The following is a 72,089-nucleotide window of genomic DNA, read 5'->3' on the forward strand; positions in this document are numbered from 1 at the left end:
GGAGAGGGGATTAATAAGAACTTACAAAAATAGGATAACGTCTTCATTCGAAAATAAATTAACATTTAGTAATCCTGAAATAATATTCCCCCCTTTCACACTCATCATAGAAGTCTTCTTTGAGTATTCAGACAATGGAGACCCCCAAATAGTACACCAAATTTTACCCAGGGTGTCAATACACTGGTTTAGAGTACACAAAGGCGAATATTGTCGTATTGTTATGCAACGGGATACCCCCACGGGTCCTATAAACCGCTTAATAAGCCTCAGTGGGGTTTTTATTACAACAGAAAAGTCCATTAGCCTCTCACCTATTACCCTGACTAGTAGTCTAGAACTTGGAGACTTCAAATACATTGATAGATTTTTAACTGAAACCCAATTAAAATATCTTTCAAAATATATATTATAGGATGGGCCTGTACCCAGTCGTAGAGGAAGTAGCGAAGACGCTGGAAACCGTAGATGGGTTCCGCTTGAGGCAGTTATGTGATGTGAAACGTCAACTAGAACAAGACCGTGACACGCGGAAAGCACTATGTAAAAAGTACAATAGAGCTTTCAATATCGTGGACGGGGCTGACACTACCCTTATGGGAACCAGCATGGGACTAGGGGCGGCAGGCGTTGGGTTGTTGGCTACCATCGTGGCTGCACCTATAGTGCTAGGTATTGAAATAATGGCAACGGCAGGGGTGGCAGGGTTAGCAGGATTGGCGCTTAAATTAGTATCACGCAGACTTAATCGTAAGGCATTGAAACACGACGAGATCAGGGTTCTGGCCGAAGCAAAGCTGAACACAGTGAGTGAGCGTATTTCCACGGCACTCTCTGACAGTAAGATCTCAGAAGAGGAGTTTCGTTATATATAACGGAATGAAACAAGATATTCGATCCAAGTCTCGTAAGTCTGCTATCAGCGAGGACGAGAAAAAAAAGTACATAGAACAGGGGATACAAAAAGCCCAGCAAGCCTTTATTATGAACACCAAAGAGATCGTAGGCGGTTCACGTTAAACTGTTTCATCGATATAAACGTGACATAGGCCGCCAAAGTGAGGTATCTATACCAGCCGGGGGAACACGAGGGTGATAGCCGTAAGCGGGCCACCGATCCTATATGGTCAGTCAAAACTTACAACATAGATAAAGTGGATATGAAAGCCGACGAACCTAACTTATACTACTTGAGGGGTGGGCCGGGTAGGGGGTTTGTAAGAGAAGAATTATTAATCGTACCATATGGCACAGTGTTACCTCCAACCAATACACTGTAAACTGTTTCATAGACACCCAACCTTTTTGTAGTAGGGGTAATAGTAGCAAGATCTAAGGTCCCAACCAAAGCCTTATTTAGTAAATAAGGCTTTGTAGAGACATTTCTTGAAAGTGGTCCAGAACCCCCATTGTATATACTACTGGATAACGTCGATTTCAAGCGACGTCCCAGGAACATTTGGGCTGGTGATAGTCCCACCCCATCCACAAGTGTGTTTCTTTAATTCAACAATGCTCTTCATGGGTCTTTGGCCTTCTCTATCATGTTCTTCACCGTTTGAACAAAGCGTCCCGCATGTCCGTTACTTTGTGGGAATAACCTGTTGCTTGAAACGTGACGGAAGTTTTATAGGCAAATTAAGCAATTCACTGGACGCTTACTAACGTCCATTGTACGGAAGTACGAAAGCGTATTAGGGCCACGGTGAAAAGTTGTTTTAGTCTCAATATCTCCTACGTAGGAGTTGGTATCACCTTCGCAGTAATTATTAAGTCCTACGTAGGACTTACTACTTAGCATCTCCTACGTAGGACTTAGTACTTAATATCTCTTACGTAGGAGCTCTTAAGTCCTACGTAGGACTTAGTACCTCCTAGAATGTTTGGGATGCTATACTCAACTACACATAACACACGTTTCAGGTCATCTAACTTAGCAACGTCAGGCTATTTAGAGCTAGTTGATGTAGATAAGATGTAGTGTTGATTGTGATATTCAAAGATATCTGTGGCAACCTTTGACCGTGGTCTGTTTGGCAGTTCCTGGCTGATCATGGCCTGTTTTGTGTTAGACTTTTGATTTTCGACATACAATGAACTCATTGACAAAGATTCTTCGATATGTTTTGATATACCGGGCCAATACTTAACATTGCGAGAAAAATCCTTGCTCTTTACAACATTGACATGTGAATCAGTCTGAGAATTTCTTTTCTCAAGGACACCATTAGTCGATGCCCCTTACACAGCATGCCATTCATACTGGCTATTTCTGCTTTACTGGATCATCTTTTGTTGCTTGCTGAAATGCGACCTGTTTCTCCGGTGAACCTGCTACGTATGGACATAGGGTGGCACTGTTCCATTCCATGCCAGTAGACACAAGCTTTTCCATGGAGTTTGGTAACTATACTCTACTGAGAGTATCCAACCTTTTCTAGTCCCACAACAGATATTAATGCCATGCCTTTGACTGTTCATCATGAGACGCTGCAGTCTTGCAAGTGCTTGAGCCACTGATTTTCTGAATATTGTTTGGAAAGGTTTGTGATCTGATTGAGACCTTACCAATTTGCTATAGACATCGTGATGAAATTTGCCACAGCCAAATACAATGTCCAATAGTATTTTCTACTTGGGCATACCTCTGTTATGTTAGCGACCTCGATGTATCTCCAAGGTGTGGGATGATCATCCTGTAAAATCATGGTGCCCAAACCTTTTGACTTTTCGTTGACATTCAAGGTAAGTAAGTGGTTTCGTTTCCTGAAAGTATGTCAATACCTGTACCTCGGTAGCCGTTTTCTGCAATTGCCTGAAGCCTTGTTCTTGCTGGATTTCCCCAGTGCCACTCTACTTGTTTGTCTAGCAGTTTTCGTAGAGGTGAGTTGACCTCTGACGTGAGGCATGAACTTGCTCAAATATTGAACAAAGCCTATGAATCTTTGAAGAACTGATGTGTCCTGTGGTCGATTCATCTGCTCAACAGCTCTGATCTTCTCCGGGTCCGCTTTAACACAGTCCTTGAACAGAATTTATCCGACAAATTCCACCTTCTCTCGTCTAAACTTATTCGGACTCCGCTTCAGTTTGAATTCTTGAGTTTTTCTTAGAAAACTTTCTGCAAAGCAATATCATGGTTTTCGGTTTTCAACCCCACACAAGGATATCGTTCATGGTCACATCACTTTTGTCTCAGACAGTTTATGTGAAGATAAGGATATTCTTTAATTGATAGTTTTCAGGATTATGATACAGTCTTTAATACAGTAGTTTGGTGTTACATTTGCTGGACCCAACAACATATCTGTTTTTGTATGGGTATTATGGAACTTTGGTTTCTCGTGCCAAAGAGGACAGGACATGTTTTGTGTACCACTTGCCCGGGGACGATATGTGCATCTACACAGAACGGTCACATGCAGTTCCGTATCCAAAAATCGTTCTTGTTCAGTTCCAGCAATCTTTTCATAATCGATGATTTTTTTTTACAAAAAAAAAAAATCCTCAAAAAGACTGAGGAAGTATTCACGTTGCAATATTTGTAAATCCAATCACTTGTGAGCACCACGAATCAGATCGTTCACATATCACACAGCATTTGCACTTGCATGACGGTGCTTGACGTGTGTTTAACGATCAGATCAGTGAGTTAACTTGCTCAGGCTTTGTTCACAGACGTAAGCAGAAGAAGAGGACATTTGTGATATTTTATGTGCATTTTAGTAGAAACACTACAGTAAATGTTATGTACAATCAAATGTAAATATCAATTCGTAAATGGAAACTCTTGATGGAGTTACCGTACCTAATATCCGTGTCTGTAATTAACACTGTAGTACCAGGTGTTCAGACCTATAAATGTGTATGTGTTCTTGCCAAGATCTGGCATACAAGTGTCTTAGGAAACACACGAAAAAAGAAAAGCTAGCGCAGTTTTTCTTGAATCCTATGCCAAGCCACTTTTATCAAACAGCAATGCACTTGTTCTCCCACACGGAACAAGGCACAGGCGGACGCACTCTCGCACACAGCGGACGAAAGCAAGCATGCATGTATGTTCGTTTTCTTTAGCGTAGCAGCGTAAATCAGCTCAATGTATTGCATAAGACATCACCCCGAATGACCAACAGAGCAACAGCGTACATGTCTCTTGTCCTAGTCCACCACTCAACAAGGAATGATAAGATAACTGCCCAATTGATGCGTGCACCCCTCCCCTCTCCCTCCACTTTCTCCAAGACCGCTAACCGCCCCTGTATTCCGATAAACTTCACTAGAATGCTGATGGGATAGCAGCAGTGGTACCAATGTGCAGCATCCTGCACATACATAAAGATGATGGGATTACAAAAAACACACCATGTTCATATATAAGGTACACTACTAGTATCTAAAACACGTCCATTATACATTTCAGGTGGAATAATACTTCCAAAAAACATCAGAAAACATCATAATATATACCCACTTAGATGAATAAAACATGCATGTTTTTGGTGTAAGATAAAAACATTAGGAAGGTTGGAACATATCGCAACTTTTATCCTATGGAGACACGCACCAGTTCCTCCAGTGTTTCGCAATTCCAAGACAAAACATCTACGCTATTTGTTTACTATGAAGGCACATAGCAGTTCCTCCACTTGTGTATGCTTGATGTTGTATGCTACGTCCAGCAGAAATTACAAAAATCTGTTTATACAAGGCACTCGAATAGATGCAGAAAACGTTCATTATATATCTCAGATATATTGAGATAATACCCCAGAAATGTAACAGTCACAACGAGGGACGTCATTCACTGACCCACAAAGAGGGATAATATGTATATATATATTTATGGTATGGTATGAAAATTTGGTCAGAATGGAGCAAGTCACTACATGAATCATTTAAAGCCACGTGCCGTCTTCACCGCTTTGATACATTTCCTATTTTGGACAAGCATTTTCGAATGATAATTATTTTGGAAATGTTAGACCACCAGTCTGTGAACCACGTTCGCTATGGTATACATTGTTCTAAATGAACATGCAACAAAAATTACAAAAGTAGTCAGGAAGATGATTCGAACATCCATCGTGCAAAATAGGACATCGTTGCCATTTCAGCGCTTGTAGTAATAGTTGTCATCGTCGCCATCTCGTCGCAGACCGAATGAAGTCTCAAGCTTGTTTACCACGTCTTTGAACGTGGGTCGCTTCACTGGGGATTCGGACCAGCAGTCCTGCATCAGCTGGTAGTGACTGAAAACAGACACATAGAGTTGTATCGTAAACTTGCGCAACGTTCAAAATGTATATCAACCTGTGGAGTTAATTCAGGTAGGGTGCTGTGGATGGCACCTTTCGAAACATGACACAAGCATACCCAACTGCCATTCGGATCATTAATCCTTCAGGCCATTCTCCTCAGTATGGTGATCTACCGTCAGTTGTTTGCTATCCACGGAATGTTGTACAGGGCATGATCTATAGTTTCAGATTTACATATCTGCAAGATTGTAGGTGTGTTTAATGTCCTCCGTACTCAGATGTTTATATTATGTGTTTGATACATGCTCTAGTCATGGCTGAAAAAGCTGACGCTGAGACGACAAATTCGAACTCCTACACCAGGAAAACGATAGCTTGAGATCTTCAGTATTACATTGCAATCATCAACATTATCACGACGATCAGGACTAGGATTAAACGCTTCCTGTGCAGGAATGATTATAGCAGGCACACATGCACGTATACATGCACTTTCCTATATACCAATACCCAGACAAAGTAAGCAGGGGGTACCATTAAGAGGGCTTCATACATTATTTTCTTGTGTGGCATAAAGCTATCCTTCTATGGAGTGTGTGTAATGCCGTTCACAAATATCACATATTTATTTCAAACTCCGAAGCTCATTTTATGAGAAATTAAATGGAAACTGACTTTTTAAAACAACCAAACGTTGTATTATTGATATTACAAAATCAGTTTACTCTCCAGTATACTGTTTGAACACGTAATACATCTATCAGTGGATAATTGCTACTCACATATCCTCTGCATACTCTGGCCTAGTCATTCGGTATCCACTCTTCACCTTTGTTGGTATATCGCGACCTCTGATGTTGTCGTAAGGGTTTCCACCTGTGCAGAGAATATCATCATTAGCTACATTCCTTACAACGACCGATAGCCAGACACACCCACATATAGCCAGGCATATCACTTGACACCTCGACGCATAAACCACACAGTACAGACACAGAATTCCACAGGTAGATCAGCTGAAGGCCATGCAAATCAGCACACATTACACCGATCTCATTCACACAGATCATGCACGCACAATTTGGGATGCATATGATCAGGGACATTCGCACCATTAAACCATTTCAACACTAAAATAGACATATATAGCACTAGGAAACACCAGATACGCTAACACAACACTAGGCATGTCGACATGGACACATTCACCCACAACCGAAAGCTTACCCATGCTGAAGATCTCCCACATCGTCACTCCATAGGACCAGGCGTCACTCTTCTCATTAGCATCTTTAAGAGACCTGAGGCACTCGGGGGCTGTCCATTTAATGGGGATGCGGTCCTGCGTCATAAAAAGGCATCATAGTTTGAAAACCTTCGAATTTTATTTTGGGTGAACATTCTTACAATGAAAGAGATGCGATTACATGTACATCATAGCAGCAAAGTCATCGTGAATGTGTGTATCGACTTTTACCCAGACTATTAAAGAGAGATTGATTGTAATCTATGCATGATTGTTTAAAAGATGGACAAATTGTAAATATGCATATTAATAGTCTTGTTTCATTCTTACCCCTTTGTTGTCCTCAGAGGTTTCATCAACCTTGATGGGCCCAAAGCCCGTAACTTTGATCTCCAGCAGGAAGGTCAGCAGACAGTTACGTGCAGCAAGTTTGCGGTGAACGATCTGAAACAAAGGCACGAGATAAACACACCCACATCGTATGCAGATCCTGTTCTACAACCTTATAACTTTGGAAACTAACTTCATCCAGCCATCGGTGATCAAGATTCATGTACCTGTGTCGTAATGGCAGGGGGTAGAAATAATCTCACTCACCAGACCACATTTTAAGACGCATCCAAGTGGATACACTGACCTCGCAATTTTATAAATCTTTAATATCCCCTCAACGATCTAAATGCATCATTGTGTTTTAAGACTTCTCCACACACACATCATGTAAAATCAGCAACATGTCTTTCTATCATAGGTTAAAATGTTGTTTTCGATGTTGAGTAACCGTCATTCGTCGTAACAGAATACACAGATTACTTTCCTTGTTTAGGCATTTGAACTTAAGTAAATGCTACATTTGAAACATACCCCTTTGGATGTCAGGTACTCCATGGCACGCGCGATCTCAAGGGAAAAGTTTTGTATTCTGTCGAGGGTTTCTTCCGTAATGTTGGATCTTTCATTTGTGAGCCATTTGTCCAGCTGGCCAGTCTCGCAGTACTCCAGCACCATGACGGGACCCACTGACACACACCACAGAAAGAGTCAGACACATGTTATACATCAGCAAAATGATAGACATACAACATAATGACAACCGCATGTCATAATGGTAAACAACGAACTGAAATCTTATACAGACGTTGAGATGGAATCAGTTTCAAAACGTGAGGACAAAAAGAACAATTATTTTGATATTTTTTTTTCAAATCGAATTAAAAAGAATTAAACCTGCAGTGCATGTACAGGACACGGTGGCCAAGGAAATTAATGGATTAATCAGATTAGTGATGACACTAGATGTTTGCCGTGTGAGTAACATACATGTACTGCATAACCGTAAAACGTACCATTAACACAGTTGCGCTATAAAGTTTCGGACTTTTTTAGACATCTTAAACAGAACGATAGACGATACTGATTCGTCAATATTGTAAAATAACAACTCACGAGCATCGTTTTCCATGATGGCTCCGAGGAAGCCAAGGACATTGCGGTGCTCACCGACCTGGGTAGCAGCAAAGTTGATCTTCGCCAGCATCAAAAGGATGTCGTCCTCACTCTCCCGCACTGTGAAAGGTCGACATAACGAAAGTGACACCAGTATAAACACAAGTGGTACATTCTAGGTTGATCTGTTGTTTACATAAAAATAGCTTTACCTTTCAGGACCTTTGCAGCCACTTCCGTGACCTTCTTTGGTGTTTCCATCCACCTGGCCTTGTAGATTTTGGCAAACTTGCCGGTAGCGATGACCTCTATCAGGCTGATATCTTCTGGAGGGACATACCACGGTTCCCCGAGATCCATGCTCCCGTAGATGTAGATGTCGTCCTCCTTGGTGTATGTCGTATTCTGTAGCAGATAAAGGTGTTCCGCTAAAATAGAGTAGGATTGTCAACGGTCTCACACCGGGTTGGTATATTATCGTATTGGTTGTATTATATGTATATGTTTCATTCCACTCAAACTAGGCAACAAGACTATTCAGATATAGCCATAAATGTAGAGGGGATTATATCTCACATCATAAGCCCATCTGCTGGTGCGATTATTTTGTTTGAGAGCTGTGGTGCCATTAGGGGTCTCTGCATGTGGTCTCTCTCTGTAGGTCTTGCCCCGACGATGGAGTCCGGCGAGGTAGCCAAGTTTGAACAGGACCAGTCCCACGATGACGAGTATCACTATGATCAGGAGTAATACTCCTGGATGAAACAAAACAAGAGTCTTGAGTAAAAGCATCTCGATTAGCATGATGATGACTTTAACTTGTCTTAAAGAGTTTCATAAGAGTACACTTACCTATCACAATACCAGCCACTGCTCCCCCTGAAAGTCCATCAGATTCTACAACAGAGAACAAAAAATGATATTACAATGTGTGGCATTTGAAGAGGAAGCATTTTGTCACTCTGAAATATATATCTAGTAATTTCAACAGGTGTCATGTTAGGCAGTTTTGTAGAGAATTCCCGACATACTGCATACCGAGGGTGATTTGCCAAAATAATGCGGGATTAGCAATGTTTACGAGTTCGTAAAGACCACGAACAAGGAGGTTGCTGACAAACCATCCTTCAATTTTTCTTCCAGTATTGGTCAATGGTACTGTATGCCCATCCGTAGTAATTGTGCTCAACAAGCCATGCTGTCCGTGAGGTGCTGGAAGGTTAGCAGTCACACTACTTATTCCCCCTGGTAGTCCATACACCGCTGGCCGAACACTGAACTTGCCTATTGTGAATTCTGAAGGCGTCTAGCTGTCACACTTTTCACCCATAAAAAGCATATACATATACTGACAGCAAAAGAAATGCAAGTTTCGAAAAACAATAAATCTCATAAAATTAAGTGTTCACCTTTGTATCTTCTATTTTTAAGCATGAAAAAAGCCAGAGTTGCTTTTCTGTTGCTGTGCAACTTAATTATCTGGTAACTCAGAGAGACATCATCTGTTCCAGGAGATGTGCGACATTTTACATGTGTTCAGGTCACTATAAGGGTAAAGGCTTCAACACACGGTAGAAAAAGCAACGGTCATGATTAATAAACTCTGTTCATGATTATATCTTTAAATAAAATGTGTGATAACATTAGAACGCCTATTCTTAGACTCTGATTAGAGCATGATAACAGAATCACAATACCAGCCACTGTACCCCATGAAGTCCACCTGATTCTACAACAGAGAACGGAAACTAATTGTTTGTGGCGCTCTGAATATACACTATGTACTAATGTACTATATTAGCGCATAGCACTATTTTCCATGCGGTTATGACACCTGTTGTATTATGCAAGCGCCCGACCTGCACAATGTAAACTACATATAGCTATATAAATATGATATAACTAAATTCAATCTAAAAATGTATAAAGCGGTCAATAATGGCATTATTTTGTTAAAAATTGGAGACGAAAACCCCCACGGTACAGCTAATTCATACAGCAACGTCATGATCAACGTCAGATATCAAGGTCATGATCAACGTCAGATATCAATGTAATGATCAACGTCATGATCAACGTCAGATATCAACGTCATGATCAACGTCAGATATCAACGTCAGATTTGGCATGTGCTATCAACTTAATCTGTTTTAAGCCATGCTCGACATTTCGCACCAAAAGTTCAACAAAAATCCTAAATATTAAAGAAATGATGATGCTCAAACGGTGTATTTTTAATAAAACATATCAGGCATTGTTAAGAGCGCAAACTATGGCTATGTGATTATAAATGTAAATGCCCAGAAATGACAGTTATTTAAATAATCAATGTGTATGATGTGTGTAGATAGGCATTACACGGTTGACTTGTCTTTTTCAAATGCATATAGACTCGTTGACATATAGACCCTTTGAAAAAGCAACTAAATGTTTTGTAAAATGATATAAAAAACAAATTGCTTAGTTTTATTTCTAAGCGAAATGTCTATGGAAAATTATGTTCAATCTAATTTAATAACAATCATGTTGGCTATAAGCTCTGAATGTTGACATTAGTTAGGCCGTCTAGCCTGAAAGACATCGATACAAAAGCAGACACAGACGCACACACACACACACACACACACACACACACACACACACACACATACACACCGTATGCACGGAAAGCATGGAGACCGACTCCAATATACATTCACCCATATGGATCCATTTCATAAACTATACATAAAAGTAATAACAAAGGCCACCCTAATAAATATGGATCTCAAAATGTGTGATGTACCCCCGTACGGCCAACGGTAACGACCCCATTGCCTCGGAAATGTTTACTAAGTTACACGTACGATAAGCAAGTGCACATACAGGTACATATCAGGAAGCACCATAAGGTTGATCATACCTCGTATGTGAAAATAAATCTGCAGACATTATTATTGCAATTGCACTGCAACATCATGCAGTGTCAAACAATCATCAAAGAACAGGCACTTTTCATACAGTGACATTCTATGCATGGTTTATTCAGGAAACTGTTGTTTAAATTCTTTCGAAAAGTTTATATTAAAGATAAATCTGATACATTTAGAGATCATTGCCAATAGCTGGCGTGCACTGACACTGACATCCCGATAAACTCATTAGGACAATAAAATCACTAGTTTTCCCTGAAATTCGATAATACTTTTCAACAAATCACCCACACCTGGGCAGTACTATGAACCGTAAGAAATTTTCAACCTTTTTCTTTCCCAGGTAAATTTAAAATCCGACTGGTTGTGATCGAGGTGAGACATATGCAAATAGTCACCGAGAGAAGTAGTAACAGGATAGTTACCGGTTGTGACGGTCACCGGGACAGCCCTGCTTTTGAACTCCCCATACTGGGAAATGACCACAATTGTGTAAGCTGTGTCCGGTTGGAGGCCGACCAGAGTGTGGGTTGTCGCTGTCTTGTGCAGTAGGATCATCTCCGTCCGTCCATTAACTTCGTAGTTGATCCACATCTCTGTCCGGTTGTAGCAGCTGAGGGCGTGTTTCCAGGTCAAGGTCAGTAGGCTGGTTTCTTTCCTCGTAACAGTCACGTTTACCGGTGCTAGCGCTGATACAGACAAATGAGACCTCACTTAAGCATGATACTGGCACTGGAACCACTCATTTGACAGAAAAAAGAAAACACTGCCAACAAATTTAAAACCGGACCCATTTATGAGTCCGTCTGTTTCATAAGTAAGTGTTTTGACCAACATCACATTCTTCTATTAAAGTTAGCATATCCTGCCCCATGTTTCCCGGCACAAACACATGCGAAGAATGGTCAAGGGTTCAATTGGTACAAACACGAGAAACAAGTTGGACAATGTATTATTGTCTTCGGTAGCGTGAGGTTCTCAGTCGTATTTCCCTCATGGTCCATGGCTTGGTCATGTACCTTCAGCTGTTAGTAATATATAACCTGTGTTTATATTGTATTGTCATACACAGTGAAAATCTTTCAGAGTTCATTAGTAGTTTTAAATTGAAATCTGTGGTGAGATAGATACTTTCCTGTCCATCGTGAATTTACCTTTACGCAGAATGAAATCATAACTTGTTTTTAGTTACGATATGGCTGAAATATTGCCAATTTGACTCGTCACTCACTCTCTCAATCACTCGTAGTCACACAGCAAGTGTTTGTCCGTCATAGTACTTATGGGTATTCACACTACTATCTTACTTACAGTCTAGTGTTCCATTCAGTGTGTTTAGTTGATCCACCTATAAAGAAGAAAAACACAAACACAACGAAACTTCAACTGAGCAGATTAACACCATCAGTAGAATCAAAACAGCAGTATCCCACCATCAAAGTATCACCGAAACGATTTTGTGTATGTGCTTATTAAATTGCAGTTCAAATATTCAGATACTTCTGTGTCAAATGCAGTTTTCTATATCATTAGCCCTTGTCAAGCATAATAGCCACACTTACAGTGAAACTCCTTGTTGTACGAAGTCCCGCCATGTTCACGAAGTCCATGTCCATTGTCACCGTCTTCCCTTCCAACATTGGGTGCTTCAGCCAGCAGTTGCTGATGGGCAGGAACTGTGTCTTGTTGAAGCAGACTGGATTGACGGCAGTACAGTAACAGGTTGAAAAGCCGCTACACGACTGTGAAGAAAGATAAAAGGATATAGCATGTGAAAATGAGTGAGTGATCGCAGTAAGCATTATTCCAAATGGCGGCGGTCTGTAAATAATCAAGTCTGGACCTGACACTCCAGTGATCAAGGACAAGGAAACCGATGACGTGTGTCAACCAAGCCAGTGAGCCTGAGCACCTGATCCGGCTAATCGCCTCGTAGTCGCATGGGTTACTGGAGATCAATTCTATCCCGGATCGTCAGAGGTCAGGTAAAAATGAACGATGACTAGGAGACAATAACAGTCAGAGGATGAATTTGGTGAACTTACATCTATGGTCCTCAGAGGCAATGTTTCATTCACAATCACGAGGTTGCTGTTTATCTTCTTGACGATAAGTTCCACACGTTTCATACCACTCTGCATGTCCCGAACATTCACTTCAACACTGGAATATAAGAAGTCAGACATTAGTCTCGTTTCAGTGTACACCTTATCAGGTAAAAAACATCAAGCTACGTCCAAGTTTGTCCAGCAGGATCGATCAAAGTGAGATAGATGTAGACATGAAAAACAAAGAAGTCATTGATTCAGCCACAGTGACCTTTTCGAGAACATTTGAAACGGGGTGGTGTTAGATCACTGAAACAGTCTTTGACGGTGTGACGGCAGAGCTGACTTAAGACATATGTACAACGAGTATTGTAACTTTTTGTAACAAACTTGGGATGCAGGCCAGGCATGACAGAGGTACTGCCTTGCTATCCAGCTAACGGGGAACAAGACTGGTGTGGTGGGGTTACCTGGATCAACCAGCCAGCTAGATGGACAACCTGCCACCTACCTGGATCAACCTGGCAGCTAGATGGAACATCCTGCCACCTACCTGGATCAACCTGACAGCTAGAGGGATCAATCTGCCAGCCAGATGGAACCTTATGCCAGTTGCCCCATGACCATTGGTCGGTTGAAGAGGGGGTGAGCTGATTAAACAGGGGGCCAGACCCCACATTCAGACAGACCCGAAGTGACGCTCGTCAAATACAGTGCAGGCCGCTGTGAGGGGCTCTGCCTGCCTCTGCCTGCCTCCGCCTGCCTGTGCCACCCCTGATCGATCTGCTGCTATGAGTGAATAAATTTCGTTCCTTGAAATCTCTGGTTTTCGTCGGCTTGTACTTTGGTACATTTCTTTCGATCACTTTGTTACTTCCTTTGAAACAAATTGATTCAATGCTGATATCGGCCTGTACTTGAGATGAAGATCCTGGAAGATCAGGATCACAGAACCCATAGCACCATACAGGTGAACTAGCAATATTCAAATAAGACATGCTGTGTATAGATCTACTCACGTTGAACTGAAAGGAACCCTGTTGGTCTGGACATTCCTCCTGAAAACGGGCTCTTCGACTTCTGGCGGTGTGTCATCAAAGTGAACCCTCGTCGAATCTATCTGACTGTTACCAAGGACATCAGTTGCTCTCACCCAAACTGTCACCGTGTCCTCTTTTGTCAATGGACCTAGGTGTGAACCTAATAATCACAAATTAGTATTCATTATTCGCAACTCGTCTACTTACATCTGTCTGAGTCTATCAGATACAAACGAATATCCTTTATTTAAAACAAAAAGGGTAGTCACGAAATGATCCGTTACAGTAATGTTCATTGCAGAAAATATAATGGTGAATATGACATATGTCGCTTAACAAGGAACACGTCACCTTGAGGTATGGTATATGTTTCAAGGAGTCCGAGATCAGTCCAGCCTGTGGCTGGTTCCGTCTGATTCACACCAGCATTGCTGTCCTTCGCATAAGCTATCTCAAACTTGACCACACCTCTCCTGTTTGGTATTGCCTCTACTGTCCTGTTTCCTTCGTGGTCATCCTGTTTGGACTCTCTGGGGATGTTCTTCAAGAAGTCTTCGAGTTGTGGTGGGTAGGCAAGGACTTGGTTCAGCCACTTGCCCCGCTCGTGCATCAGGTTGACAAAGTGATTGGTCCACGTGACCTTGATATTTCTAGATGGATCATCTTGCCAGTTGTACCCGCCATTAGGATCAGCCGAAGATATGTACAGGCGATTATCTGCCCCTGTATCTATGGTAACATTGGACACGGGGTCATATAAGGCGATCCTCCGGACAAAGACAGAGTTATTGGCCTTGTCCGAGGCCTCCAGGATGAAAGAGTACACTCCAGGATCAGTTGGTGTGTAGGTGGTTTGGAAGGAGTTGGAGGCAGATGACGACTGATTGACCTCAATAGGTCCATATATGGGCTTCAAGGGTTCATACTCCTTCAAAACCTGGTTCCCATCCACCTGTAGTTTGAACACTTCCCAGGCGTAGCGATACATGCCAGAAAGAAAATCGTTCCAGTTGGACCAGCGAAGATCGATTGGATTCTGTGAATGTAATACGTAACACATGTACCTGTGTTCAAAAAGGTAACTTTAGATATTCAACGAGCTTACCATTTTATATCCACTTAAACTTCCATGTTGAGCTGTTTTTTAGATTATTTCATATAGAACATATATAAATATTTCTATCGGCATTTGGAAGGACACATTTTTACAATTGCAGTTTAAAAGTGAAAAATACTATAATTGTTTTGTAATTATATCTCATTACATTGTTTATCTATCTCACATACACATACAACTACGTATGCCATTAGCCATCTTTTTTCATTTCCCACACATGTATTTTCAGTTTCGATAATAATCTGTTTTCACATTCAAGTGTTTGTACGCATAATCAATTTCACACAACACCTGTGTGTCGTTTCTCGTAAAATTGTTAACGTTTATACAATCTCACTCAAGGCTAAACCTACACGTGCTCTAGCTCTTTTCACATGTGCAGTCATACTTATACGTATGTCTATGAATAAGTAATTTAATAAGCAAACTCAAAACGTTTACGAGCGTTCATCAAATTCCACGAAAGGATTTTTAGTATGCCTGTCGCCGTTATATCATGTGACATGTACAGCTATTAAAAATTCTAACCAAATCGTACGTTTTACATATTCAGTGCCGATCATTATTATGTTTGATGACAAAGAGAGAAATGGCAATTATATTTTCACAGCGTGATATGTTACTTTTCTGTGTGCATACTTCCTGTGGTGCCTGGGTCACGTGTAATGTTTACCTTTGTCACATCTTGCGTCATTGAAAACGGTACATCTGAACAGGATGACCCTTGAATTAGGCAGCTGTGCGTTGGTTTCTTGAAGTCAAAACGGAACTGCATCGACTGGTCAATCATATGTCCAGAGTACGATTGGTTACCTCTGTCCCTCAGGCCAGCAGTAGTTAATTCCTGGAGTTCCCGGTAGCCCCCGTTCCAGGCCTTGAATGTCACAGTCAGCCTGAGGTTGGGTAAACGAGGTATGTATGTAGAGATTGTTCACGAAAATGTTAATTTCATCCAAATATGTTTTTTGTCAAGAGTCAATAACAGGAAATAGAACCATGTTGACTGAGCATACCTATCACGATGTCATTTCTGTCAATATACATGCAGTCTGCGTACTGAGCATCAGATCTTGACCCATCGTCATTACAGATTGTTGATCAGAATTCATTTCTCTCAGCTCGTTCTGAAACCTAACCCTCTATGTACAGAGTGAATCACTACAATATTTACATTTGTTACACATTTTACACACTTCTACCGCACATAATCACAAAGAAGCGCGTGCAGGTATTGTCTAATTAACATAGCTAAACCCACACATGTACTGCTAAGAACCGCCCAAAGACTTGATTGAACCATGCATGTTCAAGCATGTCTGACTGTGCATACGAGTGTCGATCTGTAAGTAGTTGAACTCGCCTAGAAAATTAATAAATGCAGCTGGTTTCATGTTTTGGTTTTTAATATGTTATCTCAACCTCGAGCAAATTGGTTTTGTTAGGTTCCAACCTCACGATCCCCATTTTATTTGACCTTTCATCTTGGAATTCCATCCAAAATGGAAAATCTGCAATAAATGCATCATAAACTTCAAATCAAAATGTGCAAGGAAAAGAATGGGTGGCGGTCAGGTAGAATCATGTTTTAGATATTAAAGTGCATAAAAATACAGTTTGTAACTACAATCGCTTGTTAAAATGATACACACTTTTACACAATGTATTGACTATAATGATTAAGTTTCCCATCCCATCAAAACTGTCAGGTGTCTCTGTTATACAGCTATCTGAATACAATGCTACAGATTCTGAGGGAATCTTTACAAACATTGAACATCGTGAATATATGTAGGCCGACTACTTCACTGACACTCGGATGCGTTAGATGAACCGTGCACTGGCATAGGCATGTGCACGAAGAACAGCACACGCACCGACATGAAAGAACTGCTCACGTACTTGCATTAGGTGTGCATATGCACACACAGACATCAATGTCTAAATTTACTGTCGAATATGGAACATGTTTATTGGTAGTTAAAGTTGGGATACGTTTCCTTTTGTTGTGTTTGATAGTTTGGAAAAAGAAGTTTCTAGAAAGTGGCAAGAATTATTATGATTTTGAAATAATATTCTAAGCGCACACAGGTAATTCAGACTTTCAGCATGCGGATTTCAATGCGATTGAAGTTTACTGTATGGCTTTCTGTATACCAGAACCGAAGAACGACTTGATTTTTCCATGAGTATACAGATAACTACAAACACTTGAATGTTATTGTGGTCTTCAAAGTACAGGCACCCGTGGCGGGCCACCTCCTCGTGTTGGGTGCTGGGTAACGCTAAGTGCTCGCCGAACCCCCCGTGTGGATCCGGGAGCATATTTGGTCCACCAACCCGTCTGTCGTGGGTTGCGGCCCTGTGTCGGTGGAGGAAGGGATCCTGGTGGTTGAGGACTTGGGACCGTGTTCCTATTACCCATCACACCACTTTGGCCCTGACTTCACCTAGACGGGTGGTTGAATGGACCCGGTTCAACCAATCGGCTGGTCATGCCAAGCCCTGTGCATGGACTGTGTATGTGTCATTGCACAAATTTGATTTGGAATTGCTTGAATTTCGGTCTTGGCACTACTGTTGATCTAAAACTTTTTATAGTATGATCATATGAACTTTGCCAAGAGTCTTATGCCAGAAGGCGATGGCTCATGGGCCAATCCTGTGGATTAGTTATTTATAATTCTTTCGCTAGAATATATCATCTGAGTATCCTTGGTGCTGCAAGTCGGAGACCCACTTGCGTTTAGCATTGTCCTTGTGATACTCCGAGGTGGGTGGGGAGCTCAGATGATGAAATCTAACTAACTAAACATGGATTATAAAACCCCTAAAAAAACAGAGCAAACGTCAACTTGATACTGATCCCGTTGCAACGGACCACAAACTGCCCAACTCAATTGATTACTGGTCACGTTTTCTTGTCGTTGAGACTATTGACAAGACACCCTTGAAGTTAAATCCTTTTGCCCCAACTAAAGGTATACAAGGCATCGCCGGTGACGTTAAGAACATAAGGCGATTACGTTTCGGTGCTCTGCTGGTTGAATGTGCCAAAAGGCAGCAAGCCACCAACCTTATGAACACTAAATCTTTTGTCGGCATCCCAGTTACGATCTCGACTCACAAAAACATTTAACACAAGCAACGGAATTGTCAGCGACCGTGAACGATTGTTTGCTGACATTTCAGAACTTGGCATCGTCTCGGAGATGAAGGATCAAGGTGTGCTTCACGTCAAACGTTTCACAACCCGTAGAAATGATGCTACTATAAACACAAATACATATTTGTTCTCTTTCTCTTCTCCAAATGTTCCAAAATCTCTAAAAGCAGGATACCGTAACATCAACGTTGAAACGTACACTCCAAACTGTGGCGAAAAGACACATACAACAGAAGATTGTGACAGTAACGTTAAGAACTGTACAAACTGCTCTGGTGCCCATTCATCATTTTCTAAAGAATGTCCTCTCTGGAAGTATCACATGGAGATCAACAAACTAAAATTCACCCGAAACATTAGTTTTGCAAATGCCAAAAAACTGGTCCAAAGTTCTGAACCTAAAGAAAGCTATGCTTCCATGACCAAAACACCATTGGAAGCAAGTATAACAAAATCAACCGCAAGCTGTCAAACTGACTTGACTTGGATTACTTCAGAAGCTCCTATGATTTTTTCACCTACAATGTCTACTCAAATGCCAGAAACAATGTCGTCTCAAATCCAATCAGTAGCATCCTCTGATCATGAGTCATCTTCTCAATCAACTTCAAAATCTTAAGAAACCGTTAAAACTAAACCTAAAAAGCCAGATCCTTTGAAAAAACTAAGTGGCAGAGCATGGATGTGTCAAAGAACATCCATCCCAGGGCATATAGCTTGTCGCCCTCCAAAAAAAGCAAGGGATAGATCCCCAATCAACCCACCAAAAAGACAATGTCTTCCAAACATATAGTACAATGGAACTGTAAAGGATTAAAGACTAATTATGATGAGTTACATCTATTAGTCCAAGATCTGGCACCACCATCATTCTGTCTGCAGAAAACTCATCTGAAACAGACAGATACTTTTAATTTACGTCAGAGCGATGCATATCATTATTTCTCACCTTCGGGTGATAGGGCCACTGGTGGAACTTTAATCCTTGTTAAGTGGAATTTTATCCACAGCCACGTACCACTTACAACTAATCTCCAAGCCGTTGCAGTGAAACTTACACTTCATGTTGTCCTTACATTATGCTCACTATATATTCCGCCTTCTTCAACACTTCACCTGACTGATCGCCATGATCAACTCTATGATCCGAAACCATGCATTATAAGCATATCATTATTTCTCACCTTCGGGTGATAGGGCCACTGGTGGAACTTTAATCCTTGTTAAGTGGAATTTTATCCACAGCCACGTACCACTTACAACTAATCTCCAAGCCGTTGCAGTGAAACTTACACTTCATGTTGTCCTTACATTATGCTCACTATATATTCCGCCTTCTTCAACACTTCACCTGACTGATCGCCATGATCAACTCTATGATCCGAAACCATGCATTATAATGGGTGATCTTAATGGTCACAATCCACTCTGAGTCGATACAAATACTAACACTAGAGGTAAAATACTGGAAGATTTTATCTCAAATAACGACCTTTGCATTTTTAATGATGATTCAAGCACTTATCTGCATCCTGCAACTGGCACCTTTGTCTCTTGCAGACTCTAATTTGATTGGTCAGTTCACAACGATCTCTGTGGAAGTGATCTCTTTCCAATGATATTATCTGAATCTTCTGCGACTGAGTCTTCATCCTATACAAGATGGAATTTTTCGAAGGCGGAATGGTCCTCATTTCAAAGTCAATGCACATCTAAACTAAGACCTGAATGTTTCAGTGACATTCAGTATTATGGCCACGGTGAAAAATGTTTTAGTGTCACTATATCCTACGTAGAACTTACTATCTCCTATGTAGGAGTTAGGAATACTATCTCCTACATAGGACTTACAATCTCCTACGTAGGACTTAGTAGGAGATAGTAAGTCCTACATAGGAGATAGTAAGTCCTGCGTAGGAGATATTAAGTCCTACGTAGGAGATAGTAAGTCCTATGTAGGAGATAGTGACACCAAAAACAATTTTCACCGTAGCCCTAATACGCTTCCATAGCTGATCCTATTCAGGTAACCCTCTGACGTTTTAAATGTAATTGCTGACGAGTGCATACCAAGATTCTCTACAACTCCACATGTACGAATGGTTTACGACAGACTGTAAAAATGCTAGAAAAGAAAGGAAAAAAGCAGAGAACTATTTCCGCCATCACCCAACTGTCCATAACTTAAACAGATTTAAAATACTGAATGCAAACGCGAGTCGTGCCTTTAAACAAAGCATGCGACAATCTTGGAGGAACTATATCTCCAAAATTAATTTACGCACGCCAATGTCCAAAGTATGAAACATGGTTCAAAGAATTAAAGGCAAAGGTTCAAAATCTGCCGTTCACCATCTCAAAGATGGTGATAACTCAATTACTGACAAATCTCAAATTGCAAATAAAATTGGCGAAACACTTGCCAAAAATGCGTCGTCGGCAAATTATGTGACTGAGTTTCAGAAATATCAGAAACAACAGGAAAAGAAAAAAACTTAATTTTGAATCAAATAATGGTGAACATTATAATTACAAGAGTTGTATACAGCTTTTGAGCAAGCTCATGACACTGAAGCAGGTGATGACAATATTCATTATCAGCTACTGAAACATTTGCCTGAACCATGTCTGGTCACACTTTTAGATATATTCGACAAAATATGGACGTCTGGAAATTTTTCCCCTTCTTGGCGTAATGCCATTGTAGTCCCAATACCAAAACCTGGCAGAGATCATACAGATCCGTCGAATTACAGACCGATATCTCCTACTAACCGTGTCTGTAAAACCATGGAACGTATCGTGAATAATAGATTAGTTTGGTATCTTGAAACCAATAATCTTATCACAAATATTCACTGTGGTTTCAGGAAAAACCGTAGTACCATTGATCATCTGGTACGTTTAGAATCCTTCCTTAAAAATGCTATAATCAATAAACAGCACGCAGTATCGATTTTCTTTGATCTCGAGAAAGCTTGTGACACGACCTGGAAGCATGGTATTTTGAAGGATTTACATGACATTGGATTGAGAGGTCGTTTGCCTCAGAGTTTTTAAAAGAAAGGCAATTTCAAGTCCGAGTAGGTTCAACCCTGTCTGATAATTCTAATCAGGATCGGGGTGTCCCTCAAGGCAGTATTTTGTCTCTCACATTATTTGTTATTAAGATCAACAGTTTATCCAAGGTTTTAAATGATTCCACTGACGGATCACTTTTCGTGGGTGATTTTTATATTTCATGTCGTGGTAAAAATATGCATACTATTGAACGGCAACTACAGTTGTGTTTAAATATAATAAATAAATGGTGTCTTGAAAACGGCCAAAACAAATTGTACACACTTTTGTAGAAAATATAAGCTGCATAAGGGCCCTGTACTATCTTTAAATGGCTCTTCCATCAAAGTTGTACAGGAGGACAAGCTCTTGGGTTTAATTTTCGATTCTCATTTAACATTCTTACCGCACATTAAATCCCTTAAAGCTAAATGCCTGAGGGCACTAGATTTGTTGAAAGTTGTTTCCAACTCAAAGTGGGGAGGGGCTCAAACCTATATCGATCACTAGTCCGTTCGAAACTCGACTATAGCTCCATCATATGTGGTGGAGCCTGCAAAAGCAACCTTAAACTTCTTGATTCTGTCCACCATCAAGGCTTAAGACTTTGTCTTGGGTCTTTCAGAGCTTCACATATTGAAAAATCTCTACTTTGAGGCTGAGGAACCATCTCTGACACAACGTCGCATACAAATGTCCTTACAATACATTACTATATTATATTCTAATGAATCTAACCCTGCATATAACTGTGTGTTCAATCCGCTTTATGTGGATTTGTATAACAAAAAGTCTTCTCTTGTTTCGCCTCTAGGGCACAGAATTAAACCTTTTATTTCTTTTGTCGGTACTGAGGTGGAAAGTATATCGCCTTCCGTCTTCTTTCTTCTGCTTCTTGGCAATTGTTTAGGCCACAAGTTGACCTAACATTAACATCATTTAAAAATTAGACAGAAATGACTTACAATATAAACAAGAATATCATCAATTTTAAAAAAAATATATAACAATTGCAAATCCTTATTCACAGGAGGGTCCAAGAACGGTGGTGCAGTGGCTTGTGCCACGGTCACTGGATCCAGAACAATATCTTCTAGATTACCAGATAGCAGCTCTATTTTCACAGCTGAAGCTAACGCCACATTAACGGCTCTTAAATATATTCAAAGACACCCTACATATAAACAATACATAATCTATTCAGACTCTCTTTTTTGTCTTCATTCGATTAAAAATTTATCATATAAACATCCACTTTAATAGAAATTATTGAACTGTATAATGACCTTGTTGCTGGCCAGTACGACATCGTCTTTTGTTGGATACCCAGCCACGTAGACATTTCTGGCAACATGATGGCCAATGTTGCTGCCAAGGCAGCACTCAACAAATCGGTGACGCCACTTCTTATTCCATACTCTGATTACAAAGCTAGCATTAGAACTTACATCCGTGATCTGATGCAGAAGAAGTGGGACACCGAAGTAGGTACCAATGAACTACATGAAATAAAACTGTACATTGGTTATACCTACTTGGGATGTCAGTCCAGATTTGAAGAGGTCATTATGCGACGATGTCGTATTGGCCATACACGATATACCCATAAGTACCTGGTAAAAGGTGAGGATCCTCCGTTTTGTATCCCTTGTGATGAGAGAGTTACGGTCAAGCAGATCCTGCTTGACTGTGTTGAATTCTCCATCAAAAAGGATAAATATTTCAAACTATCAAGTATCTTTTTACAACTGTTAGTTCTCATTTAATCACTGGTTTTTGACAGGAAATCGATTTCATGGTTGAATTTTGAGCACTATGCTTCTGTAAATAGATGTATTTTGATAATTAGTAGTTTAGATTAGTAACTAGAATTGTTAGTGGCTGTACCCTCAAAGGGGATTGAAGTACTGTAAAAATATTGTCCCCCTGAGAGGGTACATAAGTCCACAAACTTTCAAAGTAAATTCTAAATTTCTAGGTTTTTAATCGTGGAATACGAGGTGATATCAAACAGTTTTGAGCCTCGCCCTGAAAAAGCAAGATTTTGAAATTCATACTGCTTTATGTTTCAACATAGTCCCCTTCCAACTCCACACACTTCTCACATCTGTTATTTTTTGCCAATGGCTGATCCCTGATTTGAAGAACTCCACATCTTGGTCCCCTAAAAAACCCTCCACATTAGCGATAAGCTCATCATCATCCTGAAATTTCTGGCCCTGGATGTGTTTTTTCAGTGGAGGAAAGAGGTGGAAGTCGCGAGGGGCTAGGTCTGCTGAATAGGGAGGGGGAGGTAAAATTTCGTGCCCGTACTCGCTCGCAGTTTCCATTGCAGCTCGACTGGTGTGGTTTGGCGTATTGTCCTGGTGGAGAAGAATCCCTCGCCAGAACTTTCTTCGCCACTTTTCTTTAATGTACTGGCGTAGCTGCTTCAGAATGTAAGCATAGTACTCTCCACTCTTTGCCGCACCATGAGGCAAGTAGTCGATGTGGATAACGCCTTTACTGTCCCCAAAAAACAGTTGCCATAACCTTCTGTGGGGACTTGGTCGATTCAAACCTCTTTTTTCTTAGAGAGGTGACATATTTCCATTTCATTGACCCCTGCTTGCTCTCAGGGCCATAACGATGAAGCCAGGTTTCATCACCGGTTAAGTTCTAAAGTGAAAATCTACTGGGTTGGCATGGTAACGAGTCATCATCGCGCCACCGATGTTGACCCGAGAAAGCTTCATGTCATCAGAAAGCATTCTTGCGACCTATCTTGCACAGCCCTTGGACATGTGGAGATTGTCATGGAGTATGCTGTGAATGGATCCATATGAGAGCCCGGTTGCATCCTCTAACTCGTGCAGGGTGATACGACGATGATTTCCCATCACTTGTTGATGGACAAGGACAAGCGACTTGCTTGGGTGGTACTGGTTGAGGGTCGTCCTGGACGGGGGGTCATCATCTAAGCTCTCTCTTCCTCGCTAACTCTTTCACCCAACGTTTTTGATGGTTGCAGCATAAGGGGAAGACTCATTGTATACAGCAGGGAGTCGCTCTTCAACCTGCTTGGTCTTGGTGCCCTCCAGGACAAGAAACCTTATCACTGCTCTGTATTCAACCTTGTCCATTTTTCACATTCACTAGGGGGTATATCTCTTCTACAAGGTACTGCCATTGAAGAAATGCATCCAGCTATGTGATCCGATCAGGAATATGTAGCTAGGACACTAATATACGTTAGGAGCCCTGCGCATTACTATTTGTATAATATAAAGTATAAATATGCAAGGCTCAAAACGTGTTGATGTAGGATGGATGTAGGGGATGAGATTTTATGCCGGGGTTGATAACACGCCGGATTGGACAGATGTCGGTTCTGACAGATTCTACTTCATGTTACAAGAAAGGATATTAGATATCTGCTGCTGATGTCACTGAGCCAGCTACATGTACTTCCATAATGAACATTCGTACTGTTCTCAACAAGGTCTTGTTGTTTACATGACATGTTCACACAAAGCAAAATTATCAGTGAGTGAATATGTTTAAAGCCGCAACATCACGGTGGGAGATACCAGCAATGGACTCTAAAGGTATCCGATACAATGTAGTTGCGTATACATTTTTGTAATATTTAATTCAAAAGGTGTTCGTTGGAAAATACAAACTGATAAATTGACATGATATGTTCGGCTTTCATAGTGGACAAACATGATTAATGAAAGATTCCTAAATATGGTAAATACAATACTCAGTCGCTCACATCTCTAGAAAACTCTATGCAAAACATCTGTTTTCACATTTTCTGTAAACCTTCCAAATTTGAAACAGAACATCTTACTTATCTCCATTTTCCAGAGATCTGTCATAGTCTCGTTTGGTTATGTCACAGTAGTAGGTGTCGGAGGTGGGGTTGAGGTAAGACACAGTCGGTGTGCAGGGCAGAGTTATGTCAAGACTGACAACAGGGTTTGAACCTAGAAGATAAAATAGTGAGGTGTTAAACAGGGGTGTTCCAATCAGAAACAATGTAAACGAGCAGAGATTTTAAACAGTGCCTTAAACGTTTCAAGTTAACTTAGTTCTGATCATCATAATATAAGGTTATAGGTACAATAACGATATTACATCTAATGATGTCTTTTTGCACACACGAAGACATGAGGACATGAAGAAATAAAATATTGGCGTTTTGTTATCAGCCCCCAACTTGTCTGTCACAAACACGTTTTGAATGTAACACTGATATTTCTGATTCGAAATGAGTTGTCCAATCTAAATAGCGTACTATGCCAATATGGTGAAAACACAGGTGTGAATCAATGTCCTACAGTGGAACTTCACATTGCTGATATGAGGATACATACTAATACTCATCTGTTATGTTATTGTTTTGTTTAGTGAAGAAGAAAAATAGATACCAAATGTAATGTATAAACGGATGTCGTTCTCACCTGTTAAAGGTAGCTTCTCTTGGTGAATGTCAACTTCAGCTTTAGCAATACCGATGCCATAGCTCTTGATGAAGGCGGGTGCTTCAGGTAAATTTTCAGCCATGTAATGTGCGGACGCCGTGACGTTCAGCCAGTTGAAACTTTTCCTGTTTGTCCACACGACATCGGAAGCATTGGACATGGTGGAGTCTGCGTACAACGAATACTTCTCCATGGTTGGCATCCCCGTGCCCCGCTGCCAGAACGACAGTCTGGCAGCTATCTCATAAATGTCTGGCTTCTGGGTTGGTTCCACTGCAGCAAAAATTAAGAGGGTCATGAAGGGTTATTAAATGTATCATGAAGTCTCCATAGTAATTATTTCTGTCTGGAGAAAGATTATTAAGAAAGCAAATCTTGCTTGAGAGGACGATTGCACAATCAGTGCAAAAGATATTCCTTTGATGTTTCAAGGCATAGGATGCTGGTTTTAGGAGATAAAGGCACTGCTTGGAAATTAGATCAATGTTAGACCAAATTGATAGTCTCTAAATTAACCATTTGAGACCTGACACTACGCATTGGATTAACAGTAACTTGTGTGTTCCTGCACTGTTACGGAAGCAGTGCGGCAGTGTTGTGTACGTGATTGAACATGGTGAAGCGATGGTGATGTAAGATGCATTTTCAGTCTAAACTTATAGCGTCTATTTTTTGCTGATTATCCAACCGAATTCGACTATTTCACATAGTCATGGTAGAATCTCAGTTGACTTTGTAATTGAGTTACAGGCAAAGAACCAGTACATTGTATACAATAGTCGGTCGGACGTGTTGGCGGAGACGTGAAGAATGATGAACAATCACAGTTGACACTGGTGCCTGGTGTGCAGATACCGGGGAAGCAGGGCCTCAAGTAGTTACATACCACTGAAACATTATGAAACCAACACTAAAAATAGGTCAGGAAAAATTATATCCTTCTCGGTTTAGGCGATTTCCCCAAAGTGTAGATATATCTGTGCCTGTAAGAAGTAAGAATTCAGTGAACCAACGTACAAATTGTACTTTACTATTTCACTATTGTACGATTGTACCATTATACTATTACTGTAATATTATGAAATATGCTCGAAATGGATATTACCTTCTCAGGATGTTAAAGTACGGAATCAACAATACGTACACGTGTTACACGTTGGTCCTACAGCCCCATCGTTACACTGACAGGTGTTGGGTCGCACACAGGTACCCCCGTTCTTACAGGAAGGGTTGCAGACAGCTGAAAATACAATCACAAGTTCCTTATGGATATTTCTCAAATTTAGACACGAACTAACTGATAAATTTTTCGTTCTTCTTGTAAAGGTGTAGGTAAACCTTAAGGATATACGTTGGTCGCACACTCCATTTAAAAAAGATTATTTAATTTCGTGTTTCGTGGTTTCGTTATTTTAGCGGAGTTTCAAAATTAATTTCTCTTTCCTCCCATTTAAATTTTGATTATTGTTTTGTAATTTGTGCTATTAGTTTGACGTTTGTTTCAATTATTTTACCGCAACTCCAATTACGGTCTTGGTATTTATTTTTTTACAATTACAAATTGTTATCATTACTTCAGTTATCTTTATATCATTTCTAATTTCTTTAAAAGAACACGAAATTCGGGTATCTTCAAATCACTTTGGTGATTATTTCGATTTTTGTAAGTTTTGAAAACCTACTTCGAAAGAAAACAAAAATCGAAATCACAAGAAAATATTTGTCAAATACCAAGAAAAAAGATCTCTAGCATTTCGAGAAAACAATAGAAGATGCTTTAGCTGTTTTTGAAAAAAATGTATAATTTTAAAACCTAATTTAAAAATTAAAATAACGAGAAATTTGGGCTAAAGGAGTATTTAGTGTCACCATTTGGCTTGCTTAATGATTTACAGACAAGCAGGTGTCTTACGTTGGTTACAGTTCTGGTAGGATGAGGTTGTCCAGCCAGAGCAGCAGAAATATACAGTCTCATAAGCCGGCTTCCAGTACCACTCGTAGCGGCAGCATCTGAACAGAAAAATAAAACTAATATCGCATTTATCACGTCATACAAAGCTGCAAGTGGGTTTAATCAAAATTGCCTCTGTTCACCCTGCAGAAAATGGGTACCAAGTGGGAAATGTTATGTGTCTATTATCCCCCTTGCGCTTCAGAGGCAGCGTTCTTTATATGGAGTAATAATGTCCATTAATAATGTTTGCGCCTAGAGCATGTCCGTGCGCTATATAAGTGGTCTTTGTACTAGTAGACTCTTGAAACATGCCACGAATCACATGAATTATAATAAACCTTCGTCTTTCTGAGCATATGGTCCATTCTTCAGACCACGCATGAAGTCGAATACTACAGAGATGTGCAACATGTATTTCATTCTATTACTAATCATGCACGTTACTGACATCAATGGATCCACGTACCCTAGCCAGGTCCTGTATGCACATCGTCTCGCGCGTATGTATCTGCAGATTGTCCGAGAACAAACATTCCTGCAAAACATACACATATAAATAACCATATGGGCAAGAGTGACGTCATGAAACGTTTGTGAATAACACCAGATAGCATATATTTTTTCAATCAAAGCATTTTCAATCTAAAGAACATCACGTTTCAGTAGTTGTAATATGAAAGAGAAAGTCGAGTGATCTGCCAGTGTGCGGAAAGAAAACCGAATGAAACGTAATAAAATCGCCATTTGTGACCTTTCACAACCAGAGTTGACTGTTTGGGTCGGCGAAAGTGAGTGATGGACGTTTCCCGTAGCTTTAAGCACAGTCCAGCACTATTACAGCACTATTACAGCACTATTACAGCACTGTTCCAACAACATCACTGCTGGAGACACCAGAAGAAGCTACCTACGTGGGGAATCGCCTCCGAGATTTAAGAGTGACGAACGAAAGCAGTTTTCACACAACTTTCGTGAGCCAAAGATCTCGTAACTGTCCTCGTGGCATTCATACCTCCTATGTTACAGTACAAGAGGTGCGAATGCTACGAGACAAGTTACGAGATATTAGGTATACGAGAGTTATGTGAAATGGGCCCCGGACGTTGTAGCCATGTGGGGAATCGAACCAGCATGGTCGGCGTGACGAGCGGAGGCTTTAACCACTTGGCTACACCGCCACCCCACAATAACAAACATCCACCCGACGGGGTGCTATTAGAAGTATAAGCGTGCATACAACATAGAATCTTTGGGCAAATATATGATGAAAATATTATTCACAAAACAACGTTTTGTATATGTAGGTGCAATAGAGAAAGTTGTTTCTATTCTAGATATATAGCATGACCAAAACTTGACAGCGCCATCTTGATGTATTGCCACGATATTGACAATTTATACAGCAGACAATTATCTAAGGGTTTATAATCAGGTGGAAAAGAGGTGGTGGAACAGCCTGGTGGTGAAAAGCGTACTTTCTCACGCTGAAGTCCTCAGTAAGATTATATGATGTTGCTCGACTATTGCTTGAACGGATACTCGCACATAGACCGTTGGGTGAACCTCCTGAATAACCAGTTACGACAAAAAAAGCTGTTCACTGTAATGTCGAGGTTAGACATCACGGTTGGAATCGTTCAAGCACAACCAAGATTTAGTCGTTTATTTATAGTTGAATGGAACCATGATACACTTCCTCGTTGAACAGTCTGAAGAAACAAAGCGGCTTTGATCCATGTAGCGAACAACGTTGGAGTCATGTTTCATGTGTGTTAAATACATTTCTACTTCAGATTAAAATGTGAATATTGTCTGGAGATTGTAAATCAACATTACATAAATATCTCAACATGCAACCTGACCTATGACTGTCCCAGAAAAACAACGATATTGAGTCCTTGCGTGTTTCCTTATCAACACCAAGACCAATACTGATTACACGTGGTTTTTTTCTTAGCCACACACAGGCGTTTACTGTATACGTGTGTGTTACCTTATATACACACAGACCAGTACTGAATACACGTATGTTTCGTTATCCACACTCAGATCAATATTAATTACATATGTGTTTTCAATATCCACACACAGGCCGTTACTGATTACATGTTATTTTATCCACACACAGACCAATATTGATTGCACGTGTGTTTTCTTATCGACACACAGATCAATACTGATTACATGCGTGTGTTCCTGATCCACACACAGGCCAATACTGATAAATATGTGTTTCCTTATCCATACACCAAATACTGATTACATGTGTATATCCTTATATACACAGAGATTAATACTGATTAAACACGTGCTTTCTTATCTCCACACAGACCAACACTTCCTGTATGTGTGGCCATAAACACGAACCAATGAAGTTTCTACATACATGTTATCCACACAGAGACCAGTACTTGAGACCAGTGATACCTTATCCACACACAGACCAATACATATTAGAAGTGTGTGTTCGTATTCACACATAGTCCAGTGCTTTTTGCATGTGTGTGTGTCATCCACTCACTGGCCAATACTTGTCACAAGTGTGTCCTAATTCGCATACTAACCAACACTTATTGCACCGTCATTCACACATTCACCAACACTGACTCATTTGTGTTTCCATTCATTCAATATACAGTAGAGATCAGGAACATTGCAATTCCAGATGGAACAATCACGCGATCGTGTTCTGACTATTGAAGAAATATTAGACACATTTCTACGAATGAATCGTACATCAAAATCATTATATCCAATAATGCGTACTGTGCTGTGTAATGTATACAGTAAATATGCAATAACATTCAACATAAACCATCAGCGTGTCTTTTCTTTTCAAAACTGTTATGACTTTGAAACAACAGTGTTCAAATACAACTCTACCTTTCTCTGACATTATGTTGTTACATTCCAGTTTTCCAAGAAAAGAATATTTTGGGTTTGGAAGAAAACTGAAAGTGTTCATATCACAACTGATAACTTACCCAGTCCACTGGATACTGAAGTCAAGCAAACCGACCAGAATTAGCAGCTGCAAGATGTAGTTTATCTTCATTCTGGACACAAAGTAGAGCCAGCACCAGCTCTGTTCCTTAATCCAGGATGTAAATTGCACAGCAGGTACACTGGGACTGTAGACTTCGAGTGGTGCACAGACAAGCTATACGCAACAACGAGGAAGTAATATTAAGTTACATCCCACCACCTTCCCCTCACCGCTCTCCCATCTGTGTTACTAAATGAGTCACGCTTCAGTGCCAGTGGTAAAGGTGTAGATATCTGATGTCACACGACTTCCACACATATCTAGTTTAGATTTGGATAGAGATTGGGATGAGGGTGTCGTCGGATGCTTGTTTGTTTTCTTAACGCCGTACACATGAATATCCATGCTATATTGCATCGGTAGACAGTCCAGTAATCAGTACCATCGATCTGCGCAACTGAGATACAATGACATGTGTCAACCAAGTCAGCGAGCCAGATCACCCGATCCCGTTTGTTGCCTCTAACGAAAGTGTGGGTAGAAGAAGACGGATTGTAGTCTGGACCATTCGAATTAATTAGTCGTGTAGTGTGGACGGGCTAGTATTCTTGTTCTTCTCCCTAACTCTTTTCAACATGGAGTTTCACAAATTTAAACTTTGCAGGGACATTCACAATATTCTATACAGTGAGGTATGCTACACTACACTTTCATGGGTCTACAATAAACTGTACTTACATGGATGCAAATAATTAATCAATGCATAATAAGATATGCATAGCAATTAAGTCTTCATACAAATTATTACTTGTATAGGATTCTCCCATAAATCCCACTGGATAGTCACAGTTGACTACTGAGATACCTTAGGCAATGCCTCAGTGTTTCTGCTTGTGGTGCCACGTTTTCCGACGTATGCTCAGCAGCAGACATTTTAAAAATATGTGAAAGTACCTGAACCCTATTTGGCCAAGCCAACCTATTTCTAGAAAATAGTTTTATCTAAAGTGTAGCAGAACTTCTGCACATGTATCGATACAAAAATAATTAAAATCTCTTTTATCATGTTAAGACAATCAGTGAATGCTCTACCTTGTCATTTTGTGGTTTCCTAGCACCTAAAGCAGACATTCTCCAAATATGTCGGCAAAATGGATAATGTTGTATTGACGAATGATAATCAGAGAGAAGGTTCCCCTTCATTAAAGGACTTTCAACAACCATCATGTCACTGTTGTCCGGTCTTGCTTCAGCAAGCCATGCTTGTTTTATGAGGCAACTCAGGAGACTGGGTGTTTAGATCGACGTGGTCAAGACATGATATTGTATCCAAATTGCGTGGATCGATGCTCATTTTGTTGATCAGTGGACTGTCCGGCCCAGACTCGATTATTTACTGAAGCGTCATAAAACTGGAACATTGTTGTTAGGCGTTAACCAACAAACAAATTATTGGTTATGCCTTTTTGTTTCCTCCTGATCTTCCACAACCACCTGTTGTCCAACGGCAAAGTTACGATTTACAGCAGTGAGACGGGGCATAACGATGTGCTTTCATTTAGCCCAAACAAGGTCAGTTAATGTCTAGGGGCACAACGGCTTTAGGGCAGGCAATGTGCCTGCTCACGGTTTCACAGAACTACACGTGCATAATGCACGCTTTTTCTTTAAGACAGTTTCACCCATGACGGTCTTGTGCAAATTGACACCTTCGAACGTAAAAGTGCATTAAAGTTTTTGCTTTGAGCAGTTTCACAAACCAGCATTATAATGTCGATGTTATAACAAACAATAATAAAAAATATTTGAAATTTCATATATCTATATCATCTAAGCGTTTCTTTTTGGAGAAAGTATAATGGTTAAACCGTCACGACAGCAAAGCAGGAAGACTGAGGCTGCTCGTGAGCATTTCGTGATCAGAGATCTGATGTTTCACATTAAAATTTCACCTGACGATCATCTAACGTAGGTTTAAAGCAGGATGTAACCCAGAAGAGATGTCAATATATACCCAAAGCAAGTCGCTGAAAAACATAGAACTCATATAAAGAAAATAATTAATCATTACGATAATGATTTGCAACATGTACAGTATCCCCAAAATGATTTTCTTCTGAAAGGATGACATAGGGCACATATAACATGTAGTATTTTTTTATTATGTTACATGTTGGTTCTAGTTGCTTGCGTATAGCATCACCTAGACATGTCTAGATCATTAGAGAATGGCTGTGGTTCTGTAGTAGTTCATACAGGTTATTGTTAGAATTACGTTGTCTGACCAAGATTATACATGTCACCGCCTTAGCAGTATTATTGGGATATACTCCCAGGCTGGATGGGTGCATGGGTTGATTGATTGATTGACCGATTGATTATAACTGTAACTTAGAGAGTTGCATGCATAGCTAACGTTGTCCTATATGCGCAGTATCTGATAATATGATGCATTTTTTTATCACCTTACCAGAAAGGAAATTAATGCATGATCTGTTTTGAATGTGTATCTACATCTTTCCATGTGCTCCTACCTACTCTCTGTATGTACATACTTCCTGCTTCCTGTGTGTCATATCAGTGGCGCCCTGTGAAAACATCTAATGTCTAGGGTCTGTGTTAATCTGCATTACATCTTCCTGGTTAAAATCGTTACTGTAGCATCAACATGACTTGTCCCGTGTCTTCTCAGTCAATGGCTTTCAAAATTGTTGTTCACCCTGACACCGCTGTATAAATCTACATGAAGAATCAGAATGATTTAACGTCGTTCACAGCACTACTTCAGCAATATCAAGAGGAGGGACACCTTAAATTGCCATCTAACACAGAACCCATGTGGAGAATGAAACCCAGGTTTTCAGTGTGATGAATGAACGCTTTCTCCACAAGGCCTCCCAATCGCCAAAACCTGGAGAGCAGCCCGCACTCGAATTAAACAATATCATCGTCCACATGATGATGTTCTGTTGAGCGTAAAATACGACCCAGCTTGACCAATGATGTTATACTGGCCGTATTGACGTTGATAGAGCGTCCAACCCAGTACAATGTCACACACAACCACGTCACACACAACCTCGTCACACACAACCACGTCAGGAGCTGGTACATGTTACCCTGTGTGGCGAGGATGGAGGCTGGAGTGAGCAGACCCTGCCACAGAGTATTGGCCCTTTCCACACACATACAAAAAGACGTCTATCCTTGAAAGTTTTGTTTACGCTAATATTTCTTATGATAATTCAGGTTTCCCCTGAATGGTGGTCAGACTGGCTGACTTGGTTGACACATGTCATCAGTTTCCAATTGTGCAGATCGATGCTCATGCTCTTGATCACTGGATTGTCTGGTCCAGACTCGATTATTTACAGACCGCCGCCATATAGCTGTATTATTGCTAAATGCGGCGTAAAACTAAACCCACTCATTCACTATTTTTCTTGAAAAGTATATAAGGAAACATGCAACACCCATTTTGACTTTTTAGAGCCCTCGGTGATATACACTAGATGTTTGGTTTGGTCGTTGTTAACGCCGCACTGAGCAATCACGCGGCTATATGACTGATTTTTGTAATCGGGTCTGGACCAGACAATCCAGTGAGAAACTCCATGAGTATCGTTCTACGCAATACGGATGCGATGACATATGTCAACCAAGTCAGCAAGTCTGACCACCCGATCCCGTAAGTCACCTCTTTCGACAAGCATGGTATGCTGGTGACAAATGCCATCTTCAGGGGGAAATCCACTAGGCTTTCCACACCAAAGGCCATTGTTGTCAGGTGGACTTGAAAGGAGGTGGAAAAGGAAGTCAGCTGTTCACAAAATGTTCGCTGAAATCGTGTATGTCATATACTGCGGAACATTTGTTCCGCTCCAAATGGTAGATGATTAAGGCATAAAGACTTCTCTACATAAAGAATCACGCTTCACACCACATCCGTGCCAAGCTAATGGAAATATGACCTCATGACCGTTGTTCATTGTCACGAAAATACGAGTTAGAATTGTTTTAAAGAACAATCCATGCTTCTCACATGAGGCGATTAAACATGAGCTGCCTAGATCAATGCTGATGCTGTTGATTATTGAATGCTGATTTGTGCAGTTTTAGACAACGAACAAACAAACACATGTACATGCAACATTAATTACATCGATAGTGTGAAAATGTGATAATGACCCTTTGTAATGGAAGATCTGGGTTGGAAGATCTGGGTTGGAAGATCCGAGTTGGAAGATCTGGGCTGTAAGATTTGAGCTTTAAGATCCGGATTGGAAGATCTGGGCTGGAAGATCCGGGTTGGAAGATCTGGGTTGAAAGATCTGGGTTGGAAGATCTAAGCTGGAAGATCCGGGTTGGTACTGGTTTTCAGTAGTCTATGCTTGTCGGAAGAGGTGTGAAACAGTAAAATTAATGTTTCGCTGCCTTAGCAATATTCCAGCAATAACATACCAGAAATGGACTTGAACGCATTGTACCCATGTAGGGAATCGAACCAGGGTCTTCGACGTGACGAGAGAACACTTATCCTCTAAGCTATCCCACCGCCCACGTCGAAAGAGGAGACTAACGCCATTAACTCTATTTGTTTGACACATGTCTTCGTGTCCTAAATGCGCAGATCGATGTTCATAATAACAATCACGTGAATGTCTGGTCCAAAATAGATTATCCAAAGACCGTCGCCATACAGCCGCAATATTGCTGAGTTAGGCGTTAAACAACACCAATAACAACGACCAACCTTTGAGCTTCCACAGGAAGCCGAGAGACCCATAGAATCCTAGAAGAGACATTGTCTTTCTTATTGTGACAACTTTGGGCTGGATTTGGAGAGCGGAACTTGACTATGTTACTTGTCAGATTCCACATTGACTCACGCCTTTACGTCGAGATTTCTCCACTGCAGTAATTGTTTGACATGCTATTCAACCTGGTATATATGTAAACTGTTCGAGGCTGGGTTCATCTATTGAAACGTGCAGCGTAAAGGCCTAATATCGCACCTGTTGTTGTAATGCTCAGCTTTAATTGGTTTTGCATGCTCTGAGCCCCAGTGTCAAAACTCTTTACTTTGCGTATACATTTGAACTGGCAATCGATAAATAGAATTACTGATCGACAAGAGGATATGTGCATATTTTGCGAGATGAAATAACTCCTGGGTGAGTTTCCTATAACTATGAAACTAGTCATTAACCCAAGTACCAAGTCGAACGAACTGTCGTGGACTTACGTTTAGAACCAGGTACAGCAGGGTACCTAATAGACGTTTTATCTGAACGCTAACAACTACCCCTTATATCTACAGAGGGTCGGGAAAATATACCGAACGAAACACTGTACACCGAAGTCAATGGCAACCCATAGCAGTAAGCATAGCAGTAAACATAGCAGGTTTTTGTCTTAATTTTTGTAACATTAGATAGACTCCTTGTGACTACAGAGCTTCAGGAATTAAACCAAACGCCATACCGTACACATACGTTTAGAGCTACTAACAGCAGTGTGCCTAGTATGTTTTCTATTTACGCACTAGAAACATTCCTGGCAGCCAGAGAGTGTCAGGAAATATACCAAACGACATAACATTCACATTCGCTGAGAGCAGTGTACATGCCAATGTTTTATCTGAACACCGAAAAGAGTACTCCAGGTATCTACAGCTGTCAAGTATTAAACCTAGCAAAACATCATACACGCATATTCAGAACCACCTATAGCGGTGTATAAAAACACATGCGTTTTATCTAAACACTAGATACGGCCCTTTTATCATTTCAAGACTCTGTGTACCATCTACAGATATATTGACTTGACAACCGTGAATGGATGACTTCACGTAAGTTATTCAACCGCTCACATTCGTTTTATTTTGAGTGTTTACTGCTTTGAGCAAATTACACAGCCGAGGACATTATCCGTGAACCAACAAGGAAGTTGACTGAACATGTTGACAACACCATTGGCCGTCCGCATACGACGTCAGTTTGTGTCACAAATCTACATCAGCCTCAAATGGTCCTACTCCTGCAAAATATTTACTAAAGACAGTCGAAGTGCTTCGATCGCTTGTTCGGACTAAGGTCTTCGCCATGGGAATGATGCACTATTGTCACATATCTGGTCTGGTCCATGGCCTGTGTGTCTCTGATACTCTGACATGTATCTATATAAACTTTAGTAATATAGTACGGATCCTAGTACTTTCATCTAGGATTCGAACCCAAGTCCCCAAATTTAGGCAGCTAATCACCAGCACACAAAATCAACCGTCTAACCCTCTCAGCCACCTCGAATTCATTATACACATATGTAGGAATTGTCCATCAGCCCCAAACATTTAATAGTTCATCATCATTATAGAGGATATTTTGTTGTATACCAGGAGCTGCGGGAACATACTATACCAACGGTTGCGAAAAAATTATTGTCCTCCTGAGAGGGTACGTAAGTCCAAAAACATTGATAGTAAATTTAAGTCTACCACTGTTTTTAATCGTAGTATTCCTGTTGTTTTAATTTTGGCTAGCATATTGTACACTCGCCAGCGGCTGAAGGGATGGTGTAAATCCAACTAGGGTCCATGTAGGTAGCAAAGGTACTGTAAGTCCCCATGGTCCTAGTATGGTGAGCTACCTTCAGTTGTTGGCGATCTATAGCCTGATTTTATAGTGTATTGTCCAAATGGCGATGTTATTTTTAACTTTCCATGCTAGTTTTAATTCCATTTGTGATATTCTAGTTGTTTTACTGTCCTTTGTTGACAGGTTTTATAGTAGACATATAATTGATTTTGATATTAGTTGTTCTCGTCACGATATGGCTGAGATATTGCCGATGTGACGTAAAATATTAACTCACTCACTCACTCACCAACGGTTGCGAAGAGGGTAAATTATATATTTATGACATTAACATCTCAAGCTCCCCTCATATAGCCAGTTTTAAAATTCCCTAGCAGAACGTGAGTTGTAGGTTTTCGCGTTATTTCCTAGTCTGTGATAAGCAAATTGTGGGCCAATACAAACCAACATGTAAGGTCGATGACCAACTCTGCCCTGAGAGATCGAGGGTATCAGATCCTACCCCAGATTAGTCAGTTTTGACAAAAATATCCGGGCTATCATTACCCGGACTGATTACGTATTAGGCACAAGTAGTCATTGTGCTTTGTAGTGTGAAAGCATATGATCCGATTGCATTTAATACTCCCTTCCGAGAAGTTATTTTCCTGGTCGCCTGATCCTTACGACTGGTTGACAGAATCGACACATACTTCCACCGCCAGTGTCGAAAGGCTGTGTTGGGCAAAAGAAGTGTTCTTGTACCAGTACTTTCAACCACTAACCACGGGTTACAGTACGTCAAACATGCCAAACATTTACGATTAGTAATGAGGTGCCAAGGACATATGCCAAAGGCATTGGTACATGAAGCAACTGCTTGAAGTAGTTCATCAGGTTCTCCATTTCCCGATGGTAGAATATCAAATGACAAGCAAACGAGGCGTTACTCATTACACGGCAAATTAAAGAGGCGTACATGGATGTATGGCTGGTGACAGAGATGCACATGGATGTATGGTTGGTGACAGAGACGCACATGGATGTATGGCTGGTGACAAAGACGCACATGGATGTATGGCTGGTCACAAAGACGCACATCAATAGATGACTGGTGACAGAGACGCACATAGATAGGTGACTGATGACAGAGACGTACACAAATAGATGACTAGTGACAGAGACTCTCAGTGACGTATGACTGATGACAGAGACGCACATGGATGTATGACTAGTGACAGAGAACCACACGGATGTATGACTGGTGACATATTTAAATAGAATGAGTCAAAATATCCAAACACATGGGCATTATTTTAGTCATGTCGTGATATAAGTAAACGTGCACGTAATAGTCTGATTGCCTCATTCAGTCTCTCTACAGCCAACTAGCTGGTGTAACGCAAGCAAATCAAACGTCGGCTTTTTCTAGATAAGAAATTCGTGACTCAGATATATACTTCCTGGTTCTCACGTTACCATGTCAATATGTCTGCTTAGGTATCACCAAGCAGGCGTAGATCCAATGTGCCTCCTTTTATTCTCAACAGGTACCCTATGTCTTTATGCAATGTGACTCGGTGTTGCCTTCGACTCTGTTTTACCCGGCATTATACGGTTGGCTCACCACATAGATATAAACCAGTTCCGCTAGAGTCAACAGTGAGTCAGTATTGTAGTGTGGTAAAATCTTCATGGTGTAACCTCACAGATGTATGTAAGACTAACCTCTAACTACAGAGAGGATGTCTCTTTTATGTGTGGGACATGGGATAGACACATTGCGTGATACTGTTAAAGTCTAGGGAATATTTCTCTGTGTGTCAGCCGTAAATGTTCAGCATCAGCACTGTCTTGTCACCAGTAGATGTTGATGAACCCAGCTATCTTTTCATCAGTCAATGTTGATCATCAACACTGTCTCGTCCCCTGTAAATGTTGATGATTCACACGATCTTCACATCCACTAATGTTGATCATCCACATTATCTTCTCATTAGTCAAAGCTGACCATCAGCACTATCTTGTCACCAGTAAATGTTGATCATTCACACTGACTATCGAAACCTGAAGAATGATATTTGCAATTACCTTTTACAGACATTGGTTTTGCATAAGATATATATTGGCATATTACTATATTATCAGTACATTGTGGGGAGCGGAGACGGGTGTTGTGCTCAGATGAGGTATGGGATGGTGTCCACTAGTGGTGTTCCGATTAAATGTGTGACCAAACACCAAGCAATCGATTACATGTTTTTCATAATCGAACACAAATGATTTCGGAACCACTGTTTTAGTGTCTGAAACACTTGAAGATGGAACACACCTTCGAAGTTGTCAGGGCCTGAAAACGTGTTTATTTCTTAGAGACCAATATACTAACTGAAACCGCATGACTGAATATTTCTTGAAGACTCCATGAAGATTACGTTCATGATATATTAGTCATAACATTATAGTTGCAAGTTGCATGATGTTATCTTTATCTGCAATAACAGCATGGAAAGGAAAATCTGAAAAATGACGTTAGCATTTCTTTTCGATGATTGTCCGTTGGTAATGAAGCAATCATCAAAGGTGAGATTTCAACCAATTCCGAACACTAGTGTCCACGAGCTGGAACCAAGAACAGATATTAGATATAATGGACTGGATCCACTTCCAAGGAAAAGGACCCATGAAGGTCCCGGGGTAGAATAGGCCTTCAGTAACCCATGCTTGCCACAAAAGGCGACTATGCTTGTCGTAAGAGGTGACTAACGGGATTGGGTGGTCAGGCTCGCTGACTTGGTTGGCACATGTCATCGGTTCCCAATTGCTGAGATCGATGCTCATGTCGCTGATCACTGGATCGTCTGGTCCAGACTCGATTATTTACAGACCGCCGCAAATATAGCTGGAATATTGCTGAGTGCGTCGTAAAACTAAACTCACTCACTCACTCCAAGGAAAAGATTTTCTTATACTCTGTTGTCCATAGCTCCTATTAGATGTACAGGCCTCTCGCCCTGAATTGGTAATTCAGTGTAATAAATGTGAACGTATTTTCCCTTACACACTTTCCTCAGTAAACATAAAAATAATAAATTATAATTATCTGAGATATCATTTGCAGAAGAAAGGGTGCATTGATACAGGCTTGGCACTCGTAAACTGCAGTGATAACATACTGGTTTCCTCTGAATATTAATGGCTGATATTCTGTTTTCTCTGAATTTACAAGTGAAATGCCAGTAGATTGTCGTTTCTCTATTGCTGTCATCGATAATGTCCGGAGCCAAGCTGCCAAACACGGTCACCTGGGTCATTTGTATATTGTTGCCGTTGACATATTATACATGACCGTATATTGTTGTTGCCTACAGATCATAGATGACTGTACATTGTTGTTTCTAAAATATTACAGATGACTGTATTTTCTTGTTGCTGACATATTACAGATGACCGAATATTGCTGTTGCTGACATTTTATTTAGTTGTTCCCGTCATATTACATGTGCACTCAGTGTCAAATCATTAAATCAGCTCTATCTGTGGACGGAAAATACTCAATTAATCTTATCAGATGATCCCGTGTATGCATTCATCCTCGGCTGTACATTAGCCGAAACCCAAACAGTACATGCAGGTTTAAATTACAAACAGGTTCTACGACTTAGTTTTCTTAACAGGAGGGAAATTCCCACCATTGTCCCTGTCACGGAAACCTACAAGGCTGCAAACACAATGAGATACCTTCAGCGTTCTCCTCTACATTCAGAAAAGGCCCTATGTCAACGAACACGCCAAGCATGGAAACACTGTCGATTCGCACGATGATACATATACTTTAAGCAATTTGCAGTTAGTATTTGCAACTAGAGTTACGTGTGTATATGTGGTTATACATGTGGCTATACACTTTCAAACTTGTTATATGCTCTGCTATTTTGTCTTAGTTAACACTGGTTTTGCACCCTAAGATCTAAAGAAGGTTCTGTAATGTGTTTTATAAGTCGCATGTTCATGCTCCGTGGAGTATTAGGGCAGAGTAAGTATTAGCAAATTGTGTTCCTAACATGTAGGTTCTTTGTGGATATTGTGAAAGCTACATGTAAGCTCCCTAAAGTGCAGTATATTAGCTACAAGTAAATTATCTGTGGAGCATTGTATTAGATTCATATACGTTCCCTGTGTGAGATTGCGTTAGTTACATGTAAACTGTCTATGGGATATTGTGTGAGTTTCAAGTATTCTCTCAATGTGTTATTGTGCCAGTTACATGCAAACACACTGTGGGACATTGTGTTAGCTTCACGTGAGCCCTCGATGGGTTATTGAGTCAGTTACATGCCAACGTTCTATTGGATATTGTGTTAGCTTCACGTATCACGTCAGCCCTCGATGGGTTATTGTGTCAGTTACATGAAAGCTTTCCATGGAATATTTTGTCAGTTACTTGTAAACTCTATGGGATATTTTGTCAGTTGCCTGTAAGATCTCTATGGAATATTTTGTCAGTTACCTGTAAACTCTATGGGATATTTTGTCAGTTGCCTGTAAAATCTCTATGGAATATTTTGTCAGTTACTTGTAAACTCTATGGGATATTTTGTCAGTTGCCTGTAAGATCTCTATGGAATATTTTGTCAGTGACTTGTAAACTCTATGGGATATTTTGTCAGTTGCCTGTAAGATCTCTATGGAATATTATGCCAGTTACACATTAACTATCTATGGAGTACATATAACAACGACTGGGTTCTCTGTGGTGTATCGTGTTAGCTGCATGTAGGCTATTTGTAATGAATCTTTGTAGTTACTTACTGAGATCTCAGTGGAGCATTTGTTTGTGAAATACAGTCTCTCTGTGAAGCATTGTGCTTGTTACGCTGTTATTCAATACTTATCTACTGAGCGGTAAGGATTTATAAACACATGAATACGCGCAACGTTAATGTCACCCAAACGTACAGGCGCCGTTAGCCCATAGGTTTCCTTTTCAGCACATGTGAGCATGACAAAGTGTAATTCTCAGTAATTATTCTATATAGGGACACATTATGATGTACTCCACTACGTCCATGTGGCCGTAACGTCGTAACATCTGATAGACATCTAACCAGGGTAAACCACTGGCCGATTTCGGCTTAGTTTCATCCCCGCGTTAGGAGCCATGGTATGTGCACACCTTCACAACGGAACATAACATTCATTTGATGACACTTGAACATCAGAAGTAAAAACACCGCCATGTATGTCGTGAGAACATTACAGCCATTCTGACAGCACGCTGTGTATCTATGGACTGCTTCGACCGGGGGCCCTATTAAAAGGTCCAGATACTTCAGTGACACGACTATGCAGGGTTTCATTAATTTTGTATTTGTGACAGAAGAGATCAGCATAACACATCATACCAATATTCGAAATTGAAACCGTGAGAGTGGACAGACGAGAGTGAGTGAGTGTAGTCTTACACGACTTTTAGCAATGTTTTAGCAATATCATGCCTGTAGACGCCCGAAACGGTATTCACACGTTGGGGGAATCAACCTCGGGTCATCGGCATGACGAGTAAATGCCTGAACCTTCGACATACCCCTGGAGACATGAGAAAAGTCTATAACCACTTGGTTACACTTGTCTGACAACATAAGGCCCTCGGTCAAGGCACATATACCAAGTAGAAATGTACATGAATTTTCACATCAAGCTTTAGTACAGTGGGATTCTTGACACAAGGCAGGTAAAATCTATTTAATTCAATAAACAGGTTGCTATAAATTCTGGGAGCCCATCATTCCTACACATCGGGCCCTCGCCTACCTGTCTCACGTACCCGTCAGTATTTTCCTCTTGTTTTTCAGGGAGAAAACTGTTAGAAATCCTTAGAACAAAGGATGAATAGAAACGTGTCAGTGTAGCAGGAAAGTGATAAGTGTTACGTAGATAACGTGTACGCAAACAATAAAATTATATGTCTGCATTTGTAGGTTCGTGATGTGGTTTCCCAAACGTCATTTCACGAAAACATAAAAACATAAAAGGCTCCACGGAATAATTATACAGATGACTAGGAACATTTCTGAAATGATAAGGCTGATGTGTGTATTTAACGATCCTTTTGTCTGGAGTTGGATGAGTCACAACAAATTTTAAGTATGCAAACACATATCTAGCTTTATGGCATTCATAATTTTATTACATCAATTGCAGAGTTAAATGGATACATATAGTTGTGTTTTGTGGTCCTGTACATAAAACCCAAACGGCAAATCAGTTAAGCAAGGTTGATCGCGGAGAGTCCTTGGATGGGTGACTGTCAGTCCTGTCCCTCAACGAACTACCTCACCTTTGGCACCTGCCTAGTTCCTGAATTTCCTTAGTCTATTCTCCCAGCAGTAAATGGGTACAATATGAGATAAGTCATATATGTCCGTTAACCTTTTTGGCAGCTTGGGTTATCCGGGTTAATAATGTGTTAAAGCCTTGGGCATTCGCAAGGAACATGTTCGTAGGAACATTCGCTTTATAAATAGCTGTTATTATTATCATTGCTATCATATTATACTGTCTTTTCGTTTCTGTGCACCGAATAGTGGATTAAGGCTTTCAGTTTAAGTCTTCTATCATTGCTGTTCTCCGTGTTCTATAATCACGTCTCTATTCGACTGTCAATTAAACTTGCTACACATACGAACTTTTATAATACTATGTTTTTTAACTCAGTTGTGAGCTTGTGTTCGCTCCGATTAAACAGTGTACGTTTCACATTAGTTGAACTATGAACTGATTTCAAGACAACCATGGTTAAGACACAATCGTTTCGACACATTCGTATCAAGACAATGAAAAATATAGTACCAATTTACTGGGAGTTTCCTAAGATGGACAAATCCGAATATTCACCTAGAGGAAACTTTGAGTGACATTATAAGTTGTTCACTGGTCCCGAGGGGCAGATGGGTTTATGTGCCCTCCATGTTTGGGTATGTTCCCTGAGCTCGTAAGGCAAGTAGTACACATGCAAACATAGAGGGTACATCAACCCATGGGCCCCGAGAGACCAGTGAACAATGTATTTATCTTATATAATTACCGAACACCCCAGATTCAGTTCTGAATTGTTTTAAGCATATCTGTAATTGTTTAATGCTAGATTTTGCATGCAAGTAGAACAGATTTATAGTTATCTCCCTTTCGTTGATTTGCATTCACAAAACATCGGTAATTTCCTTACATCATGCTTGATTCAATGGTATTCGAGATAAAGAATTACTGCCATGAAGTACCAAATGAGTTCGGCATAACCATCGCGGTACATAGAAATGTTGCTCGCATGTAATCGCTGTACACTGGAAATAACAGAAGAGCGCTAAGCCAATCAGAAAGCGACATTTAAGAGTGAGGTAACAAGCGTCATGTACACGAGTCCTTTAAAGTCGCAGCAGAAAGGAAAATCTTGACATTTTATTGTAGAATTTTATTGCTGCCTTTAACCATAGATCATTTCTTTGTGTACTTTCCTTTCATGTACGACCCCTAATAGCCTATAAATTAAGAAGAGGATAAATTATTTATTTCACACTTAACAACTCTACGAGTACATACAATATTAAAACGTGATGCAATTGACAGTGAAGATCCAGTCAATAAATGGCTTATGAGACACATGTGTACATATTCAACAGGTCATGGATTAAAACATAAATATGTTTGCAAAAGTGCATACAATAATGGTGTAGACATTACCTTACGTATTGGAATGAAACAAACATGAAACCACTAATAAATTCAGTCATGAGTTTGAAGACCTGGTAGGCAACAGTCGCCATTTACACCGTTATTCTTCGTCCTTTTCAGTCACTCCTTCAACATACCAATCTTCACTCTTACAGATCGCAAAATGAATTTCCGCAGATTTAACAAGTATGTAATCCCTGTTTCCGTTTTAAATAGTTTTGCTACAACGTTTCAAAATAAATCGTAACCGGTCAAATGTACAACAAACTCGATGGTCATACGGAACTGTTTAACAGAGAACGACAGGTGTGTGTGTGTGTATGTGTGTGTGTGTTGGGGGGGGGGGGGGGGGGGGTCTCCAAGTCTCGCCCAATACAATACATGTATTGTACATACATTTGTGTTGCATTAGCCACTCACATAGGTTGTGGGAGACATTTCCCTTAATTTATACTTAAGACAAACTAACACTAGCGTCCTAGCCAGTTCATGTCAGTGTCACCGCCTCACACGCCTGGGGCTATTGCATAGCAGAGCTTGTTGATGTGGCAAGTCTCCCTTGTTGATTTTCCTTTGATCAGACCGTTATACAGGGGTATCTCATGTCAAACTAAACACCCGGTAGACACCTCTGTAACATTAAATTAAGTATACCTTAGCTGAATTGATGTTTATTGTTAAAGGAATCGTGCAATCTGTGTGTGCATTTTACTCTTATGAATGTAGATGGTTGTCGTTAACGGAGATTTGGCAAATGATAGGTTTATTATATTAAGGCGGGAGGAGGGTGTGATGCCACACCCATAGGGGTACAGGCTCTGCAATGACAATTAAATTCAGCCAGTTTCTCGGCGAGATTCATAATTCAACACGGGCGCCAAATGAAGTATCAGTCACCAAGGAACATAAAACATAATCAGAAAGGTAAGATGAGAAAAAGATCAGTTTTACACCGCCTTTAGCAATATTCAACAATTTCACGGCGAGGGTTACCATAAAATGGGCTTCGCATATTTTACCCAAGTGGAGAATACAACCTGGGTCTTCGGGGTGACGAGTGAGACCTTTAACCTCACTTTAATGATGCTTCAGATGTTCCACCGACAGTGCGCACAATACGTGAAACTCACTGCTTTGGCGCCGTGATAGTTCTGGGATATTGCTTAAAGCGGCGTAAACTTACTCACTCCATCTACAGTAATGTTTCCATTGTAAATAATATGAGCTACATATCAGTTTACCTGTGACGCAATCAACAATAACTTCACTTGTGTCTTTACTTGTGACAGACCTATAAACTTTACCTGTTATACCCACTGTAAACACTGGCTGTATGTGTGATGCCTGCAGCTTTATCTGACTTTACTTGTGACACCTGCAGATTTAGCTGACACGCGACACCTGTGGTATATGCTGACTTTACATGTGACACCTGTGGTATGCTGACTTTACATGTGACACCTGTGGTATGCTGACTGTATATGTGACACCTACTGGTATATGCTGACTTTACATGTGACACCTGTGTTATGCTGACTGTATATGTGACACCTACTGGTATATGCTGACTTTACATGTGACACCTGTGGTATATGCTGACTGTATATGTGACACCTGTGGTATATGCTGACTGTATATGTGACACCTACTGGTATATGCTGACTTTACATGTGACACCTACTGGTATATGCTGACTGTATACGTGACACCTGTGGTATATGCTGACTGTATATGTGACACCTACTGGTATATGCTGACTGTATATGTGACACCTACTGGTATATGCTGACTTTACATGTGATACCTGTGGTATATGCTGACTTTATATGTGACACATGTAGCATATGCTAACTTTACATGAGACACCTGTGGTCTGTGCTGACTTTACATGCGACACATGCAGTTAATGCTGACTTTACATGTGACACCTACTGGTATATGCTGACTTTATATGTGACACCTAGTGGTATATACATACCATGGTATATACTAACTTAACATATACACCCATGTACACCTACTCTGATCGCGGCTGCTATTTCCGTGATTCCAGTGACAACTGGAAGGTCGTGATGCTTCAAAACATCGTCGCAGTCACCCTGCTGCTGATGTTCACAGCTATGGTAAGACGATAATTTCTTCAAATAAGTGTCCGCTGTAGATTGATATTTTAAATTACTTTGAAACTCAATGGTGACTGACAGTTTAAAGTGGAATAACAGCCGTTGGGGAATCCAGTTACGAAAAGGATTCCCCGCATATCGTGCCTGTCGTAAGAGAAGAATCAGGGGATCGGATGGTCATGAACGTGGACTTGTTACTGTATTCCGGTATTTACATTGTCAGTCATTGGTTTACCGTACTGCCATTTACCTGACATACTGGTGACAAAGGTCTTAAACTAACATATTTCATGAAATCAAACTGTCCGATAAGGTTTGGATGAATAAGAGAGCGGAATATGTAGGGTGTTATGTTTTTGGAGAGATGTTTATGGGGAAGAAACCTGGTTTTGCAGGTGTTTTGACGCAAGCCAATAGCTGATGGACTAGGATACAATCTTCTTTTCACGAACTCCTGTTATCAACAATATTCCTTGTGATTCGTGATCACATTATTCTAATACAGTTTGAACAGAATAATAAACTCTCTCTCGTTAGCAGATTGCCAGTCGGAATGGATTTCTTATCTTGCTTGGAACAGTATTTTCTGCATTTTTACAGACTTTATTTGTTTTCAGGTGACTGATAGCAGAGTAATTAGTGAGTATAAATAGTTTCAGATCAAAGTGAGTTTGCTTACGAATTGTTTAACGCCACACTGAGCAATACTCCAGCTATATGGTGGTCTGGACCTGATAATTAAGTGACTCACATCATGAGTATCGATCTACGCAAATGGGAGACGATGGGATGCATCAACCAAGGCAGTGACCCTGACCACCAGATCCCGTTAGTCGCCTCTTACGATATGCATTTGTTACTGAAGACCAATTCTAAGCCAGACAGCCAGATCGTCACGGTTTCTGCATTGTATTAGGTATTGATATAGTTCCATGTTAACTATCAATCACCGATGTCCTATTATTATTCAGCCTTTCCACGATGTGACAAGACAGCAAATATACTCCAGTTTGTGTATTCTACCAGTGACCTTGAACCAAGTGACGTTTACGCCACCAATCGACGTTCGACATGTAGTCTCAGTGCAGGAATAGTCTCAGGGTCAGGGTCATTCACTGACCCCTACATCCTGACAGTTGACCTGTCTGAAGGATTAGCCAATCAGAAGCCAGACTGTGGCGTTGAGGTAAGTAAGAGTCCGAGACTTATCGTGACATTAACTTTAATTATGTTTCCTGCCAGCAATTCACAATTATATAGTTTAGACAATAAAAATACGATGAAACCTTTTTTACAGAAAATTGGTCCAAATCTGTACAGGCTTCAAGTGGTGGTTATTTTCGCTGGCGGAAGTGCACAGGCAAATAACACCGAATTCTCCGCGGAGTGCAGCTTAAATCTCTCTTCTATCCAGGTACTTCATTCTACATTTTGTGATCAATGCATATCTTTTCAAGATTATAACAGGCCTTATTACCTTTAAGATGCTTTTGCGGTTATAAATTTGCATTAAATCTGAAGATCGGATGTTATGTCATACCTGAGTACACTGTGCAAATAAGCCATGACAGCTGACTGTTTGATGAAACATATATCATATAGTTTATCGTTGTTTGTTATTCTGTTGGATGTTGGTTTAAAGACAAGCTAAATAAAGATGTTTAAAGAGCAATACATTTCTTACAAAATGTTTTGAAAGGGTGCACGGGAATGTAGAACCCTTGCAAATTCGTAAGGTCTTACAGCCCTGTACACCATTTCAAAACACCATGTAACCAAAACTGCATAAAACAAACACTTGCTGGGAGAGTTGGAACAGAGTTAATATCATGCACACTGCGTGTGTGTTTTGTTTGTTTGTTTGGTTTGGGTTTTTTTAAAATTATAATTAACTTGAAAATAATGACAGTAAAACACAGAGGTCCAAGTTTACGGGACTTCAAATACTTCAAGATATCAGACATCACAAACACAAAAATATGACTAAAGATAGGCAGGGATCAAGGTTTTTCCTCGAGATAAGCGGACGTTTGACTTCGACATAATGTTATTTGTGTAAGTATGTTGTACATATACGTGTATGTGTGTTATGTACAAATTATTCCAACAGACACAAACTCGTTTGTCTTTCAGGCCTCTCGTAATGCGTCATACACATGTCAAGCTCCCAGCACCATTCTGTTCTCGTACAGTCAGAGCGACACCTCCCCATTCGACATCTACGCTGTGGGGCACAGAGGCACATGTTCAAAGTCGGCAAACTTCGGGAGAGGATCGGGTGTTTCCGGAGATGCATTTGTTTTGGCTATAGACGTTCACACCAGTGAACAAAACTGTGGAATCAAGGCATGTTACCTGCATATTTACACATTCTTTTGTTTCAGTAATAAATGGTATGTTTCCAAAACATATATCACATCCTGAACTCACCTTTCTGGTTTTCAGACAGTAAATGACGACGTATATGAGAGTACAATCCTCGTACAACAAACCTACCCTCTTGTAACCGGAGATGACGTCATCTATAAACTTACGTGTAACTATAGCAGCGAATCAATGGAGACAATGACCTCGACCCAAGTGAGAGTGAAAGGGTATGCCGTTCACCTTTCACGCACGAAAAAGCCACTCACATGTATTATAACATATACATTGCAGAGCATATGTAAGGCAGGCTTGATGATTTTGAAATGTCGGAGATACATGAACGGTTGTATACTATGTTACACATATACACGTGTACAATTTGCGCATTGTAATCACATGCAGGCCTCCACTGGATTACCACCACCACCACCACCACCATCATCATCATCATCATCATCATCATCATCATCATCATCATAATCTTCTTCTTTTTCTTCTTCTTCTACTACTTCTTCTTCTTCTTGTCATCGGTTTTCAACTGCGCAGATCGATGGCCATACACTTGATCACTGGATTGTCTGGTCCAGACTCGATTATTTACAGACCGCCGCCATATAGCTGAAATATTGCTAAGTGCGGCGTAAAACTAAACTCACTCACTCATCATCATCATAAAACACCATCCTCCACCTCCTCCTCATCATGATCCGCATCAGCAGCAGTAACATCATCATCATCAACATGTATCATCATCATCATCATCATCATCAGTCACCAACATCAAGCTCATCCTCATCATGATGATACGATGTTATTGTCAGTTTCCTGTATAATAAACAGCGATGTAAGACTTAGTGTTATGCCACATGTATAGGCAGCGTGTCGCTAAAGACAAGTTCATAGTTGTGATAAATGTCATATCAATTCATCAGTACTGTAATGAGCATCATGGAAAAAACATGCATAATATATAAAACATATTTCACCATGTACCTGTGTAGGTCGACCCTGTCTGACCCAGCAACCAGACTGACGCCCAGCGCCTTGCTGTTCCTGACCACTCCAGGCGGTGATGTTGTGACGGAAATATCCGTCGGGGAGGAGGTCAGGTTGACAGCCCAACTAACGGATACGGGTGAGTAACGAGCAGTCTGGATACTGGTGCAGTGTATTGTGAGAAACATGCAAAAATGTGTTGGTACCACTCCGCTAGGTACCATTTTATACAGAATGTGAGTGAGTGAGAAGAGGGTGACAACCTGAACGTAAACTAAAACACGTCAATGAAAGGTAGGAAGTGGCTTCACGTGTTGTGGAAAATAAGGAATCAGTGTTATGGAAAGCACTCGTGCAGTTCAATAACGGGTCACCCATGAAGATCCGGGTTACGATTGATCTTCAGTAACCAAATGAATGCTTCTCTTTGGAGACGAATTACGGCATCCCTGACTTAGTTGACATCTACCGTTGTATCCCATTTGAATAGATGCTCGTTGATCACTGGCGTGTCTGATCTAGACTCGATTATTTACAGACATCCATCATATACTAGCAGCTGAAATATTGCTGAGTGCAGTGAAAACTCACTCACTTACTCCAAACTACTCTGTGAATTGTAATCAAACATAAAACCTGATATATTGTAATTTCCAACGGTAACAAATTTGTCGCATTACCAGTGTGTGTTTGACATACGGTGATGTGAATTGCAGTTGCTACTGGACTTCGACTGACAAACTGCATTGCACGAGCAGGTCGTGATACGGAGCCGATTGTGTCTCTGACGATGCCAGACGGGTAAAGTCATTATGTTCCTTTCGGCTATTTAACCTTCAGTATGACATCTATAACATGGTTGATTTATCAGTAGAATATCAAGTGCATTTGGCAACACAGGCATTCGTGTCACTGCGAGGATTAAAGTTTTTTTTAAAAAAAACAAATATAGGAATTTTGAGATATATTGCACTGTTAAGTGTTACAAGTCGAGGGTTATCTCAAAAATCATATATTTCTAAAAACATCTTTTTTATATGTAGACATATTGTACTGTGAAGCATAGTCTAGGGTCATCTCAAGTCCAGACATCGCAGACTAGCATATCATGTACCAAACAGGCACCATAGCTAATGGTATACAGAATAATGTCCCACGTACATGTATTTATTGAAGGAAGTCAGTATTAAATGCAAATTATATTTGCAGATGCACTTTTTTGTCATGACAGATCTGCGGACTATCTTAGGAAGGTATGGGGAACGTATTACACATTATGAGGGAAGTTATTACGCATTATCTTGGGAAGATATTACGCATTATCGTAGTAGGTTAATACAGATATCTGGAAGGTATTACTCATGATGATTTTATGTTGAAGCAGACCCACTCTTGCTAGGTGCTACAGTGCATATAACTGGTGTAACATAATATCTTTGACTGTAACATAAACTTTATTTTTATCTTTGACTGTAATATATATATTTTTTATCTTTGACTGTAATATAAAATATTTTTATTTTCTCCGTAGCTGTCCTTCCGGGTTACATCTTATCTCCCCTTTCACGGGTTTGCTACCAGATGGCGCTGTAGCGCAGACTAGCGTTTTCCCAGCGTTCAGGTTCGCCGATCATGACACCTTGCTGTTCGAGTGCAAAGTGAAGTTCTGCTACAGCGGCAATGACAGCAACTGTGTCGGGGTGAATATAGCGATAACTACGGAAGCGTATTAGGGCCACGGTGAAAAATGTAGGACTTATTATCTCCTTACTTATTATCTCCTACGTAGGACTTAATATCGCCTACGTTGGACTTATTATCTCCTACGTAGGACTTATTATCACCTATGTAGGACTTTCTATATTAAGTCCTACGTAGGAGATAGTAAGTCTTACGTAGGTGATAGCAAGTCCTACGTAGGAGATATTGACACCAAAAAAAATTTCACCGTGGCCCTAATACGCCGCCGTAGATAACACTATTGAAAGTACGAAATGAATACATTAAAGTTTGTTCAAGCTTGGTCAGCGGAGCATACAACAGGGAAGTTAAGTATCTTTGTCTATAGCTTGCACTGACTCATCACAAGACCTCGGCGACCTGGTTCAACTGTCACAGTCACTTGCATATACAGGCCTATTTAAACACCGCGTATATACCCGAAAACATGATATAAGTAAGCTTAGACCTCAGTCTCATGAACTTCATTTGATCATTAAACATTTTACACGCTTGCAACTATACACGCACGTGCATACGCAGGTGTTATTAATTGCGAAGTTTGTATGACGCAGATATGCAAATATTCTTCAACTTAAAAAGGGTCGTTATCTTACCAAAGTCGACTGAGAATAGGGGCGCCTTATCGTACTTTTCCGCATTGCGTGAAGCGGCATCTGTGGATGTAATCATTAATACTGGTCGTAAACATTAATACTGGTCAAACGTACGATTTCGCACCATTTGTATGGCGGATATCGAAGACGAATAGCATCTGTTATTCATATGTGATGCATATGTCGATATACTAAAAGAGTTTATTCCCGAGAAAAATGTATGAACCTACTGGGAAAACACTTAAATCTGATTTTGATCATCAGAAGACGAATCTGCCTTCGTAAGCCATGTTAAAACAAGAATTTGGATTTACTTTGTTTTCAATACGTTATCTATACTCTTTAATCACAATGACAATGTAAATAATCGAGTCTGGACCAGACAATCCAGTCATCAACAATATGAGCATCGATCTGCGCAATTGGGAACCGATGACGTGTGTCAACCAAGTCAGCGAACCTGACCACCCGATCCCGTTAGTCGCCTCTTACGACAAGTATAGTCGCCTTTTATGGCAAACATGGGTTGCTGAAGGCCTATTCTACCCCGGACCTTCACGGGTCGTTAGGTTTATAAAGAGTTCTGAGGGTATTAAGACTAGGACATGTAAGAGAAAGTGGATTTCATTGTCTATACATGTTACATAACATACAAATACTTTCGTTTTCATCGGCCCCTATCTGTCGACCTTCACTGAGCATTAATTCAGCATGTGATATAACGTAGTCAGTGAACGACATAGATGTAGTGCCGTAGGGAGTGGGTTGATATGAACGTCGTTTAGATCAGGATTTGTGTGATAACAGCTAAACTGCAGGAGTGGTTTACATAATTTACGAAAGAGGAGGAGCGAAAGTAGAACTGTAGATTGACGGAAAGCTGAAGGGAGGTAACCCTGATTAACAGTGCTGGAGGATTTGACTGTTAGGTCAGTCAACTGATAGTCTCAGCGAAAATACGTTAATCCGAGCACTGTGTCAAATTAAATCGTACGTGAGTAGGCACCTTTGACCAAGGCTATTTTATATTCAAATGTAACCTTCCCCAAACCAGTTTCATGCATAAATGGTGCCTGGACGAGGGGTGATCCCTATTACTAAACTCTGTGAGAGAGTTAATACGGTTTTACGCCGCTTTTAGCACTATTAAAGCAATATCAAACAAGAGGAGAGCTGAAATGAGCTTCATGTGGGGATTCGAACCCAGATCTTCAGCATGAGGAGCGAACACCCCAATCACTCGACTACCTCACCACCCCTCTTTAGGATAAGAAATATCTCGACATGCCCCTTTTGCGACATATCCCTTACTACAGACAACAGAAAGTAAATGAGAGAACATAAAGTATCAAGTATGCTTATCATCTCATGTGCGTTATTCGATACAAGTTCGAACTTTTACTCAGGTATGATTTCCAGTTTAATACAATGGAATGAATGAGTGAGTGAGTGAGTTTAATTTTACGCGGCTTTTTAGCAATATTCCAGCAATATCACGGCGGGGGACACCAGAAAATGGGCTTCACACATTGTACCCATGTGGGGAATCGAACCCGGTCTTCGGCGTGACGAGCGAACGCTTTAACCACTAGGCTACCCCATTGCCCCACACTGGAATGAAAATAAGATGTATGAAATGGGAGCACATGGGAGCTATCACACGAAATGTATCTTACCTGTACGTCTATTGAATGTATATGAGTTAAAATGTCAAATGTTCAAACGTTACAGCGACGAATATACAGTGTTGTCCTCGATTACGTGACGAGGGACTTAATATCGCATTCAAAGTTATTGCACGTACTTAGCAACGAGCAAGCCCGTGTCTTTGTAATTATTTGTACTAGTCGGTCCTTTACACTGTCAGCCCACTATCATTATTTATATTCGAACTGTGTTTGCATTACCCCCTTTAAGTTGAAAGTCCGACAATTAACCAGTCCCTTCTTCTAACGTCTCACGGCAGGATGACGCAACCAGGTTGGACCTACGGCCTTCAGCTCCCTGAGCAAATACAACTACTTGACAGTAGAGCTAGCACATAACTAGCACGTAACTAGCACATAACTAGCACGTAACGCACTTCATGAGTCTAAACTTAATATCCCACTTCAGTTGATTTTATGTTTAATGGCTGTTATTGAGATACCAGAAGGCTAATTTGTTGATTATCTCTGCCAGTATGTGTCCTCCTTGTCTTTCATACAGACCATATTAAGAAACACCCTGTACAGAATGTCCCGATGCACAAAGCGTTCGTGGCGTTATGGTATTCTTAAGACCATAGACTCACGACAGGCCGTAACGTAATGAACGCTTTGTAGATATAATGAACCATAAACTTACGGCAGGTCGTAATGTAACGAACGCTTTGTAGATATATGATACATTACAGACTTACGACAGTTCGTAACGTTACGAATGCCGTAGCGATACGAACTATGATAAACCATAAACTTACGACAGGTCGTAATGTAACGAACGTTCTGATGATACATGATAAACCATAAACTTACGACAGTTCGTAACGTTAAGAACGCTTTGATGATGTATGATAAACCGTTGACATACGACAGTTCGTAACGTTAAGAATGCTTTGTACATCGGGGCGAATAGTTGCAAGTTATATTTTTGAGGTTTTTGAAGATGAAGTGAATCTCTTTATTTTAGTATAATATGATTTCATTATGACTATTTACGGAATTGTGCCGTAATGCAGGATGCATTTATCTGGGAGACTAAATGCTTATCTACCTTTTTCCTAAACAAAATCTCTTGACAACTGCTGCTTTGTGTTTGACAGAATCATTGCTCAACGTCGCGGCAGAAGCGCGATACAGTAGTCCCTGCCAACGGAGAAGTCATCTCAGCATTTGTTACTATTCATGGTGTGAAGAACCTCCAAGGTAATTCCTGTGTGTGAGTGAGAAGCTGGATATACCAGCTGAAATAAAATCTTTCGGAATTTGAAACAAATTCTAAGAATTCACTCAATGTAATCATTTAACGGCCTATCGGGTGTGCTATACTGAACAGCAAAAGAAAGGCACCTCTGTTTTTGTCAAGTTTCTAAATGAGAGCTATGAACATGAACACTTACTTTCATGAGATTTCATTTCCACGAAGCTTGCTTTCTTTTGCTGCTCAGTATAGTCATGGTGATTCTAACAATGACCGTTTTGGTGTGTGTTTCATATACCTTATTGCGACTACTATCAATTCAGTGCATTGCAACCTTTTTCAACAGCGGTTTTCGCGTGATGCAAGTGAATGAATGAGTTTAGTTTTACGCCGCATCCAGCAATATTACAGATACACGCTGAGTGCAAAATAATCGAGACTGCGGAAGACAAAACAGTTCTACGCAATTGGCTTGCGATAACGCGTGACCCAGGTCAGCGAGCCTGACCACCCGATCCCATCAGTCGCTTCTTACAAGCGTGGGTTACTTAATGTCGGCTTTATCCCGGATCTTCACGGGTGCGTGCGTTTCAGTCCTAGAATATTAGACATAGCGAATTTGATATTCGGACAGCCTTGTTTTCACGCCCGAGGAACACAATGCTATAGAAACTACGTTTAGTGGATTGTAATGCCAAGGTTACTGACCAAATGAAAATGGTCTGCAAAGTCAGGTATTCCACATCACTGATGTGCCTGTTTGAACAACGTTAAAAGTTATAGCGTTTTTACTGCATGAAATATTATCGACGTACATGTATATACAAACTATATTAATTATTACAAACTAATTATAATAAACATTTTCATTCTGTCATGATCATTTCTTCAATTATTTTTAAACTTATATATTTACTTGTTTGAGTGGCTTTTTGGAAGTTGGAAGTCGATAGAGTGTGAGTGAGTGATTGAATTTAGTTTTACGCCGCACTCAGCAATATTACAGCTATATGGCGGCGGTCTGTAAATAATCGAGTCTGGACCAGACAGTCCAGTGATCAACAACATGAGCATCGATCTGCGCAATTGGGAACCGATGACATGTGTCAACCAAGTCAGGGAGCCTGACCACCCGATCCCGTTAGTCGCCTCTTACGACAAGCTGAGTCGCCTTTTATGGCAAGCATGGGTTGCTGAAGGCCTATTCTACCCCGGGACCTTCACGGGTCTGGAAGTCGATAGAACAATTGTGTGTGGATGACAGCTTTAATCCTAGAGCATATCTTTTCGATACACGTTCGTGTATCGTCATGCTCTATAATTAAAGAAGTTGTCATCCACATAAACTTGTTATTCGGATATTTACATACAATATGCTGGTCGAGTAATCATACAATCGAATTTCGTAGTTTCAGTGTATGATGAACATACTATGCAAGATAGGACAAAATTGCTTCATTCTTAGCAATGAGATTACCGAAAACGGCATAACTGACATGATTATGACAATAATGTTTGTCAAGATATTTTATTCGTTTAACAACGTTTCAAGGTCTTTTCCAGACCCCTTCATCGGGTGACCTGAAAAGACCTTGAAACGTTGTGTTTAAAGAATTAAAAAGAAGTTTAATGACTAATTAACAGACCTTAGTCATACATAACAACTTCTAAATGCCAGTAAAAGACATTGTATTTGTAATACTTGTAGCTTGAAGATATGATAAATAATTCTAAGGCATCTTCAAAATAAACATAAAATCTGCTGTGCAATCTAGGTTTTAAAAATAACATACCTCAAAAAGAAGTTCATGTTAATCTGCCATTTTATACCCTTTTCAGGAAAGTCAGAATGCAACTTCCCGAGAGCCTCATCGTGGACAGCGGAAGTTATAGCAACAGTTATGTCCCTTGCGGGCTGTTTCATTGCCGCTGTGTGTGTCTCATTTATACTCTGCTTGTTTCTTGTACGACGTGGCCGAAAAGGTCAGAGGTTGTGGAGCCATGAGCTGGGGCATCCTGATAAGAATCAGGCTCGGGCATCAACTGGACATAGGCATGGCTAGCTGATATCGAAACCATTTCAAAATAACGGTAACAAAAAGACGCATCGTTGCCTTATTTGACACTCTAACATACGTGTCTGTCTTGTGATGATACCCTAGAAATACTTCGGGACATTCAAGTAATATGTGAACAAATATGTGTAACACAAATAAAACATGTCTGACTATGTGTCTGTGTCGTTTCTGCGTCACATTGCTGGAAATTGGTAAAACAAATTGGTACAGGAGTACTCACACACTCCTTTTTGCTCACTCCTTATTGCTCACGTTATCTCTGGGAGAGTACATACAGGCAATTAGTCATTTTGAGCTATTCAGTTTTACGCCGCTGCAGCAATATGCCTGCAGCATTTTGGCGAGGGACATCAGATATGGGCTTCACACATTCTAACAAGTCGAACCCGGTGTCCACACCGCATTGTTGCTGGGTTATTGCTAAAAGCGGCATAAAACCATACTCACTCACTCACTCACTCCCTTACTCTAATGAACAACATCATGGATACAAGCATTTTCTCACAAAGGGACAACTGAGCAAAACATCCCTTTGGGAAACAGTGAAGTAATCCCATCAAGACATACTTCTGATGAACGCTGCCCAATATGTCAGATAAGGTCAGAGTGAGTGAGTGAGTGAGTTTGGTTTTACGCCGCTTTTAGCAATATTCCAGCGATATCACGGCGGGGGACACCAGAAAATGGGCCTCACACATTGTACCCATGTGGGGAATCGAACCCGGGTCTTCGGCGTGACGAGCGAACGCTTTAACCACTAGGCTACCCCACCGCCCCTCAGAGAACAGCTAACAGAAGACAATCCGTCACACTCCAAAACTTCGGAAACCCCCACCTGGAGACGTTCTAGGAGATGGCGGGATGGCCACGTCATAATGATTTTACAACCCCTCAAGCATCAGTCAGTATGCATCACACGTTTAAAAATGGGCGCTGCTACAGCATGTTTGCTTCCCACGTTAACCAGCAAATTCCACCGCAGCTAAAAGACTACACCTATTAGACAACCTGGAAACGTGATTGCATTTTAGAACAAGAAAGCGTGATTCAATTTTACATTTTTATTCTAAAATTAATTAAGTTCACACAAATCATTGGAGATAAGTATAAAGATATCACCATGGCAGTAAAACAATTGTGTAGCAGTGCAAAATCAGTCTGATGCTTTACAAAGTTAATTATACCTAAAAGGATAACATTCAAATGATCTTTTGGTCATCATACACTATTCAAACAACATATCTCTGGAAGCAAGGATAAGGTCACCATGCAGGGGGCATGGGGGCCTACGGTACCTGAACTCTCTGAAAAGATTTAGAAAAATATCACAGAATTATGCACGTGAGGCCAAAAAACAGGATGCTGAACTCCACTCTAGGCGCTTCATTTGTCACTTTTACCAGGCTGATTGTGTGGCGATAGAAGGTTTAAACGTCATATGCCATATCCAACCGGGTATCTAGTCACTGCTGGATGGACAGAGGCAATGTTTAACATAGGCGCTAGCCCACGCTGTGTCCGCATGTGTGTTTTGTTATTGAGCAGGACAGAAGACTTAGAAATTCTCAGGTTGCTAAACACTGAGATACATCCAAGAGACCAACGTTGATTAACTTTAACTGATTTGTGACATGGGATATGCACAATTGCTAGTCATCGCTATTTTTAAATAAATACTGAAGATGTAATCAAGACACATAAAGATATTCGTTTATATGTTAGAATTTAAATTTTAATTGATACGTAATTGGCATAACAAGCACTGGATTGTCTGGTACAGACTCGATTATTTACAGACGGCCGCCATGTAGCTGGAATATTGCTAAACTCACTCACTCACACACTCACTCATACACTCACTCACCCCATGTAATTATGAAACTACTTGATACAAAGAATGGCGCGAATGGTGAAGGGGCTGTGAAATTTAAATGAATGTAACGCTGGAAATCATGATAGAGGTAATCATTTCCTATCATACTGGTAGCTCACTCCACGTCCACAACAGGTGTAACAAAGCACGTCCTTATATCTTGAGGCAACAGAGTAGTGGAACGGGAGTCCTAAAAACAAACAGCTCAAGTGCTCAATGACCCATGAAATCAAATGCAAGTGGCACAGTGGTGCGCAAGTACTAACGCTAACACTACAAATCCATGCTTAATCATGCTTGATGTTTGCTATTGCAGAAATTCTGCAACATATGATTTGGGGAAATACGCCAGAAATACATTTGCTGTGCAATACAACCAGGGGCGTATACTGCGAGTATGTTTCGATGATATTGAGGGCTTGCCCAGCCTATTTAGCAACACTCATGTGTAAAGTCAGGGCGTATTAAAGCAATCTGTTATACTCCCCTAACAGCACTGAGGCTGTTTTGATCTTTTGCTTCTACGTTTATTGTGACTGGGTGTTAGTTACAGGATAGCTTAATAACTCCCTTGTCTGTCGTGGAAAGCGTGTCTGGGCACATGCTGCGTAATAGACAAATTTAGCTCCTGGAACAGAGCTGGAGGTGACTCTTCCTTTGTTTCTAGAATGAAGATAAGCTACATCTTTCTGCTGCTGATCATCGTCACATTTGTCGGTTCCCGCATCCACTGGTCTAGGTAAGTTAACACTTGCATAAGAACACGATGACGTTCCAAAGGTCGCCGCTAATCGCTGCAGTACTGCTGATGAGTCATTATGGTGCTTGCTTGCTTGCGTACTTATTTACTTACTCACTCACTCACTCACTCACTCACTCACTCACTCGCTCGCTCGCTCACTCACTCACTCACTCACTCACTCACTCACTCACTCACTCACTCACTCACTCACTCACTCAGACGAGTCGTTCAGTACTGCGAGAATCAGAATATTGCAATATATCATCCGTTAAGCGAATTGGTGTTTTTGTGTGTTGTCTGGCAAAATAAATGATTTGGAAAAAGGCACATAAATCAGTATTGGTTAGTGTGAGGGTAAAGATATTCTTTTGGCTGAAAATGTTAATATTTACTTTGTTCATAATATTCTCTGTATGTATGATCAAAATTATAATCAAAATTCCAGGAAATGTCTGGAAATAGAATCTTAATCACTGTTTGTTGACTTTGTGTGAAAAAATTAGTTGAATAATACATAAAGGGAAGTAAATGAGGACACATGCTGCCAGTATGGTTTGAGGTGCGGATGTGTGGACACACACACATGCTGCCAGTATGGTTTGAGGTGCGGATGTGTGGACACACACACGTGTTGCCAGTATGGTTTGAGGTGGGAATGTGTGGACACACACACAATCGGTAACAGTAAATTAATTAACATATGGATGAGGATTCATCCAGCATTTTCCAGGAAACAAAGTGACACCCACAGCATATGTTTTATGATAGTTTTGATATGCCATCCGTAGGTAATATTAATATTCAGATGTATGTATGAAGTAGGCACTTATTTTATATACTTGAAACGCGACACCCACGTCTCTGCCAATATGAAGAACGATCTGATTTATAAACGTGGTATGGGGAAGTATGTAATGTATACAATTTAACTCTGAGCATTGCTGACCTTTCGCATTCCCTGCTGTGCTTCAGTGTATTCTGTCAGGAAAGCCTCTTTTGCAGCATACATGTACGTTATTTTTACAATCTTTTCTTATGACTTTTTTACCGGTAATGTAAGTGTGTGGTTCGTATTGCCAAAAGTACTAGAATCTCTCTTAAAATAGAATGTGTAATCCGAAATATACTGACTCAGAGTAAAAAAAACAACAACCAAACTTGACAGTCTTGACTTGACAAACTTTTGCTAATGACAGGATGAGAGTGTGGAGGAGACGCCGTGAACGTTACGCTCAGTGTTGTGTACAAAATGGTGACAGATTTGAGGTCGGAAGAGTCACAGTTTTGAGTACTTTATGTGGGGTTGCCTCTTCCCACTTCTGGTGATGCGTGGGAACCTTAATGCTGCAGGTTACAGAGACCCCGTGCTAGCTCCGGAACTTCCGGGACTGCACTGTCAACATGACAATGCCAGACCCCATACAGTCATCTTGACCAGGAATTTCTTGCAGAACACGGGAATCAACGGGCTTGCATGAACGTTTGAAACATCAGATGTCTTGACGCTTTGTTTACGCCTGTCCATCATTATTTCGGATTTCGGACCGAAAAGTGTCGGACCGAAGAGTGGCGGAACGAAAAGTGTCGGAACGAAAAGGTAGTTAAACATAGATAAAACATTGCTTTATAATCCGGACTGAACAGGAAGTGTGCTTGGCCATTAAACCTTAAGTAAACAACCCATTGATTGGTTTGGGTATTTTGTTTGTGTAATTGCGTAGGTATCGTTTAACTGTAAAGTAATGATCGAATTCATATTCAATTCATCAGCAATGACACAGTAAAATATCTTCCAGCCAACACAACGTCAGTTCCCCAACCTCTTAACCAGGGAATAATTCGAACCTTCAGGCATCGATATAAGAATTTTCTTTGTAACTCGGACTGCTGCCTAATTCGGACTTTTTAGTCGGTCCCAAGCATGTCCGAAATAGACAGAGTGAACTATGTTGTGCATATTACAGCGCCCATAGTCTGATACACTTATGTGGAAGATATATTCGGTGTTTGATTTTACCGTGTAATATTCATTTTGTTTTGTAAATCAATGTTGTTCACAAATGCTTCATGGTGTCCGTCACCCGTGGTCATGTGATCAATGATCCATGCTCCATTATTTTGACTGCCGCCAGAATAGTGCTGAGTGCGGCGTAAAACTAAACTCACTCACTCACTATTGACATGACTTTTTCAGGAACGTTTGTTCTCGAACAGTCTGCAGCTACAGACTCGAGAGACGATGTGCATATCCGACGTGTGTGGTTGGGGTATGTGGTGCCTGTTGTATGATAACAGTAATTCTAGCAGCTATGACTGATTGATTAGTTGCACTCAGCAATATTCCAGCTGTATGGCGGGTCTGTCCCAGACAGTAATTCTGGCAGCTATGACTGATTGATTAGTTGCACTCAGCAATATTCCAGCTGTATGGCTGGTCTGTCCCAGACAGTAATTCTGGCAGCTATGACTGATTGATTAGTTGCACTCAGCAATATTCCAGCTGTATGGCGGGTCTGTCCCAAACAATCCAGTGATCGAGATCGCGATGGGATCCGATGACATGTGTTAACCAAGTCAGTGAGCCTGACCACCCGATCCCGTTAGTTGCCTCTTACGACCAGCAAGGGACTTGCATGACTGTGACAGGGTAATACAGTCCGTAAATTCCTTCGTTCTCTGTTCATCGGAAAAGTGGGGAATAATAAAGAAATTAACACGATCGCGTAGATGTCGCTAGGGAAATACATCATTTTTCACTCGTGTCGAAAATACAATATGGCACCTATGCTTGTGTATTAATCTCTATATATCCGTCGACTGATATTTAAATTACTAAATGTGCTCCAGGGTGTTCAACCCTGGACTTACACCGGACAAGGGAATTTTTTCGAAGGTGAGGTACTTCATTTTTTCTGACTGATAGCTGTCACTGCTCATAAACGGTGTGGCCTAGTGTTGTCCCCCATAAATACGGGACTTGTGGCGAAAAGGAAGATTATCAAAATGGGGAAAACAACGAGATCCAGCACACCCCACATATTCTTATCATACGTCAACGTCACTCATATCCCCACACAGTGACGGAATTCCCTCCAAAGACAACACTTGGTTGAATGAATTTTACTGAACTCAGTCGACTCCGCACAACTGTCACGGCGTAATTGTAACCCCTTGTCGAGTGAGCATCAGTAGTGCCCCGTCTTCCTCGTGCAATCCTTTGACCTCATTGGTTTTTCCTTGTACTTTCCCACCGATTTACAATTGTATAGTGGACATTCAATTGTTTGCAATGACATGCCGGGAGTGTGCGTACCAATATTTTGCCTCCATTGACCATTTCATATTCTTTCATGTTACATAATGGCATAAAATGATAGAATATTGAAACCCATTTAGAATAAATACTGACATGTGGCACGTGCACTAGCTGCACTTGTAGACACGCGTGGGTTTGTTTCTGGACATACTCCTCAGGATGTGCTTGAGAGTAACTCTCCACCAAGCACACTATCATTAATTTCTAAACAAACATTATAATTATATATAACCATACAGTGTTCTTACATTCTAAATGTCATTCAAATACCAAAAGCTGTAGATCTGCTGGGGTTTTAATTTTGTGTGTCGTAAATGATCATATATGTGATCATCAGTGTGAACATCTTGTGTTTTTCATATCAGCTGCTGCCTTTACAAGTGGTACTAGGTGCAGGAGTATCAAACTGTGTATTCCAACCGGAAGTGTAACCGACGTAAGTAATTTTGAGTTTGTATCACTTTGTAACGAAATCAGCATGATAACATTTAACGTTTAGTAGCATAGAATATTCTGTACCTACATGTATTTCAAAACCATTACATTTCGACTCTTTTCGTCTACTATTTTCTCATTATAGCAGTTATTTACTCCAACCTCGAGCCGAGTTTTGTTTGTCTTGCTAATTCGATAAACTTCTCTTTTCATCGAATGTTTTCAAAGTAACGAGTCCTCGAAAGAAACTTGAAAAACATTTAGTTGAATAAACATCGATGTAATATGCTTGTGACAAGTGAAATAAGATGGAAATGATCAATGTAATGAGCCAAAGGCTGGCATACACAAATGAAATACAAAAGACCTGGAAAAGCTGTCGAACTACGAAGTACGTAGAACTTTTGCAGTCACCATGTAATGACGAAAATCATAGTCAATATTATGGAAATATGTAACTTTAGTTAGTGGATATGAATGTGAAAGATAATCCCATAAGGGGTGGAAATATCCAAATACGAGAAGTATGATGTAGCAAAAACTGAGACTTTCATTGGTTTTATGTGAGTCAGACGTGAAGACCAACAAAGGTCCCATAACATAACAAACACGCCCGTGAGTATCAAGTTTCGTATTGTATTTCCAGGAATCTGCACTCCTCCCTGTCAGAACGGGGGCACTTGTGTGGATCATAACATGTGTCAGTGCAATGATGGAATTGTTGGACCAAGGTGTTGTTACGTACGTATTATTAGTACGATTTTAGACATTGTAGAAAATTATAGGGTCTATAACATTTTGAAACTGATGTTGGATTGTCCAGATTCGATTATTTACACACCGTATGACGGGTAAATTACCGAGTTCGACGTTAATCAACAACCAACTGGGCTCACACAGCACTGTGAACTGGGTTCACTGGATGCTCACTGATCCTACAGATTCATGAGTTCAAAGTGGTGGTCACCATATGACTGCTGTATTTGGTGGTGTCTGTATGAGTTGATATTGATTGTCCACACATACAACCACACACAACGTTCACAACCGATCTTTCGACCTGTGCAAATACTGAATCTAGCCACTGTCCAAACACGTCAAACAATGAAAGATCAGAAGCAAGGGCCAGTTACTGTCAGTGACACCCACAACCAGCGACAAACACATTTTGTTCGTATAATTCTATCAATGATATATAACGATGTGCCATATTGTCTGATCAATTTTGTTCTGTAATGTTTCAGTGGTACGTAACTACCAGGGGCCCTGTTTCCCCGGTATCTGTACACCGGGCTCCAGTGTCAACGTTTTAACTGTGATTGTTCACCAGGCTTTTTCACATAGGTAACTCAGTTACAAAGACACGTATCAGCACCCTGTCTTCCATCATTTGAAATGACTCCGCTGTTGTGTGTTTTCTTTTTGTCTATACTCGCATCAAAACAAATATGATTTGTTACAATTGTAAAACGAAATAAAAGGTACTTTACAAATGCCGATAACTATGTCCCACAAGTAAGCTAAAACCTATAAAATGGTAAGCTCACTGCATATCTTCAGTCATCGGTTTTGGACATGTACATGTGCTACTTATTACATTGTCAGAATCCAGTCAGTCTCCTCTGGTCCAACTGGAATTGTGTTCTTTCTGGCATGTACCGCTACGGATGGGAAGTATTCAAACTACAGGTGGATGGGAACCAGTTTCTGGTGGACCTGTTGAAGTAAATCAGTCGTCCTCTCCCTCCAACCCCATCCAAACCACCTACACACCAACTGATCCAGGGGTGTACTCTTTCATCCTGGAGGCCTCGGACAAGGCCAATAACTCTGTCTTTGTCAGGAGGATCGCCTTATATGACCCCGTGTCCAGTGTTACCATAGATACAGGGACAGACAACCGTCTGTACATATCTTCGGCTGATCCTAATGGCAGGTACAACTGGCAAGATGATCCATCTAGAGATATCAAGGTCACATAGACCACTCAATTTGCCAACCTGATGCACGAGCAGGGCAAGTGGTTGAACCAAGTCCTTGCCTTCACGCCACAACTCGAGGACGTCTTGAAGAACATCCCCGGAGAGTCCAAACAGGATGACCACGAAGGAAACAGAACAGTAGAGGCAATACAAAACATGAGAGGTGTAGTCATATTTGAGATAGCTTATGCGAAGGACAGCAACGCTGTTGTGAATCAGACGGAAACAGCCACAGGCTGGACTGATGTCGGACTCCTTGAAACATATACCATACCTCCAGGTGACTTGTTCCTTATTAAGAGACATATGTCATATTCACCATTATATTTTCTGCAATGAACATTACTGTAACAGGTTAATTCGACATATTGCTAACTTAACAAATGTAAAGATGTAAATCCTGAATGTGCTGTCTCAGTAAATCTATTTATTCACGCGATTATCCTTTTTGTTTTAAAATAAAGAATATTTGTTTGTATCTGATAGTCACATGGAGGACCGTAGACGAGTCGCGAATAATGAATATTCATTTGTGATTATTAGGTTCACAAATAGGCCCACTGACAAAAGTGGACACGGTGGTAGTTTGGGTGAGAGCTACTGATGCCCTTGGTAACAGTCGGGTAGATTCGACGAGGGTTCACTTTGATGACACACCGCTGGAAGTCGAAGAGCCCGTCTTCAGGAGGAATGTCCAGACCAACAGGGTTCCTTTCAGTTCAACGTGAGTGGATCTATACACATCATGTCGTATTTGAATATTGCTAGTTCATCTGCATGGTACGTTGTTCGGTTGTGATTTTGTCATCTTACCTCAAGACTCTTCTTTCTAAGCACAGGCTGACATCAGAATTGAATCCATTTGTTTGATAGGAAGTAACATAGTGATCGACTGAAATTTAATGTTCAGTTTCTTTGAAGGCTTTTGTCAGTTATGTGGCAAATATATAAAACGCCTTGTCATACACACGTTTTAAGTCAGCTGTGCTGTCATACGAATGAAAAGATCATTACAGTCCTGTAACACCATCTCGTTTCAAATGTTTTCAAAAGGTCTCTGTGGCTGAAACAATGACTGTTTTTTTTATTTCTTCATACTGCCGATCTGCCTTAAAATGTCAAGTCACACACTCACCCATTGCTTCTAATATATACCTCATTACATCTACCTCACTTTGCTAGTTCCTGCTGGACGAACCTTGGACGTACCTTGATGCATTTCGCCATAAACGGTTTACACTAAGACCGAAAAATTAAACGACAAATAATATTTGACTTCTTTTATTACAGTGTTGAAGTGAATGTTCGGTACATGAGTGGTGCGAAACGTGTTCATCGTCAAGAAGATAAACAGCAACCTCGTGATTGTTAATGAAACACTGCCTCTGAGGACCATAGATGTAAGTTCACCGCGTTAATCCTCGACCTGTCATTGTCTCCTTGTTACTGTTCATTTTTACCTGACCTGTGAAGAGCCGGGTTTCTGAAGAAATGGTCTTACGTAACAAGCGACTAACGGGATCGACTGGTCAGACTTGTTGATTTAGTTGACACGAGTCATCGGTTTCCTTACCATTAATCAATGGATTGTCAAGTCCAGACTCGATTATCTGCAGACCGCCGCCATATAGCTGGAATATTGCTGACTGCGGCATAACATAACACTTGTATTTGTATTGAAGTCCTCTCATAGATACTGCACCTTGGTACCACTTGTCTTTTTGCACCTGCAGCTATGTTTATAACTGAACCTTCCGCAAATAACGCCTTTCAAGTCAGAAGCGTGAAAGTGGATGAAAACTACTGACATGGAGTGGGTGTGAATGAGTTTAGATTTACGCCGCTTCAAGCAATATTACGGTGGGGGATCCGTGTAAATGGGTTTTACATATTGTATCGATGAAGGGAATCGAACCCGGATCTTCGACGTGGCGCGCCCACGCTTTAACCACAAGGCTATCCCACGACCCTAATGTCATGGATCGCTTATGTCTTGGAAATTTAGAGTATAAATGATGACGTTTCCCATTAAATTACAACCTGCTTCTTGAAGAAACCTATATACGAACGATAACACCCGTGAAGATCCGGGCCAGAATAGTTAACTTATGATTGTAGAAAGAGGCGATTAACGGCGATTGTATGGTCAGGCTCGCAATATTAGATCATATACAGACCACTGTCATGTAGCTGGAATATTGCAGGGTGCGGAGTTAAACAACAACAAACAAACAAATAAACACTATGTAAGTCAGTACTCGTCAGTGCGCTTTGTGGATGAATTAACAACGGCCTCTTTCACATCGACCCAATACGTTAACTTCTAGGGTAGTCAACAATGATATGGAACACATGAGGTCCTTGAATCTCATTTAGAAGTGATACACACAAAGAAAACAGCTTTATGGGAGTCAGCTTCTTTACTATGATGACGACAACGTTTTGGGATATATCCGGTGTTTAAGGAGCTCTGTGGGGTCGATCTGAAGGGCCATGGTGGTGAATAAGTCGTCAACTTTACGGTGTCAATAATAACGTGCTGACTTCGTCTGAGTGCTAATTAACTGTTAAATGCTGGCTTCCATTTGCCCCTTGTCAATCACACATCAAGGACAGTTGGTCTCCGCTATTTAGCCGGCAAATTTGTTGTTCTTACATGTACGTATATATGCTGTCTGCCTCATACTTCTCATTCACCTGATGAACGAGAAAGGTTTTACTCCGAAATGTTGCTTTCCCCATAATAAAGACGTTGACATCCATAAACATCTCTCTGCCTTTTGTTACACGTGGCTGTTCACTTGCACCACGCTGTGATGTTTCACTTGAACCGGATCTCTGTTCGCCTGGTTAGATACACTCATTTAAATGCATATAGACAGGAGAAATGGGGGACACATTCGAACTATTCACATCTGTGTTCGACTCGACACACACTGGCATCGACATATACCTAATCACATGGTATTCCCTTTCATAGAACGTAATTGTTTGAGAAATATGTAATATCACTCAGCGCATCAACCTTAGACAACATGGAATAAAAACATATTCAATATTCAGTGACCACTCTCCAACCCTCAACCCCCCACCCCCCTAAAACTAGTCATCACCCCCACTCCCCCTGTTTCACATTATCAACAGTCCCTTAGCTACATGTAATATATACATGTTCAGTACATGAACGGTATGATGCCATGTGTCGACATCTGTTACGGTACGTTATGCTTCCCTGACGATGAACTGCACACATCAGGTTTAGACGTGCATCAACATTTGGCCAAATGCAAGTGTCACATCCATTCCTCTGGAAAGACCCCAATCTCCCCAACACACAACAGACATTAATACCGAGCTAGTAAGACTGAAGCATCAGTAAAAAAGACATGTATAGCGTATTACTGTATGGGCCTTATATCGAAGTTCTTGCGCTCCATAAAATGCATTGAAAGTCGCTCATGTGTGACGTCCGTTGTGCTTTCAGGTACGCTGGTATTTTGTAAGCCACACAAACATTTAAAGCATGATATGCTGTGTATGGATTGAATTTGCAAACCTAAACAAAACCTCATGTCAGTGTTTTCAAGGAGTTGAATACTGGGGAAAATGAGCGCATTTAATTGTTGCCTTCTCATGTAAAGATATATGTCATTAAAACTGCGTGTTTTGATGCCGGACCTGTGTTATTGACCCAAATATTTACCAATGCGTACTGGTTGTAAACACAGTGTCAGTTCACATATAAATGTCGTTGGATCCGACAGTGAGTGAAGGTGTACATACGCTATCATAGAGAGTGGCCATACAGGCTTGTGACGGCGATCAGTTGAACTCGTGGTTGTAGTATGAGTAATGCATGCATTAATACTCTCGAGTACAGTCCCCTTGTTTTCAGACTAATACGCTTGGAATGATACTGACGGCGGCGGAGAAGAATGCAGTCATCATCCTAGACCATGTCCATTCCCTGTTGATGTGAATCCACGTTTGAAATATCGCGTTTGACACCGTATCAATATATGTCCAGTATGGGATGTGTGTCATCAAAACACGACAGCGTTGATGTGTTTTACAATGTTAACGATGGCGTCGGAATCGGCGTTAATGAGGGAAGGTATGTTGACGACCCTTGTGGGTCCATACTGAAATACTGCTCAGCGGATTTCAGGGTCACACAAAGGACAAAACCTCACTGGCCACAACCACCCAGGATTGGTAGTGAATGTGGATGTACAGGGTGTTCCGAATGTTGCCGGATGTGGACAGACAAGGACTTCCCGTATCCAGGACAGACGAATGGCCTCTACTTGGACTGGAAGAGACCACACGTATGTTCTACTGCGTCCGTCTTATGTTCTTATGTTATTATTCCGTCCCGTGAGGATCTAGTTAGAACAGGGCTTCACTACCCCATGCTTGTCGTAAGAGGCGACTAACGGGATCGAGTGGTCAGGCGTGATGAACTGGTCGAGACATGTCATTGCATCCCAAATGCGTAGACCGATGGCCATGTGTCGCTGGAGTCGTACTTAAAGAGTAAAGCCATGTTCATTTCCAGTTAGTGTTAATTTGTACATTATTCCATACTTGGTCTACTCAATAGGGGTGTAATGATATGAGGTATCCCTTTTATTTCCTCTCACGACAAGCAAGGGTTGCTGAAAACACAAATAACAAGTGGAGTTATTCTCGAAACGTTCGTAGCCCTAAGAATTCTTAACTTTGATCGTAGCCAATGTGTTAAGAATGGTCCTAAGACGTTCGTAGGACTACGAACGTTTCGAAAATAGCTAGTTTGGATAATATGTGTGTCGTAAAATGACGAACCGGATGTGGACTTTTTTCACCGGGCGTTATACTATATTGTAGACCAAAATCATTGCGCTCCTTAATCTCATTGTTTGAAAAACATGATCGATAGGTATTCGATTAGCACACATTGCAAAACTATTCGCTGAGTATCAATGCGTACGAACCTCGCAGACACCATGATTTTGTTACGTCGTAACGTTATTCGGATAGGATGGGAATCAATGTCAATGAGTGCAGACAGAAAAATGTATGTCGGCCTTTTTGTTTACGTCATCCTCGATTTCTCCAGGGTATACGTTCCGAAACATCCCCACTATACACTTGTTGCATCTACCGCTCGGCCAGATAAATCTATTACCTCCCTTTGTTGGCTCCGCATTCTCACAGTAGCCAGTCAGCTACGCCGCCGTTACAGCCGAGTTTGCCAGTGTCAACAAATATAGCTGCGAAGGTTTGTTGAAGATTTTGGAGATATCATACAGACAAATTGACAGGTTTCGAAATATTAAACAAAGCTATGCAAAAACTTCCTCTACCTCTTACAGAGTTCCTCTGCATGATTTGTGTTGCTTAGGAGTGCGGCGTAAAACTAAATTCACTCACTTGTGTTGGTTAGTTTACTCGGTTAGAAAATTTTAAAAGCGAAAGTGAGTTGTAACTGGCGCGCCCAACTTCCCACCTGACTGGACAAAAAGCTAGCCAATGGAGGTACTAAAGTTATCGGGCTGAGTCGGAGATGCATCCCAGACATAGTGGAGATTATCAGAACGTATATCCTTGAGATATCGATGATGGTATTACGTGCTATTGGATGCTTGAAGCACTGGAGTGTCCCAGATACTCAAAAACGCCTAGAAATTGGCCAACTTCTCCTAGACATGACATGATGTTCATAATATCAGTGAATTTGTGGTTTGAATTTGAATCAATGTTTTGTCTGGTCTAAACCCGCTTGTTCCAGTGTACAGTCAAATGAATACAAACTTATAAACGTACGTTTTAGTAATTCAACTGTGTTCATTCAACAAATACATTTGTTCCTCAAAGGATGTTTGAAAACAAGAATTAGCTCTGAAATATAAAGAATAGCATGAAGTTGCCATCCATGCAAAGTCCACAGAAG

General features: G+C 40.7%; 1 protein-coding gene and 1 pseudogene across 1 annotated transcript; one reads left to right on the forward strand and one right to left on the reverse strand.

Moving 5' to 3' along the window:
• Positions 1–3,695: 3,695 nt before the first annotated feature.
• Positions 3,696–30,873, reverse strand: LOC137255621 (uncharacterized). The gene is made up of 23 exons (XM_067793074.1): positions 30,698–30,873; positions 28,180–28,248; positions 27,672–27,769; positions 26,904–26,999; positions 26,525–26,647; positions 25,739–26,032; positions 25,126–25,261; positions 15,741–15,960; positions 14,302–14,986; positions 13,930–14,110; positions 12,908–13,025; positions 12,425–12,604; positions 12,174–12,210; positions 11,288–11,551; positions 8,803–8,847; positions 8,527–8,705; positions 8,163–8,355; positions 7,951–8,070; positions 7,369–7,523; positions 6,835–6,948; positions 6,486–6,600; positions 6,041–6,134; positions 3,696–5,249 (listed from the first exon to the last, which is right to left on the reverse strand). Exons 1-23 carry the CDS (start codon positions 30,766–30,768, stop codon positions 5,111–5,113), a joined length of 3,726 nt encoding a protein of 1,241 aa, XP_067649175.1. The 5' UTR covers positions 30,769–30,873; the 3' UTR covers positions 3,696–5,110.
• A 39,193-nt stretch (positions 30,874–70,066) lies between these two features.
• The window catches only part of LOC137255957 (calpain-A-like), a 15,009-nt pseudogene continuing 12,986 nt past the window's right edge, over positions 70,067–72,089 (forward strand).

The sequence above is a fragment of the Haliotis asinina genome, chromosome 11, assembly GCF_037392515.1.
Source record: "Haliotis asinina isolate JCU_RB_2024 chromosome 11, JCU_Hal_asi_v2, whole genome shotgun sequence".
Lineage (NCBI taxonomy): Eukaryota > Metazoa > Mollusca > Gastropoda > Lepetellida > Haliotidae > Haliotis > Haliotis asinina.

Excerpts from the sequence above, each read along its gene's own strand:
- LOC137255621 (XM_067793074.1), bottom strand. The coding sequence starts at position 30,768 with ATGAAGATAAACTACATCTTGCAGCTGCTAATTCTGGTCGGTTTGCTT. Across the intron at positions 26,033-26,524 it reads GACCGACTATTGTATACAAT|TGGAACCAACCCAGAAGCCA; the intron begins GTACTGGTTCTT and ends TTTTTGCTGCAG. Across the intron at positions 6,135-6,485 it reads GTGGGAGATCTTCAGCATGG|GTGGAAACCCTTACGACAAC; the intron begins GTAAGCTTTCGG and ends TTCTCTGCACAG.